This window comes from Elaeis guineensis, chromosome 1 (assembly GCF_000442705.2).
Source record: "Elaeis guineensis isolate ETL-2024a chromosome 1, EG11, whole genome shotgun sequence".
NCBI lineage: Eukaryota > Viridiplantae > Streptophyta > Magnoliopsida > Arecales > Arecaceae > Elaeis > Elaeis guineensis.
The window spans coordinates 28,116,031-28,188,119 of record NC_025993.2 but is presented as its reverse complement, the minus strand read 5'-3'; the positions used below and the strand labels follow the sequence as shown (position 1 = coordinate 28,188,119).

General features: G+C 36.2%; 1 protein-coding gene, 1 long non-coding RNA gene and 1 other non-coding gene across 4 annotated transcripts; 2 read left to right on the top strand and 1 right to left on the bottom strand.

Moving 5' to 3' along the window:
• Positions 1 to 33,121: 33,121 nt before the first annotated feature.
• LOC140854718 (uncharacterized) lies at positions 33,122 to 33,691 on the bottom strand. Its single transcript, XR_012137895.1, has 3 exons — positions 33,604 to 33,691; positions 33,342 to 33,443; positions 33,122 to 33,248 (listed from the first exon to the last, which is right to left on the bottom strand). It is a non-coding gene; the product is annotated as an uncharacterized lncRNA (long non-coding RNA).
• Positions 33,692 to 49,981: 16,290 nt separating this feature from the next.
• LOC105034781 (protein NUCLEAR FUSION DEFECTIVE 4) lies at positions 49,982 to 67,149 on the top strand. 2 transcript variants are annotated; one of them, XM_010910057.4, is made up of 3 exons: positions 49,982 to 50,452; positions 65,390 to 66,330; positions 66,462 to 67,149. In XM_010910057.4, exons 1-3 carry the CDS (start codon positions 50,126 to 50,128, stop codon positions 66,946 to 66,948), a joined length of 1,755 nt encoding a protein of 584 aa, XP_010908359.1. In that variant the 5' UTR covers positions 49,982 to 50,125; the 3' UTR covers positions 66,949 to 67,149. The 2 variants fall into 2 exon arrangements, with proteins under 2 accessions (XP_010908359.1, XP_010908361.1); XM_010910059.4 differs by having other exon boundaries at positions 49,986 to 50,452; positions 65,390 to 66,291.
• On the top strand, positions 59,553 to 59,658 carry LOC140855148 (small nucleolar RNA R71). Its single transcript, XR_012138179.1, has one exon. It is a non-coding gene; the product is annotated as a small nucleolar RNA R71 (small nucleolar RNA).
• Positions 67,150 to 72,089: the final 4,940 nt, after the last annotated feature.

Below are 72,089 nucleotides of genomic sequence, written 5' to 3'. Positions count from 1 at the left end.
TACAAATCATCTTGATGATCTCAAGTCAAAGAGACACTTATACTCATATCCTTCGTGAGCTACTCTTGATAGTAGAGTGCTTCATAGTTAGTCACATTCAGTGCAAATATACTTCTACATTTTATCTGTATGCCATATCAGTGTCTCTACACTTCTTAATTAAGAGGACAACTAATCCATATGGCACACAAAGACATATATTTGATATCATTATCGTCTTAGTAATTACGTATCATTTGGTTACGAATAAGTTTAAGGACTAAATCTTCTATTTAAATTAGTCCTAAAGATTTCATCATAACCCAGGAGTTCATATTAAAGATGTAAATATTTATAATAAAAATATCAAATAATTTTTATTATTGAAAAATTCATATACAAGTGAGCACAACCATCAACAGGCTGACGATTGACTTTGGAACATAATTTTCAACACTAGCTCTCTAACATAACAGGATCTTGTATCAAGCATCTGATCATAGAACTCATCATCTATGAGTGCGATCGAGTCCTCAGGGGTAGGTTAGGATCTAATCTCTATCATACGTCTTGAAAATTAAAGTTATAGCTATTCTAAGTTTGTACTGAAAATAAAAAAATTAATAAAAAAATAATTAAAAAAACTTATATAAAGATCCTGACTCTCCACCATCCACTCTCTTAACCATCGCTAGTGGGTTCGCTAGTAGATCTCGATCCTATCAGAAAGCTCGCCACTCTCTATATCTCTCTGTAATTTGAGAATAATTAATAAAAAAATTTTAAATAGTTAAAAAATTAAAATATATTAAATAAAAATTATTTATCATCTGCTCTATATGGCAATCGAACGATCTCAAACCCTCACAGTACGAGATGATCCGTCTTGTTCGATTTACGATATTTCGAACACATTAATCCTGTACAGTTAATAGTCAAATTAGTAAGTAACTAAATGAATTTAAGAATAAATAATTCAATTATTAAACTCTAAAAAAAAAATTGGATGCTTAACCTGATATGCTGGATTATCGTACCTACGGCATATGACAGCCTAGTCCTTGATACTAATACTGTCATATGGCTGCTGCCGCACTGCCTCCACCCTCTGATCCTGCACTATAGCGTATTAGTGATGATGAATGTAATACCAGTAATCCTTAAAATATGAGCATAGATGATCATCCACAGCTCATCGTATGTAATCATGCTCCAAATCAATAATATCAAATATACCCTGCCAATAACAAATATTATAAGAATACAATGCTAATAAAATTTTGGCAGTATTTCTCCTTAGTTCTCTCCATACGACTGAAGATGTGTAAGGAGAACTAAAGAAAAATACTGTCTAAAATTTTTTCTAAACCTTTAATATTTCGTTGGATTATTATAATTACCTATAGAATTAATTGTAATTTTCAAACTATCCAAACTGGACAATCAATTGATCAATGTATATAATTCTTTCATCTGTATAAAAATATATAAATGTATGGATGTCATAGAACATATACATTAATCAAAAAATAGATTTATAGTTCTATGCAATATAAATTTTGTAAAAATAAATATATAATTAAATTCATCAATAACAACTATCCATATGCATTAAAAATTCACTGGAGAAACTCAATATAAATCAGATGTTATTGATGATGTTATAAAATATAAATTCATCAATAACAACTGTTCACAATAAAATACAGAGACTAAACAACCAAAAGTATTAAATTATAATAAGCAAAAGCAATATGCATTAAATAATAGGGACTAAACAGTAACACAAAATTTTATACAATAAATTCCATAATAGGGACTAAAGTGTAAATAATTGAAGACTGAGATCAAATATTACAATCTACAAGATCTAACATGCAAAAGTATCACATAACCTAATAAAGCAAATCGACTTCAGATTTTGGGTTGCAACACAAAATTTGAAACCCGTTAAAGGGTCTCCATCCACCCCCCACGACGCCTATTTGGCCCTAAATTATCGCCAGATCCCATGGGCCAGCCCATTTAGCCCATGGATTGGGCCAGCCTAGCTTGTTCAACCCATGGGCTGACCCCTCCTGTCAGTGCCCCCCTCATATTTTTTAAAATTATTTTTTTAAAAATAACATTTATCATTATTTTAAAAATCTAATTATTTTTATTATAAAAATAATTTATTTTTAAATATTTTATTTTATTTTACTTATCATTATTATTTCTTAATATTTATTAATTTTTTTATTATTTTTATTAATAAATTATTAATTTTTAAAAATAATTTTTTATTTTTTCTCTTTTCTTCTCCTTCACCTTCGCGTGCCCTCAATCGTGTGCAACGCCCGTGCCCCCCCTCCTCCCTCCCCACCCCGACCACCCCCCTCCCTCGAGCTCAAATCATCCCACCCCCTTCCCTCCCTCTCCACCTCGGCCATGGCTCAAATCGCGCCCCCCAACCCCTCTCCCCTTCCTTCTGGTTGAAACCGCACCTCACCCCCACCTTCTCCCCGCCCTGGCACCCCCACCCTCCACACCCCTTCCTCTTTGGTTCAAAACCCCCCGCCCCCTCACCCCCTACCCTCTGGTTCAAACCCCCACCCCCCTCTCCCTCCTCCTTCTAGCCCAAATCGCCACCCACCCCACCCCACACACGAATTAACACCCCCCTCCCCCCACCCTTTCCCATGGAGCAAAAAAAAAAAGAGGTTTACCTTAAAAATTGGCGACGGCGGCGATGGCGACAATGAAGAGGAAGCCCAAGAGGGGGGTCTCACTTGCCAGTCGGTGGAAGCCCAAGAGAGGGTGGAGAGAGATGAAGAGGAAGGGGAGGGTGTTTCATTGGGGGGGGAGAAAGGTAAAGGGGAGGGGGTTTTGCGGGAATCAAGAGAGGCAGATGCGTGGAAATGACCAAAAAATCTTGATTTTTATTTAACTTTTAGCGACGCAAAATTTTTGTTGTTAAAAACATTATTAGCGATGGATATTTCATTTTCATTAATAATAATTTTTGCCAATTTTTTTTTCCACTAAAAATTTTTTCTCTAAAAAAATTTAATCAAAAATTCATAAAAAAATAATTTATAATGCAAAAAAAAATTTTATTGCTAATAAGTTAATTCATGATGCAATTTATATTTTTGTCGCAAATAATTCTTATCAAAAAAAAATTTTTTCTCTAAAAATTTTCTATCTAAACAAATTTAACCAAAAAAAATTCCATAAAAATTTTTTCCTCAAAAATTTTTCCCTCAAAAAAAATTTAACCAAAAAATTAGCTAAAGAAAATATTTTTACATTGCAAATACTTCTTGCAAAAAAAATTATCTAAAAATTATTTTTCTCTAATATAAATTTTATCCAAAAATAAATTTTTTATAGCAAATAAATTTTTGTTCGATGCACGAAGCATGTGCACGTCATTCGATGCACCGCATGCATGCGGACTCGTATAGCTTTGAGTGGAAGAAGAAGTTTGGATAGTTGCAAGTCCAAGCTTTGTGGCTGGTTGAAGAAAAATAGGTTGCAAGTCCAGACTTAATTAATTTATGGATCAAGTTCTAATTGATTTAAATTAGATTAAATTTTATTAGGCTTAACTTAATTTGAGGCTAATTAGGTTTTATAATCCAAGTAGGACTTGGATTCACTACAACAAAATAGAATATTAGTGATAAAAAAAATTCATCACTAATAACTAATTTTCATCATTAATAGTTATTAGCGATAAAATTTTTATCGCTAATATTTAGTCATAAATAATCACATTATTGATAATTTTTTATGATAAAAAAAATTATTGTAAATAATTAATATTATTGATAAAAAAATTTTATCATTAAAAAAAATATTTTTTCATAAAACTATTTATGATGAAAAATTTTAGTCATAAAAAAGATAATTTATGATGAAATTAATTATTTACGATGAATTTTATTCATCGCTATTAATTTAATTAAAAATTTTTATAAAAATCAAATTTAAAAAAGTATTAGCGATGTAAATTTTTTATTGCAAATATCATAATTTCTGACATAAATTTTTCACTAATAAATATTAAATTAATAGCAATAAAAATATTTTCATCACTATTAATTTAAATAAAAACTTTTATAAAAATCAAATTTAAAAAAATTTAATGACATAAATTTTTTCATCACAAATATGGTAATTTATGATGAAAAATTTTTAGCATTATTAATTTAATTATAATATTTTATAAAAATAAAATTTAAAAAAATATTAGTGACATAAATTTTTTATCACAAATATAATTATTTATAATAAAAATATTTTCATTTCTAATAATTTAATTAACAAATTTTATAAAAATTAAATTTAAAAAAATATTAGTGACGTAAATTTTATGTCAAAAATATTTCAATTTTTGATGTAAATTTTTATGGGTGATAAATTTTTACTTATTTGTGATGAAAATATTTTTATCATTATTAATTTAATATAAAATTTTAATATTTTTAAATTTATTAAAAAAAATTATTTACGACCAATTTTTCTTTGCTAATATTTTTTTGATAGCTAATGTTTCGTCAGGAATAATTCCATCACTAATAATTTATAGATATTTTTTAAAAATAATTTATGAATATATATATTTAATTTATATTTATAATATTTTTAATAAATTAAAAATATAAAATCAAAATAAGAAAATTACATAATAAATTTTATCATTTTATTATATTAAATTAAAATTATAAGAGGTCTAAAATAAAAATAAAAAACTACATAAATAGGCCGTCAAGTGTCGGCATCTGCAGAAGGAGAACGGGCTGGGGAAGGGAAGTGCTCGGATGAGCTCGGACCGACTTACTGCTGCCTCATCATCTGCTCCATCTGTGCTATCCACTCCATCATTTGGATCTGAAACTATTGGTACTCGTTGATGCGTGCAGTCAACTCATCAGTTCGCTGCTCAACCTGCCTCTGCACCTCTGTCAGTCGAGCATCGCAGGCAGTATGGATATTAGCCCTGGATGAGTGTGAGGATGAGGGAGCAGTGATCCCATGCTCCAGACCCCTAACATAATAGGGTCTCGTACCAAGCACCTAATCACAAATCTCATCGTCTGTGGGTGTGGTCGAGCCCTCAGAGGTAGGCTGGGATCTGATGTCTATCATACGGTCCTGAAAATTAAAGTTATAAATATTTTAATTTCGTACTGAAAATCGAACTGCGAATGAAAAAAATAATTAAAAAAACTTACTAAAATCTACTGGCTCCCCGTTGTCCACTCTCCTGACCATCGCTAGTGGGTCTACTGGTAGATATCGATCCTATCAGGAAGCTCGTCACTCTCAGGATCTCTCTATAATTTGAGAATAATTAATTAAAAAAATTTTAAATAGTTAAAAAATTATATATTAATTAAAAATTACTTACCATCTGCTCCATGTGACGAGCGAACGACCTCGAACCCCCATAATGCGGTACGGTCTGTCTTCCTAATTCATGACATTCTAAGCACATCTTCTCTGTACAGTTAGCAGTCAAATTAGTAAGTAACAAACTGAATTTAAGAATAAATAATTCAATCATTAAACTCTAGAAAAAAAGAAGTTTGGATGTGTAACCTGATATGCCAGATCCTAATAATGCCAGCATATCACAGTCCAATCATCTATAGTGATGTTGTCATAGGGCCGCTGCCGCGTTGCCTCCATCCAATGATCCTGCATCACATGGTACCAATGCTGATGGATGTGGTGGTGATATTTCTTGAAATGCAAAGATAAATGAGCATCCACAGCTCGCCGCACGCGATCCTCCTCAAAATCAATAATATCAAATACACTTTTTCAATAACAAATATTAAAAGATTATCGTGCTAATTAAATATTTACAGTATAATTTATTTTACTTATAATTAAATGTAGAAAATCTCTCTCTGAGTCGGTACAATGTGATGCCAATCAAAAAGCATCACGGGGGCATAGCTGCGGCATATGATGCCTAGCTCGGTCTGCCATGGCTCGCACCATCCCCTAATGGGCTTAGTGTAGCCAGGTGGTATCTCGATATGGAGACGCTGTCTCGGTGCTCACTTCTCCAACACTCTAGAGTAAGGTTCTTCGATGGACCTCGCCCTCACCTCACTACTGGTAGAGATTGATCTGAAACAATAATAAATAAATCATTAGTATGATAGCTATCCAAATAAAAAAATTTAAATTTTATTATATAAAAAGTATAAAAATACCACTCGGACCCACCTCACTAGGACCTGCTAGCGCAGGACCCTCTGACGATGGAGCTGGTGCGGCAGTAGAAATCAATAAAGGCGTCTCAACCTCCGGGGTAGACTGCGAACGCAAATGTTATCGTCTGTCTTCTGGTGCCATCCCTGCAATTCTTGACATATAAATGAATATAATATTGAACAATAATAACATCATCATCATTTTTCTCTAAACGAGCTCCAGACTCGACCTCCCACGACCTCCGCTCCCATGGTGCCGGCATCATCACACACCCCATGCCATCCGAACTCGACCCCTATGACTCCCGCTCTCATGGCGCCACCACGTCACCCACCCCTCGTGAGCCACCCCCTGTGGCGTCGCCACTCTCTCCAACCCTCCGTGACCCGGATCCCAACTCAGATCCTGATTAGATCCCGATTTGGATCCCAATCCAAATCAAGATCTCGACCTGGATCCCAACCTCGATCCAATTCAGATCGTGATCCAAATTTTATTTTTATTAATAAAATAATAAAATATTTGATTAATATTTTATTTTTTTTATTTTTTTATTTTTTTTACTTTTTTACTTTTTTTCTTTATTTTTCCCCCTCATTTCTCTCTTCCCTTCCTCCCTCCCCGTCGTCACCCACCCCTCCCCAACCGACCCCCTCCCCGCCGTCACCCACTCCTCCCCGACCGACCCCCTCCCCTCCCCAATGGACCCCCTCCCCGGCCAACCCACTCTGCGGCCCCGTGGTGCCGTCATGTCGCGGCCAACCCCCACCCTGCCCATTTTCGCCCCCGGTCGCCCCCCGACCCCATCTCCACTGACCGCCTATGGCCCCATCTCCACCCCCGTCTCGCCCTCAGCCGCCCCCCGACCCTATCCCCACCCCCCACCCCCGACCCCATCTCTGTCGGTCGACCCCCTCCTTGACCCCTTGGCGTTGCCGGCCGCCCACAGCCCCCTCTCTGCCCCCGTCTCATCTCCGACAGCCCCCCGAACCCATCCCCACCTTCGTTTCACCCCTGACTGCCCCCCAACTTTGTCTCCACCGGCCGAGCCCCTCCCCAGCCTTATGGCACCGCCGGCCGCCCACAACGCCCTCCCCACCCCCGTCTCACCCCCGACCGCCCCCTGAACCCATCCCCACCCCCATTTCACCCTCGACCGCCCCCCGACCCCGTCTCTGTCGGTCGACCCCCTCCCCGACCCCATGGCACTGCCGGTCGCCCATGCCCTCCCTCCCGGCAATCCCCTCCACCCCCCGGTGGCCCGATCAATACCAAAAAAAAGGGTTGGAATACCTTACCTCTGATGGACGGCAACGGCAATGGTGGCATGGCAACGGTGCAGACGGTGGTGGCGATGGTGGAGACGGGCTCACCGACGAGAAGAGAGGGGGGAGAGCATGGAAAGGGAGAGAGGAGAGGGAGAGGAGAGAGGGGAGAGCACAGAGAGAGGAGAGGGGAGAGGAAAAAAGGAGAAGAGAGTGGGAGAGAAGAGGACTTCACACGAAGGGACGTCTAGTTGACGTACATTAAATGCAGAACTATTAACGATAAAAATTTTCATTGCTAATACCATTATTAGCGATGAAAAATTATTTTCATGGCCAATAATTTTTGTTAAAAAAAATTCTCTCTAAAAAATTTTTTTTTCTAAAAAAATTCATCCAAAAAAAATTATTGATGATGAAAAAAAAAAATTCATCATTAATAAGCTTATTAGCAACGAAAATTTGATTTTCGTTGCCAATAATTTTAGTCAAAAAAAAATTTTCACTAAAAAATTTTTTCTTCTAAATAAATTTTGCTCGAAAAAAATTATTTACGATAAAAAAAATTTCATCGTTAATAAATTTATTAACAATAAAAATTTTATTTTTATCATAAATAATTCCCACCAAAAAAAATTCTCCACTAAAAAAATTTTTCCTTTAAAAAAATTTTGCAAAAAAAATTATTAACGATGAAAACAAAAAATTTTATTGTTAATAAATTTATTAGCAACATAAATTTAATTTTCATCATCAATAATTTTCACCAAAAAATAATTTTCCCACTAAAAAAATTTTTCTCTAAAAAATTTAAATACTATTTATGATAAAAATTTATTTTATGTTGCTAATAATTAAATATCTTTTCAATAATAATTTTATAAAAAATTAATTTTGGATTTTTCTCACCAAAAAAATTTTCGATCCAAAAAATTTAACAACAAAAAATGACATTAAAAAAATATTTGTGATGTAAAATAAAATTAATTTTCTTTAGTCTAAAAAATTTTTGATCTAAAAAAATTTTTCAAAATAATTTCATCAAAAAAATTAATTTTTTATTAATCAAAAAATTTTATATAAATAGTTAATTTATAATTTTTTCTCTAAAAAAATTATGTACATAAAAAATATAATTTCAATGAAAAAATTAATTTATGTCGCTAATAATTGTTATAAGAACAGTTCTTCGACTTTCGCAATAGAATGGGTACTATAGGAGATCGATAGCTTTGAGGTCTTCGATCTCTAAGGAGCTCGTCTTCTTCTTCGATTCCTCATTTCGAAAGTCAGAGTGTAAGAATATTGTAGAATTGTATGAGCATCAAAGATCTAACAATCAACTAAAATCAAAGCAGACTTGCGGATAGTGCAAGTTGTGTTATAAACCACAAGCTCATATTTTTGCTTTGCATTGCTAGAAAAATGTGTGCTCGTATTGTTTGTTTTCTCATGATTGAAACTCCTACAGAGATATATTTGAGCATCGATCGATGTAAAAAATAATCGTAGAGGCTCTTTTTATACAACTTAAGGCGACACTCCATCAGAAAGATTCATTGATATCACTAGTAACAGTGATAGCAATGAACAGATGAATTTTACGTTGCAAATAAATATAGAGCTCATTTCATTTCAAAAAATCTATTCATTCTAATTCACGAATATCACCTACTCTCATATGATTTTTCTATACAAAAAGTTCGATCTGGATCATAACTCACATTTATTTCTTTATCATGTAAAAGGACAAAAGATACATACAGCTGCTACAAGAAACATATGCAGTTGCCATATACAAAATCAAAAATTTAAATTTTATGATTTTTTAAAGTTTTGATTCTTTTACATATTGACGTAAAGTTTTGAAAATAAAATTTTCATCATAAAAAAAGTTATTCATGATGAAAAATTTCATCGCAAATAATAAGTTTTGATTTTTTTTAAAATACTAATTTTTTTAAGTATTTACGATGACAACAATTTCATCATGAATAATCCAGTATTTATGATGAAATATTTTTTTTATCATAAAAATATTTTATTTATGATAAAAATTTTTATCATAAATAATAACCTACTCTTGATTTTTTTATATTTTTAATTTTTTTTAATTATTAACGATGAAAATATTTTTATTATAAATAATTGAGTATTTATGATGAAAATAAAAATTTCATCATAAATAATTATTATTTATGATGAAAAATTTTTATCATAAGTAATAAGCAACTTTTGATTTTTTTTTTAAATTATTGATTTTTTTTAAAATATTAATGATGAAAATACTCAATTATTTTTAAATTTATGATGAAAATTATTTTTAATCATAAATACTCAATTATTTATGACATAATATTTTAGTTATAAATAATCTACAATTTTTAAATTTTTTATTTTTTTTTTAAATATTGGTGATGAAAATAGATTCACCATAAATAATTGAGTATTTACAATAAAAATTATTTTTGATCATAAATACTTAATTCATTACAATAAAATATTTTCATCATAAATAATCTATAATTTTTAAATTTTTAAATTTTTTTTAAATATTCATGATGAAAATATTTTCATCATAAATAATTGAGTATTTATGATGAAAATTATTTTTGACTATAAATACTCAATTATTTAAGATAAAATATTTCATCATAAATAATCTATAATTTTTAAATTTTTTTTAATTTCTTATTTTTTTTAAAATATTGATGATGAAAATAGTTTTATCATAAATAATCAAATATTTATGATAGAAATTATTTTTGGTTATAAATATTTAATTATTTATGATGGAATATTTTCATCATCAATAATTTATAATTTTTTAATTTATAATTTTTTAATTTTTTTCAAAATATTGGTGATGAAAATATTTTTGATATAAATAATCAAGTATTTATGATAGAAATTATTTTTGATCATAAATACTCAATTATTTATGATGGAATATTTTTATCACAAATAATCTATAATTTTTTAATTTTTTAATTTTTTTTAAAATATTGGTGATGAAAATACTTTCATCATAAATAATCAAATATTTATGATAAAAATTATTTTTGATCACAAATATTCAATTATTTATGATAAAATATTTTAATCATAAATAATTTATAATTTTTTAATTTTTTATTTTTTTAAAAAATATTGATGATGAAAATATTTTCATCATAAATAATCAAATATTTATGATGAAAATTATTTTTGATTACAAATACTTGATTATTTATGATGAAATATTTTTATTATAAATAATCTATAATTTTTAAATTTTATAATTTATTTCAAAATATTGACGATGAAAATATTTTCATCATAAATAATTGAATATTTATGATAAAAATTATTTTTGATCATAAATACTTGATTATTTATGATGAAATATTTTCATCAAAAATAATCTATAATTTTTAATTCTTTTATTTTTTATTTTTTTAAATATTGATGATGAAAATATTTTTATCATAAATAATCAAGTATTTATGATAAAAATCTATTTTTATCATAAATACTCTATTATTTATGATTCAAAATTTTTATCGCAAATAATTTATAGTTTTTGTAATTTTTATATATTTTTTTTCAAATATTAGTGATGAAATATTTTCAATGAGAATAAACTTGTTGTCGATGAAAAAATATTTTTCATCATAAATACTTAAAATTATTTATGATGAAAATATTTTTATCATAAATATTTAAAAATTTAAAATTAAAATAAATGATGTATTATTTATGTTGAAAATATTTATCATAAATAATTCATATTTATAACAATTTTTTTCCATCTTTGATAGGAAACTATTTACGATAAAAAATATTTTCATCATAAATATTTTATTATTTATGATGAATATAATTTTTTATCATAAATATTATTATTGGTAATATAAATAATTTATGTCATAAATAATTCTGTCATAAAAATATTCTTTTCTTGTAGTGATTCAAAATCTAATTGAATTAAATTTTATAAGTTTTTGAATTGAATTCGAATTAAATTATTGATCAAGTTCTGATTTATTTAAATTAGATTTAATTTAATTAGGGTTGACTTAATTTGAGGCTAATTGAATTTTATAATCTAAATATGAATTGAATTTAAAGTCTAATTGAATTAAGTTTGACAAAATTTTAAATTAGATTCGAATCAGATTCCAATTGGATTCGAATCAGATTCAAATTAGATTCGAATTGAATCATGGATCAAATCTTAATTGACATAAATTAGTTTAATTTAATTAAGCTTGACTTAATTTGAGGCCAATTAGATTTTATAATCCAAGTTGGACTTAGATTCAAAGCTTAATTGAATTAAGTTTGATAAGATTTCGAATTAGATTTGAATCGAATTCGAATTGAATTTAAATTGAATCATGGATCAAGCTTTAATTGACTTAAATCAAATTTAATTTAATTAGGTTTGACTTAATTTAGGGCTAATTGGGTTTTATAATCTAAGTATGATTTGGGTTCAAAGCTTAATTGAATTAAATTTGACAAGATTTTGAATTAGATTTGAATTGAATTATGGATTAAGTCCTAATTGACTAAAATCAGATTTAATTTAATTAGACTTAATTTAATTAGTGGCTAATTGGGTTTTATAATTCAAATAGGACTTGAATTCAAAATCTAATTGAATTAAGTTCGATAGGATTTCGAATTAAATTTGAATTGGATTCGAATTAATCAGTAATTTATTTTTTTAAAATTTTTAATTTTTTATCGATTATTTATGATGAAAAATTTATTTATATTACAAATATCATTATTTACGATGAAACATTTACATCACAAATAATCAGTCATTTATTTTTTAAAATTTTTTTGATTTTTTATCAATTATTTGTGATGAAAAATTTATTTTCATCATCAATACTATTATTTATGATAAAAACTTTTTATCATCAATAATTAGCCATTTATTTTTTTAAAATTTTTATTTTTTATTGAGTATTTATGATCATAATTTTATATCATAAATAATTTAATATTTATGATTAAAAATTTAGTATTTATGATAAAAAAAAATTATCATAAATAATCAACCATTTTCTTTAAAATTTTTAATTTTTGATCGATTATTTGCAATGAAAAATTAATTTACATCACCAATACTGTTATTTGCAATGAAAAATTTTTGTCATCAATAATCAGCCATTTATTTTTTTTTTAATTTTTAATTTTTCATCGATTATTTATGATGAAAATTTTATATCATAAATAATTTAATATTTATGATAGAAAATTTAGTATTTGTGATAAAAAAATTTCATCACAAATAATTAGCTATTTATTTTATTTTTTAAATTTTTAATTTTTCATCGATTATTTAAGATAAAAATTTTGCATCATAAATAATTTAATATTTGTGATGAAAAATTTTGATCACAAATAATCAGCCATTTATTTTTTTTATTTTTAATTTTTTATCATTTATTTATGATAGAAATTTTACGTTGCAAATAATCTCGTATTTGTGACATAAATAAATTTTTCATTGCAAATATTAATTCTTTATGACAAAAAAATTTAGTCACAAATAATCAACCATTTATTTTTTTAAATTTTTATTTTTTTGATTATTTGTGATGAAAATTTTATGTTTGAAATAATAAATATTTATGATAAAAAATTCATTTACGATGTAAATATAAGATTATTTGTGATTAAAATAGTTTTTACGTCACAAATAATGATTTATTTGTGATGAAAATTTTTTTCGTCATGAATATTGATATTTACGATGAAAATATTTTTATAGCAAATAATTCTATCGTAAAAATTCTATTTTCTTGTAGTGAGCTTCGACAGGAGGAGCGGGCCATAAAGGCAGGAGAATGATGGGAGTGCCACCGACGGGTTGATTTCAGACTCTAAGAGCAAGATTTCTAACTATGATGGAAAAGAGCCACCTAAGGCTTCAGCTCCATGTGCTGCTGCTTCATCACTTGTTGGAGCTACTGCACAACACTGATCGACGTCTAAATTGTTAGAACCATTGTACACCTGCATGAATCGGAGAAGAGTTGTGATGGAGTCCTCTGTAAGAGTCATGACGATTCAGACTCTCTAAGGATAGCAAATATCATGCCCTAGATTACTGTGCATCAAGAACCATGCAGCAGTGACCTAGTTTGTGTCTCTCCCACTTCTCAGGATCTAGGATGTACCTCCAGTTCTGATCTTTCACTCCCAAGACCCTTGGAACCAGGGCTAAGGATGTGAATCCTTGGGGCTAGAAGATCTGAATGAATCTGGATCAGATTCCTTAGATGAGGAGAGTCCCCATATGATAGGGACTCTATGGCAGAAATTTCAGCTTGCACGCTTCCAACTTGTGTGCTTTGTCTCCCACCTTCCTGATCTCTTTTAGATGATCTATCAAAATATTAAGGACATCTGATAATGCCCTCCTTACTATTTTAACCAGAGTATAAAACCCGATCCAGGTGGGAAGAAAATTTCTTGTCCAACAGGGATGACCAGCGCACATCCTAATAGTAACCTACGAGCCTTTGCCTATGCTTGTCACCTTGTGCACTTCCTTCCACATTCTTCTCTGATTCTTGATCAGATCAGATGGCTTCTTGGATATGGAGACTCCTTGAGCATGGAGTCTTAGGTGGCTATACGAGGGATGCCCACGTGATGGAGCGCCCACAAGATGGGGTGCCTCCCTCTTCCAAACCCTAGGGCGGCTAGAGCTTGAGGGAGACGCCCCCTTCTAGGGTTTCCTCTTACTGCCTAGGGTGGTGTGCAAACCAGAGAGAGGGAAAAGTTAAGAAGAAAAGCCGTATATTGATCATATAACAAACTGTTACTATATATGGGTTTATATACCTTAGGGTTTCCATATGAATCCTAATAAATCCTAGCTCAAAAACTTTCATGGCTAATCCACATGAGATTGCATTCAACCAAGCCCATGTACACGTATTACTTGATACAATCTCACCCTTGGACCCAAATCCAGCTCAAAACAAATTAGCCCCTTGAGGCCCAAAACTCTTGAACCTCAAGATCCTGAAGGCTGACAGCCTTTATCCTAGGATCCAAACCGGTCCTACAATGCTGGAACCAAGCCTATGGCTCCTCTAATGGCCACCTAAGGCTTGGGAGCACCACACATGTACCAACAATATCTACCTTGGTGTCCTCAAGCCTTGGCAAACCTCTGTACGATCCATTTACATGATTCTACTGTCGCTGTGCATCCTGTCAACTCCCTGTGCAAACCTCCATCTTCGATGCCAATCTTCTTCAGCTTTTGTGCATCCTTGGAGACCTTTAGGATAACCACCTCCACAGCTGAAGATCCTTGCTTATTCTTTGGTACCACTTTGAAATTTGTAGGCTCCCTTCTGCTTGGCAGCTGCATCACTCGCCTTGAACTTCCCTAGAGAAACCACAGTGTTCCTAAACCGACACTTGCTATTACTGAAATCCTCTCCACCTGTGAAGCCACCTCTACCCGATGCTCCACCTGAATTCAAAGTCCATCTGATGCCACAGAAGTCAATTTTGTACCCGAGTCATCCAAGACCAACCACCCAAGGCTGCCCTGCTAGATCTACCACTACACCTCAATCACCATCGCTGCCCCTTCGGACTCTACGCACTTCGTGAACCCCTCCGAAGTTGTCTCAGATACACCACATCCTGCAGGCACCTCCGAACCCAAAAGCTCATCCAACTCTTCAGACCCAGCAACTAAACCTAGAGAATTCCACCCGAGCACTTTATCCTCTTCTACCTCTGCACCACCGTCATTTCAGCATCACCTGAAGGAACTGCAGCTCAAATCTTGTCTAGGATCAGACCCACCTATCTTGCCCGAGGCTCACCTTAGCCTCCTCATAGGTATCCAGATCTTCTCTTGCTGCAAACAAACCTATCTGACATGGTCTTCCCATAGCCTCAATTCATGGTGTCTACAATCCTGCATAAATCCATGCAATGCATCACCGCTGCTGGTATTGGAATCAGACACCTATCTCTGCACCCCTTGGCTCTAAACATATGCCAAACCATTCTCCACATATGAAGGCACCTTTGACTAGTGCTCCACTTGAATTGCGACTCCTCCTGGTGTCCCTGTAGAAGATAAAACATGATCCAAGGTCAGCTGCGCAGCACTATCCTGCTTGACCTCTTGCTGAACCTCCACCATCACTGCTGCCATTTCGGACCTTCCGCACTTCACGGATACCTACGAAACCACTAGAAGATCTCTTCCTCCTCTGAACTAGTTGCAACATTATGTGGATTAGTCATCTCCATCATCCCAAGGCTCCGCAAATCTATTCTCTGATCGAATTGCTGAATGCACTCCGACTACTTTTCCACCTTCTTGCATTCGAAGGCTGTATAGTCACTTCTTTAGCTCCACCTCGACCATTATCCCTTAGGGAACCTCTCCTCCAGTATAGCAAACATGCCAAACACTCCTCATCCATCAAACAAGCCCCTGCTGCCCTTCTTCCCCAAAGAACCCTATCGTCTAACTGTCATACACTCCGATCTTTCCACCAAGATTGCCTCCAAACAATGTTGGACTAGCAATCATGCACCCAAACCTTCTAATCTGGAAACTTCCCTTCCCATCAATCCTCTCAGCCTCCACCTTCAACCCATTGCTCTCGGTTGGCCAAACTACAGCAATAACAAAGATAGATCTAAGACATACCGTAAAATAGGTGTGCAGATTTCAGCTTTCACTCTGTATGATTTCTCCTTTACTTCCATGCTCCATCAGGCTCTGATACTACTTATTAGGATCGTCGTGCACCTGCGTAGACTTGAGGAGACCTGTGATGGAGCCCTCTGCAAGAGTCCATGGTGATCTAGACTCTCTAAAGGCAGTAAACACCGTATCTTAGATCGCTACGCATCAAGAACCCTATAGCAGCGACCGAGTTCGCATCTCCCCCGCTTTCCGAGACCTGGGATGCATCTCCAGATCTGATATTCCACTCCCAAGACTCTTGAAACTAGGGCTAGAGACCTGAATCCTTGGGGCTAGCAGATCTAGACAAATCTAGATCAGATTCCTTAGATGAGGAGAGTCTCTGTATGACAGGGACTCCATGGTAGAAATTTCAGCCTGCACACTTTCAATTTGTATATCTCATCTCCCATCTTCTTGATCTCTTTTGGATAATCTATCAAGACATTAAGGATATCAGTTAGAGCCCTCCTTACTATTTTAACTAGAGCATAAAATCCGATCCAGGTGGGGAGAAAATCTCTTATCCAATAAGGACTACCAATGCACACCCTGACAGCAACCTATACGGCCTTTGCCCATGCTCGTCACCTCGTGCACTTCCTCCACTTATGCCCACCTCTAAAGCCTCCTTCCACATCCTCCTCTGATCCTTGATCATATCAGATGGCTTTTTGGGTGTAGAGACTCCTTGGGTATGGAGTTTTAGGCGGCCACACAAGAAGGGACGCCCACATGATGGGGCACCTCCCTCTTATAAACCCTAGGGCGGCTAGGGCTTAAGGGAGGCACCCCCTTCTAAGGTTTCCTCTTGCTGCCTAGGGTGGCATGCAAACGAGAGAGAGAGGGAGAAGTTAAGGAGAAAAGCCGTATTTTGATCGTATAACAAACTATTACAATATATGGGTTTATATACCCAAGGTTTCCATATGAACTCTAATAAATCCTAGCTCAAAAACTTTCATTGCTAACTCACATGAGATTGCGCTCATCCAAGCCCATGTACACCCATGACTTAACCCAATTTCACCCTTGGACCCAAGCCTGGCCCAAAATAAGTTAGCCTTTTGAGGTCCAAAACTTCTGAACCTCAAGACCTTGAAGGCTGACAGCCTTCACCCTAGGACCCAAATCGGTCCTAGAATTTTGGAACCAAGCCCATGGCTCCTCTCATGGCCTCTCAAGGCTTGGGAGCACCACACATGCGTCAACATAAATTTGGTAGGCCAAGGCGTCGAGTAGCGGTGGGTCTATTGTGGCCGGTGGTTGTACTGCAACAGATCCGCGGGCAGCACTACTCTGGTTGTGATGGATAAATTGTTGGGGGAGGCGATGTAGTTCTGCACTCTCATCCTCATCATACTCTCTTTTCTCTCAAATCGACTTGGTCCTTCCTCTAATACCAATCTATTGCGGTAAGACTCCAGAAGGATGCTGATATGGTTGGAGCTGGACGCCGTTCGGAATCTGGGGTATCGAAGAAACCTATAAGAAAAGTCCACATTCACCAGGGATGTTCCGACGGGGGATCTTCTGATGCTTAAGCTAGTCGGAGCTTGAAAATAGTAGAGAAAAAAGAGAGTGTGTGAGTTGAGCTTGCTTATCTGAAGGTCTCTTTCGTATCTTTTTTTATTTGAAGATTTAGTCATAGATTATTAGTCGGAATCTATAAATTTATTAGATTCAATTTTTTTTGACCATTATATTATATTTTAATTATTAATTAGAAAAAAAAATTCACTCATTATTTTTGGACCAAAGTTGCTGGTCGTAGTTGTCCGTCGTGGGGTTAAGGTTCCAGGTCTGCATCCATTACCACTTTGCCAAGCCGCCGTGGATGCACCTCAGGAAAAAGTGTCGATCCGATCGATGAGTCACATCCATAGTAGGTCGAAAGCTCTCCGTCCCTTTTCTCTTGGAGGACTTGAGTGCAAGTTTTGTCTAGATGCGCAGTTTCGCGAGCTTTCGTGCGTTCTCATCTTTAAGTGGCCCGGCGGCTAGAGTTCCCAACGGTCAGAAATGACCACGACACGTAGCTTCAACCATTTCTCCAACTAATTTTTTATTAATTTTCAGCATGAGGAAAAACTAAATTTTAACTTGGAAGCTAATCTTAAGTAGTGCAAGAGGGTGGAATCAAAAAAAGCCTTTTTTTTTTGGTTTGATTACGAGTATGAACTTGTGGTCTCAATATGTCGCCTTTCACACGAATTGTATGCTTGCATAATTGTTTGAAGAAAGGTGGTCAGACCACTTTAGGAATATGGGATAGCAACCAGTCTAGCTGCCTTGTCCATATGACAAGGGAAGTGGGAAAAATATGCACGCAATCTTCCTCCATGAAACACTGGAGCCTTATAACCGCAAGACCTTTGTTTAATATTTCGTGTGAAGGAATGATTCACCTTTTCTTGCTATATCAACAGTTGGATCGTGCAATCATCATTTCAAGATTTATACAAATAGGTAAAAGAAAGAGATTGGATTGCTTTGAGATCTGTGCAACATAATGATGTAAAGGTTAATGTTGCGATAAGATGACCTATTATCCTTTTGCATGAAAGGTACAGCCCGACTGCTTTGTGGGTTTGGTAGACAATAATCTCAAATAATGAGATGCCATACCCTTAGCCCAACCATGTTTTGTTCTTGCAGCTCAATTTGTGTTGTCTTAGCACAATGCCCTTGGTCATATATAATTCTATTTTTGCTTCTCTCTTGAAGATAGAGAATCAAATCATGTAAAATGTGTTTTCCGGAGGAAGTATCTTCATAATTAGACTTGGAAATGTTTTAAGAACACATGATGGAGGCTCAAAGACCTTTTGCATCCTTGTTGACTTCAGGAGGAAGTATCTTCATAATTAGACTTGGAAATGTTTTAAGAACGCATGATGGAGGCTCAAAGACCTTTTGCACCCTTACAGTAGAACTATGATGTTGACTTGCGAGATTCATGCATACAGCCACTAAAACACCTTTGCTCCAAGCAACGCTAGAAACTTACTGCTCTAAATCAAACACTAAAAACCGGCCTTGAACGTCACCTCATCACAAGCCAACCCATTTCATCACCTGAATCATAATTGCTCGGCTTAATTTCTGTTGGGACAATTCAACTCCGAATCGGCCTCATGGATACAAAATCCCGACTAACAATCAGTTAGCCGACCTACAGTCGGCTATCTTCAGCCATCGACCGACTTAGCCACGATAACTTAGCTAATCTTAGACCAATGATCATTGACATATCAGAGTTACAGACCGATGTTCATTCGGATCTTCACGACTACTACCGACATACGATCATTATTACCGATATACAGTCGACTTATCTGAAACTGCCAGCATAAGAAGTGCGTAATGGCCAGAACATGATCAGTGGCGGATATAACTATCCACCCCACGATCACATGATGTCGGAATGTGTAGGACCCACGTATCTAACCGTTACAGACGGTTACCAACTACTCATCTATAAAAAGAAATAAATAAATAGTATTTGATAAGGCACTTCTGGGCTCTCTGCCATTTTTAAAATTTTATCTGCTGTTCATCACTCTTCACTGACTTAAGCATCGGAGGATCCCTACTGGACACAACTCCGATCAGTGCGGACTTCTTTTGTAGGTACAATTCTCCGACGACAGATGCAATAGGAGATTGGCCGCAACAGATTGGCGCACCAGGTAGAGGGAAGATACGAGTAACTATGGCTAAGACCAGAGCTCAACATTCAACAGAATCTGCGAGGTAATCTTCTTGCCGGGAAGATATTCCTCCTCCTCTCCCATTGATAGAGCCCAGCTCTTTGTGTCCTGTAGTCACTACGAACGCACAAATTGCTGCCTTAATGCAACAAATGAAGATTTTAACGGAGGCAGTTCACAACCTCTAACAGCAACAAACACAATACCAGCAGCAACTGTCGGTGGCTCATTCAGTGCCATCTAGGCACAGCCACCGTCCTCCATGACGTTCACCCTCCTCATCTCCAGAGCGGCGACCGTCTCGACACTCTCATCAAGATGGGCAACTGCATTCTCGGCACTCCTATTGTGCCGCCCATCCTTCACGGCATTCTCCCTCTCCTTCCCATGTACATAGTATCAAGAAGGAGAAAAGGCCGCATACACCTTTTGCTTCTCCATCCTTAAATTCTTCGGGGGACTCTACCCTTGGATTATCTCAATAGCGGCGGCTCGATGACTACGAGCGCAAGTTCAGGGAGATCGACTGCCAACTTGCCTGACTGTAGGTGAAAGGTCAGAAATCTTCCAGTGACTACGACTTCCACACTGCCCAATCTCTCTCTCAGCGTATCTTGGATGAGTCTATTCCATCTCGGTTCAAGATGCCGCAAATGAAGCCATATGATGGCTCAACCGATCCAATTGATCGTCTGGAGAGCTATAAGACTCTCATGATGATCCAGAGGGCAACCGATGCCCTCCTATATATCGGCTTCTCAATGAATATTCGGAAGGCTGCTCAAGCTTGGTATTCTGGACTTCATGTGAGGAGCATAAACTCCTTCGAGCAGCCTGAGCATTCTTTCATGGTCCATTTCAGTACTTGCTGAAAAGTGCTATGAACATCAGACAATCTCTTCTCCATTAAGTAAGGCAAGACAGAGACGTTAAGAGATTTTATGGCTCGCTTTAATGCAACCACACTTGAGGTCAGGGACCTCAATGAAGATATGGCCATATCGGTCATGAAGAGGAGTCTGAGAAGATCTAGATTTACCTATTCTCTGGATAAGACTCTTCCTTGGACCTATGCTAAACTTTTAGAGCACACGTATAAATATATTCGTATGGACGAAGGTGCTTATGATCGGTGCCAGATAGAAGAAAAATATTAAAAAAAAAAGTAGAAAAAAAATGAAACTCTGATCGAATCAAGTCAGTCGATCACCTATAAGCGAGCTTCACCTCGACGACGAAGTCCAAAGCCAAATAGCTATGGCAGGTATGACTCCTATACTCCTCTTTCTGCTCCTTACATAGATTTTGATAGAGATCGAAAGAGAGAAATATCTTCGATACCTTCTGCCAATGAAAGCACCATCGAGGAGCCATGATAGGAAGAAGTACTATCGATTTCATCATGATAATGGATATGATACCGAACAGTGCATCCAGCTCAGGGATAAAATAGAAGCCCTGATTCGACAAGGCTACCTCAAAAAATTTTGATGAGATCGCCCGACTCAACCTCCCACTGACCAATAGCCTCAGTCATAAGCTGAGAAAATGATCAACAATCGACCAACGATGAGAGTAATCAATATGATCTCTGGGCGACAAAAAGACTAGGGGGCAACTTTCGAAGAAGAGTCGGTGAAGAAATGATAACTTGATAATGTAATTTCTTTTTTGAAAGATGATGTCTGGAGAATACAAATTTTTCATGATGATGTTGTCATTGTCTCGACAATGATAGCAAATTATGATGTAAAAAAAAAATTAATTGATAATGGAAGCTCAACTAATGTTCTGTTTTACTCGACTTTCTTCTGAATGCAACTACTGACTGACCGACTCAGAAAAATCTCGACACCATTAGTCGGTTTCACTGGAGATGCAGTTATCGTAGAAAAAAAAATTATTCTCCCACTAACCACAGAAATAGATCCATAATAAAGTACTGTTCTCCTAATACTTACAGTCGTCCGAGTTCCATCAGCTTACAATGCTACACTTGGACGACCTGAACTTAATACCCTGAGAGCAGTAGTTTCAACATACTATTTACTAGTCCAATTTTTAATAAAAAATAGAGTCAGAGAAATATGTGGAGATCAACAACTTGCTCAACGTTGCTTCCTAATCTCCATAAAGAATAATCAATATGAAGACTCTTTGTCCGTTGATAAATTAGACCAAAGCAAGAATGAAGAAAGGATGAACCAGCCAAACAACTGATTTCCATCTGAAAGAAGAAAATCCTGAGAAGATGGTCCAAATTGGATCGCAGTTGTCTAATCCAGAACAGCAACGATTGGTGAATCTACTAAGAGCAAATATCGATATTTTTGCTTGATCGGCAACAGATATGTCAGGAATTCTTTTGGAAGTAATAACCCACCGATTGAATATTGATGCTAAAGTTAGCCGGCAAGACAAAAGAAAAGATCTTTTGCTCTTGAAAGGTAGAAGATGATCGATGAAGAAGTTGACAAGCTCTTCGCGGTTGGATTCATCAGAGAGGCTAATTATCCCGATTGACTTGCCAATATAGTGATGGTGAGAAAAGCCAATGAGAAATAGAGAATCTGCATCGACTATACAAATCTAAATAAAGCTTGTCCGAAGGACTGTTTTTCTTTATCAAAGATCGACCAACTAGTTGATGCAACTTTGAGATACTGACTCTTAAGCTTCATGGATGCCTTTGCAAGCTACAATCAGATTTTGATGGTACTCGAAGATAAGGAGTACACAATCTTTATAACTGACAAAGACATCTACTGTTACAAAATAATACCATTCGGTTTAAAAAATATCGGAGCTACTTATCAACGGCTAGTCAATAAAATATTCAAAGCATAAATTAGACAAAATATGAAAATTTATGTTGATGATATACTGATGAAAAGCCTCCAAACTTTTGATCATGTTCGGGATCTGGAAGAAGCTTTCAGCACACTGCGACGACATCAGATGAAATTGAATCCGACTAAATATACATTTGGAGTAATTTTTAAAAACTTTCTTAGATTTCTTATATCGCAATGAGAAATTAAAGTCAATCCTGAGAAAAATAAAAGACTATCATCAATATAAAGTATCCAAGCTCTAAGAAAGAGATACAACAACTTAATGGAAGGATCACCGCACTCAGCTGATTCATCTCAAGGTCGGCAGAAAGATGTTTGTCCTTCTTCAAGATCTTGAGACAAGCAAAAGACTTCTTATGGTTAGACGAGTGCCAATAGTCCTTTGAAGATCTAAAAAAATATATGACATCTCCACTATTGCTTATAAAATCAAAGGTCAGAGAAACTCTGTATCTCTATTTGATGACTTCGACAGAAATAGTTAGTTTGGTACTCATCCAAGATGATGAAAACCGAATTCAACGACCTATCTACTGCACCGCAAGGTGCTTCAAAATGTTGAAATAAGATATACAAGAGTAGAAAAGATGATCTATGCCCTAATCATATCATCATAGCGACTTCATCTATACTTCCAAGCATATCCCATTGTTGTCTTGACAGAACAGCTATTGAAGGTGATTTTATACCGACCTGATACTTCAGGATGAATGTCAAAGTAGACAATAAAACTTAGTGAGTTTGATATTCAATATCATCCACATCCATTAATGAAAGTACAAGTTTTGGCTGATTTCATCATCGAATATACCATATCTGATAATAATCCTGAGAATGAATCCAACAATAAAATAAAGCAAGTTGAAACTCTCGAGCCCGACTTAACATCGATGTGGGTGCTACATATTGATGGAGCATCCAACGTATAAGATAGTGGAGCTGGTCTTATCCTCACCAATTTTGAAGAGATTGTAATCGAATATGTCCTTCGATTTAATTTCAAAGCTTCAAATAATCAAGCCGAGTATGAAGCTCTCCTAACCGGCTTGAAGATTGTCAAAAAATTTGACATTTAAAATCTAAAGGTCTTCACCGACTCACAGTTGATTACCGGATAAGTTAAGGACGAGTTTGAAGTCCGAGACCCCATTACATTTCAAGAATAGAAAATACTCAAGCCAATATACTTTCTCAACTTGCAATAATTTCATTCAATTCGCTGGGTCAGCCATTCATCGAATGCCTTGAACAGCTGAGTATTGACAAAGTCAAAGAAGTGCTACAAGTCAATGACGACCCAAGCTGGATGGATCTGATCATCCAGTACCTGATTGATGAAACTCTAACTGCAGATCCTTATAAAGCCAAATGACTAAGATGGATGGCCTCATAATACATCTTGATGAATAGGCAACTCTATAAAAGGTCATTCTCTCTTTTCTTACTGAAGTGTTTGAGACCAACGGATGCCGACTATGCACTCCGAGAAGTTCAAGAAGAGATTTGTGAAAATCACTTGAGGGATAAATTTTTAGCTTATAAAGTTTTAGGACAAGGATATTATTGGCCCATCATGAAAAAAGATACAGTTGAACTTATCTAAAGATGTGAACCATGCTAGAAGTATGCAAATATACAACATCAACCAGTCAGTCAGCTGACATTAATTATTGCACCATGGTCCTTTGCATAATGAAGAATTGACATACTTGGTCCTTTCCCTCTGGCATAAGGTCAAAAAAAATTTATTATAGTTACTATCGATTACTTCACCAAATGGGTAGAAGCTGAACCTTTGGCATAAATCACTGAATGTAAGATGGAAGATTTCATTCAGAAGTTAATCATATATAGATTCAGTCTACCACATACCATCATTGCTAATAATGATCGGCAATTCGACAATCAAAATTTCAAAGAGTTCTGTGTAAAATTTCATATTACGCACAAACTTATATCAGTCGGCCATCTATAATCCAACGGTGAGGTGGAGGTAACCAACTGAATAATCCTACATGATCTCAAGATCAGACTGAATAAAGCTAAAGGTCTCTGGGTGAAAGAACTGTATCCGATCTTATGGACATATCGGACAACTCCTCACATACCGACGGGAGAATCATCATTCAACCTGGCTTACGAAATAGAGGTGATGATTCTGCTTGAGATCGGATTACCATTGGCAAGAGTGGAGTGGTATAATGAGCCAAACAATTTGGAATATCGGAGAGTCGATTTAGACTTACTTCTAAAAGTCCAACAGTAAGCTCAAGTTCGGATGGCAGCATATCGATAAAGAGTAACCAGGTATTATAATTCTAAAGTTAAGCTAAAGGTCTTCCATCCAAGAGACCTGGTCCTAAGAAAGGCAGAAGTTTCAAAGTCTCTAGACCAGAAGAAGTTATCTCCAAATTGGGAAGGATCCTCCAGAGTGATCGAGATATTTCGATTGGATGCATATCGGCTAGAAACTCTTGATTGAATAATTATTCTTTGAACTTGAAATACCGATAATTTGAAGATATATTATCAATAAAGTTGTTCACATATATAATATTCAAAATAAAATATTGGAATTCAGAATCGTGAAAGCTTCAATCAACTACATCTACAGAATGACATTAGGTCGATAAATAATCGAACAATTTTATCAACTGTATCTTGATTTTTCACTGTAAAAATTGACATACTGATTATATCTCAATTTTTCACTGTAAAAACTAACTCTAGTCGAATAACTACTTATGCCAATTTAGTTTTGACTAAGCAAAATATTATGCCAATTCAGTTTTGACTAAGCAAATTATTATGCCAATTCGACCCCGATCGAATCACAAATATCTAAACATACCGACTTGACTACAGTCAGTCAAAGGATAATTGGCTTATCACCATCTATCTAAATGCCTAAAAGGCATATAAGGTATGTCAACTGACACCCGACTAATGGACAAATTCTACTACAGTTATTACTAAACATCCAATTTATCGATGGATAATCGGTTGTCCGACTGTGATTCTATGATTTTGAAAATATAAATATAAAAAGAGAGTCTGTACTTAGAAAAAAAAATTTATTCATTGAAGAGAAGGTTACAAAATTGGACCCAAAGTTCGATTACAAAATTTGTCTGATTACAAAAAAGAAAGAAAATATTACACTGATCACCAATCGATTTCTTCATCATCTTGCTCCGATACAGCCTCGATAGTTGGAGCAGGTCCTGGTGTAGTCAGTGCATCTTCTTCAGTTGGTGTGGTACCCTCTTCAGCAGCCTCTTCTCCCGAACTAGGAGGAATGATACTGCTCAAGTTTAAGTTCGGATTTAATTTTTCGACCGCATCTCGACCGTCCTCGTATCTGACACAATAGAAGGTGAATCTACCCTCAAGAATCTCCTCCTTAAATTATTCTGAATCCTTGAAGTTCTCGATAGCCAGACTCAAGATGCCTCTTGCCGACTCTGCTTCAGCCTTTGTGGAGGCCAACTCAACATCGGCCAGTGCCAGCCTCTCTAGGGTGACCTGATGCCTTCCACGCTCTACTTCTAGCTCTTTAATGCAGCCATCTCTCTCTCTCCAGAGCTGACTGATGGAGTATTTCTTGCTCTTGATTCGAAACTCAAGAGACGTGATATTTTGATGAGCCGACTCAAGCTCGGCTCTGGAGGACTGAAGGTCAGCCGTCATATGGGAGACTTCTTCCTAAAGCTTCTTCTTCCGTTCAGTTGTCGCCTGCAGTTGTTCGATCGCAGTAGTCTTTTCGGTGTTGGCGGCCGTCACCTTATCCATTCACGATCGATGAAAATCAATAATTTTTTGATATCCGCTCTCTAAAGCATGCGTACCGTGTGCCCACTGAAAAAGAAAAACAAGCCAGATCAAAAAAAAAAGAGAAGAAGGAATGTCAAAAAATTACCCCAAGTATCATCGGGTAAAAGGAAGAAAATATCTCAGACCGTTCGATTCTTCCTATTCTCCCTATCAGTCGGGAGAATACAGCTTCGATGAGTCATCTAGCTCATACTGAATTGGTCAGAGCCGACTCACCAGTGGAGATTCAGATGTCGAAGAAGATGGGAAGGCCCGCGGACAACCCATCATCGACAGAGATTGCCGGCACCTTCCCCCGATCACCAATCGATGGTCGCATGCTTGAGACTGCCGCGAAGTCATTACTTGACTGCACCCAAGACTGCTCCACTAGAGGAACAGCTGGTATAGCAGCAGATTGTTCGGGTTTGATCGTGACTGCTGATTTGGCTCGAACCCCCACTGATGGAGCCACTGATGGTTTTGCCGCAGCTCCTTCATCTCTCACCATCCCGACTCCAACGGACGATGCATCAGTTGGAGGAAGTGTTGTCAGGGCCGACAATGCTAGGACCGGCTTGGGAGCTATCTTTGACAGAACGTCGAGTTTCCTTACTGGCACCGACGGAGTATCAACCTGACTCTTTCTCGACGGTCAGAAAGATCCAGCATCGGTCGCTACCCTCTTCTTGGTAGTATGTGAGTGGATGTTAGCAGCTAAAACTCGTGCCCTCGTCCGCATAGCTGCGATAAAAAAAATAAAAGATTAGTATAAAGTTTGGAAACAAACAAAAGAAAAAATGAAGTGATCGATTATGTTATACCTAAAAAAATTATTGAACTAAGTCTGGCATCATAGAGAGCTTGTTCGATCATCAGCTCTCGCTGTGATGAAACTTCCATATCTTTTAATCAGAGAAAATCTTTTCGATCGACAGAATCCACCTGACTATTCTCGTTGGGGCTAGTTCTTGAATCACCCCAACATGAAGGAAAGCCCCAAAGAGTTAAGAAGAAGCAAAGAAAAATTGATTCTTCCATCCGTAAATGGATGATGGAAGACCGAAGATAAAAGAAAAATCCTTCCTCGGGTTGAAAAACCACCAATCCTTGGCCTTAGGGTGAGGACGGAGAACAAAGAAAGTCTGAAATACAGAAGGATGAGGATTAGTCAGAATAAGCCAATATCACAAAGCAAAATTAATAATCAGTCGGATGGAGTTCGAAGCTAGCTGATCAGGATAGAAACCGTAATAGTCAAGAAGATTCCAGATGAACTTCAAAATCAAAAATCGAAGACCGGCTCGAAGATTCTCGACATAGAACGCAACATGGTCCGGAGGAGGAGAATTCACTCGACCATCCGAACCAGGAGTGGAAAGCTGATATTGCTTTGAGATATAGTATTGTTCCCAGAGCCGTTCAACATTAGGCTCAAATAAGGAAGAGACTTCCGTCTCCGGACCCGAAGGAGAATCATCGATCGGATTCTTCGACCGACTATCTCAAGAAGATGAAGCCTTCTTACTTATCATTAAAAATAAAAACCAAAAGAAAAATAAAACCCTAAAAGAAGGAAAGAGGAACTCGACCTGGAGCCAAAGATGATGTAAGGAACAGAACTCGAAAAGCTCCTAACACTGGGGCAAAACCTTCTGATAGAACCTTCTGGTGCAGAGGAAAGCGATAAATGCAAAAGTTCAAATAAAAGCGACTTTATATATATAGAACCCCTCAACGGTCCAGATGAAGTCGTTCAAATCAGGAGCTCCTCAGATGTCGATACGTGGCTACATCGAGATCGATCATTGATCGGACGGTTCGATGCATCCACTCCCAGATCATGCCACCTCACTATTATCCATGTGAAAGGTATAGAGCCAATAACATCTAGACATATGGCCAAGATCTACTAGTCAGAATTAAATCATCCGAATTTTTTGGGTGTCGAATTATCTTTCTGAAATGACAGCCCAATAATGATCTCACAGTTATTGAAAGAACAAAATAGTTGGAGACCCTTCATATTTCAAAAAGGTCATTAACGCCAGCAATCAAATCAGAGCTCAAAACAGCACGTCACAACTTTCTTCGTCCAACATAATAGACCATGTGATAACATGCATATCAGACTATCTTGAACTTGAGAGTGGGAGACAACTGTTGGGATAATTCAACCGACCCCCGATTCTGACTCTGAATCGACCTCATGGACACAAAATATCGACTAACAATTAGTTAGCCGACCTACAATCAGCTATCTTCAGCTATCGACCAATTTAGCCATGACAACTCAGTTAATCTTAGACCAATAATCATCAGCATATCAGAGTTATCGATCGATATTCATTCAGATCTCTACGACTACTACCGATATACGATCATTATTACCGACATACAGTCGGCTTACCTGAAACTGCTAGTGCAATAAGCATGTAATGGTCAGAACATGATCAGTGGTGGGTATAACCACTCACCTCATGATCACATAATGCCAGAACGTGCGGGACCCATGTGTCTAACTATTATAGACGATTACCAACTACTCATCTATAAAAAGAGATAAATGAACAGCATTTAGTAAGGCACTTCTTGGCTAAGATCGTCATTTTCAAAATTCTATCTGCTGTTCACCACTCCCTACTGACTTAAACATCGGAGGGTCCCTGTCGGATACAACTTCGATCAGTGTGAATTTTTTTTGTAGGTGCAATTCTCCGATGATGGGTGAAACAGGAGATTGACCACGATAATTTGCATCCTTGCTGCCTCCATACAAGCTCATGCTTGTACTCCATGCTTAACGTGCCACTGCCAAAAAAAGGTAATTATCAAAAAATTTTTCTATTTTTACATCTTTTTCAATTTTAATATGTCATTCAATTTTTTAGATTGAATATATATATTTTATAAAGTATTGTAATATTAGTTTGTAGCCAACTATCATCCAATTTTGTATTAAAATGCCCTTGTAAGAATGACGTAGAAATTTCAAAATAACATAAAAGATAACAACAATGAAATGAAAATGATATGGAATAAATCAAATTAGATGGATGCTAAAAAGCTTTTTTCACCATCTTTCTCTCACCTAAATTTCTTTCCTCCTTTCCATCTCTTTTTCATCTCTCCACTTCTAACTCCATCCACTCCTCTACCTCTCCCCTTCCTTTAAATCCCATTTAATTGACAAGAGATGGTTAGCACACTGCGAAGAATCATTCCAAGTGGAAAGGATAAAGACATGTCTACTATTCTTGGTAAAGCCATTGGCTTTCTCATGTCCCTCACCCTGAAAGCCAGGGCTCTAGGTGCTACCCTACCATAGAAACAGCATCAGTAGCAGCACCTCCATAACTAGTAGCACTATATACATATATTACTGTTAATTTGTGATGGTAATTAGTAGCTGTAGTAGCCGTAGGAACCCTTTTCTTTGTCTTTTTTTTTTTTTTACCCGCTTAACGAGGGAGAGAGCATGAGGAGGATGGGAGGATAAGATTGGGTTTATGGGGGTCCGAGAAAAAGAGAGAGGAACCAATGGGCTCTCTCCACATGGCTCCAATGATCAAAGGTTCGAATCAGCACTCTAGTTCATTCCGTTAGTGGGGTGTCAGGCTTCTATCTCATCCTCTCTCTCTCCTTGGTCTCTTGATTGTGGGGATGAAGGGAGAATGATGTTCCAAGAGGTTTGGACAGTCAAAGAAGCCGCTCCACCCCAAAGGATCGTCCTTTCATCGAGTGATCTTAGGGTTCATATGCTACGATCATGACTTCACCACAGGCAATGGGACCGATGGGAAGTCCATCTACTGGGATAGGCTTGTGAATAAGAACTTCATCAAGAAGTACGTGTGCCCAGAGTAGTGCTGATGGCCAACACGGGCCCAACACCAACAGCTCCCAGTCCTCCATTTGCACCGTCCTTTTCAGAAATCAAGTTGCATTGAAAATTATAAATAAAAAAAATTATTATTAATTATAATTAATTAATTAATAATTTTTATTATTTTGAATAAAAAATTATTAATTAAAATCATTCAACTACATGTACCTTACCTCATCTGATAAAAAGCTATCACATCGTTCAAGAAAGTGAATTTTTTAAATCCAACGCAGCAAAAGTTGTCCACCAACCAATTATAATTAATAGAAATTTTTTTTCATTCAAAATTTTCAATCAAGATTGGATAACAATGCAGTTTTTTCCAATAGTAGATGATGTGATGGCTTTTTATTGGATGGTGCAAGATACATATAGTAGAATGGTTCAAACCAATAATTTTTCATTTTAAATGGAAAAAAGTTAACTTTCTTGGATGGCATGCTAGCTTGTTATTAGATAGTCAAACGTATATATGATAGAAATATTCTGACCAATTATTTCTCCTTGCTCGAAGGTGAGCACATCAACTTTAGCCACATCATCGAGGAGATGGATGTTATCAGAGCCATCAAGGAGGTGTGCTCTCGAGGGGGGCAGGACCTCCATGATCATCACCATAATTGACTGTAGCCAACTTGTTTAGGCCAAACACCTATTGGTTGGTGGTGCCTTTAACTCTCTTCTTCAATTCCATATCAAATAATTGATTGGTGTGTCTAAATCCTCATGTATTGTGAATACTTCTTTCCTAACATTTGGAAGCCTTTACCCCTCAATACTTTCCCATTTGTTGTATCTCAAAGCAGCTTTAATATCAATTAAATGGGATTTAGAGAAAGGGAAGAGGTAGAGGTGAAGGGAGTTGCAAGGGGAGAGGTGGAGGGATGGAAAGGGAGGGGGTTTGGGTCGGAGAAAGATTGTGAGAAAAATTTTTAATATCCATTTAACTTGATTTAGTCCACATCAGTTCCATTCATTGTTATTATTTTTTATGTCATTTACAAAATTTTCACACCAGTTCCACAAAGTACTTTAATGGCAAAATTGGATACTAATCGATGGTAGACCAACATTGCAATATTTTATAAAATATGCATACTCGACTAAAAAAATTGAATGATATGCTAAAATTGAAAAGTGCGCAAAATAAAAGTATCAGATATAGGTAATTAAGCCCTGCTGAAATGATATTTCTAATAACTATTTAAGTATTTGTTATTCATTAAATATTTACCACTAGAATTCTAATGTGGTGCAGTGTATGCATATTATAGGTTGCACTATTGACCAAATAATCATAAATTTGTTATGTATATAGAATATACTAGATACTTATTAACTTTATATTAGCAGTACATATTTTTCTCAATATAGTTTATTCTAGATATTATTTGCTAATCTTAGATCCTGCAAATATTACTAAAGTAAAAATATTTCATCACAAACAAAATATGATGAGAAACCATTGAGTCTAACTCAAACCTAGCTTAGTAAAAATCAATAAATTTTTTAGCATGTCATAATTCTAACCTATCTTGAGCTATTTTTTATGGGACACCATTTGATTATCCAAAGCTCACTACAGTGAAAATGGTCATTAACGACGCTATTAAGGTTATTTTATGACGCTAATAAGCATCGCCATTAAGCTTTACGATGCTTCAAAAAGCATCGCCAAAGCGTCGCCTATGTAAGAGTGGAGATGAAAAGCACCGACGCTTTTTAAAAGCGTCGTTATTTTTAAAGCATCGTAAAATTAAATTATAACGGCACTTATAAGCGTCGTTAAACATATTTCTAACAACGCTTTAAAGCGTCGCAAAATTTAATTTTAACGGCACTTTTTAGCATCGTTAATGACTCCGCGTCCTCCACTCTACCAAGATGCTTTTCGAAGCGTCAGCTTTTTTGTCTTTAACGACGCTTATAAGCGTCGTTAAAATTATTTTAACGACGCTTATAAGCATCGTTAAAGGTTTTAAGAGAAAAAAATACAAGTTTTATATACAAAAAAAAAAGAATACATACATTTCTGTACAAAATTATATCAATTATTCTAACATAAACTTGTACAATCACCACCATTCACACCTGTACAATCACCACCATTCACACCAAAAGCAAACTTAAATAGCAAATTTAACCAAACCAAAAGATATTATTTTATATAAATAAAAATAAAGTACTAATCGTCCATTACAATCAAGAGTAATATAAATAAATATAAGAATACAATAAAAATAAAATAATATCAATCCGCAGGCGGATGGTCGTCGTTGTCTCCACGTGACGTGCCGCTGTCTCGACGGGTGCCTGATGTGCCAGGAGCCTACAAGAAACATATCAAAAGCATGATTTGCATATCTATAAATAAAAATATATAAATCATTAAATTAATATAAAAATATATATTTAATAATATATGTTTACCTGAGATGGACCATACATCTCTAATAAAGATGTAAGGCGATCAATCTGTCCCCTCATGGCCTGCATCTCGGCACGGCTCTGTCGCATCTCCTCCATCTCAGTGGCACGACTCTGTCTAATCTCCTGTATCTCTGCCTCGAGTCTGCAAATGCATGAATCCTGAGCATCTGCTGCAGCATGCTGCGTATATCTACTAACCTCAAATAACTGAGTGGAGGTGACTCCTACTCCATAACCCCTCACTCGACCGTAGCGCTCTGGTCCCATCAACTCTGTGAACACCTCGGCCTTGATACGGCTCTGCTGCGTAGATGCTGCAGACTCGTCGTCACGCTCCGCAATGAGAGATGTAGCCCTTTCCTGTATTTTTTTTGAAAACAAGAGTTATACATTAATAGCTAACAAAATTAAATTTAAATCATTACAAAAAATAGAATATTAATAATACCGTACATATAAATCTCTCGACTCATCTCGAACAAAAGTACCATCCTGATGAGTATGAGTCATCCGGTAAAACTCCACTTGTCCGGGTTCCCTCCCATGCTCATCCACCTACAAAAATAATTTTAATTTTAAGCAAACAGTTATAATAATTTAAAAAAATATATGAGTATCATGATACAGACATGGTCCACGATACATAATGATATTAGTTATATAAATATTTCAACATAAAAATTAAAAGTTAATTATGAAAGTTTAAGGAACATACAAACTCCTGTCGGAGTCGTGCATAACTCTTCGACCCCGATGTATGAGGAACAGACTGAGCTGCTCGTGCAGCTCTACCAATAGCAGAACAAGTCTGTAAAATAAAGTAAAGAACTTGTTATATATATAATATATAATAAAAATCAATATTTTTATAAAATATTTAGAAAAAAAAGATAATAAGCAGATAATATACTTGTGCCCTCTCGGAGAACCAATAATGAACCAACTCCATCCACTGATGAGGGGGTACATCAGGAGGACAATTCCTAGCAACCTCCTCCTCTGTCATATCCTGTCTCATATAGTCCTTCTTCAATTGTGCTCTATATTCTTTTCATTTACGGTTGAGAGACTTCATTACAAAATCATGAGTGGATGGAGGGAGAACAAACTTGCTCTATAAAAAAAAAAAGTTAAATGAAATAAATTATATAAATGATTAACAATTAATATACAGTATGAACATCAATTCATTACCTCTATAACTCGGAAGAGCTCAACTTTGTACGTTGGAAGCATGTCATTCCATTTTGCATAGCCCAATGGACATAGCTGAGGCCTCCGAGCAACAATCCCCAAAAATGAAGTCAATAAGCAGGCAGCTTTCTTAATTGGCTGACCTAGCTGATTGCACTCCACAACAATCTTCTCGCCCTCACGCATCTGCCACACATCTCGTACTACTGTGGGTCCACGTCTGGGGCATACTCTCCCAGATCCGTCTGCAAAAAATACATAAAAGTAACTATATCATAAATATACATAAAATGAAATAAAAATAAAATTACATGAAAGACAATATATACCCTGCACGTGTATCTCATCATCTGGCTGATGAAGAGGAGGATCGTGCTGTGCTGATGATGAAGGACAGGGCTCAGAATGCTGTGCAGCTGAACTGGCCTCAGGCTGCTGTGCTGAAGAAGACGTACCAGTCTCTGTCTGTGAAAACTGGAACTACACACCAGCATATCATCCCTTGCGATGCATGATGTCACCTAGCATTTATATAAATAAAAGGTAGAATCAGTTAATATATGGAGTAAAATAACACAATAATTAATGCAAAATATATACATCATAAATAATTATTACCAGTAACAATCAAGCAGTAGTGTTTCCTTCAAATTCTGTTCTAACCAACGTCGTCGTAGCATTTAAATCATCAGCTGGTACAAAATTATAAGGCATACATTGTGTATAAGTGTCATCGTCATCATCCTCCGCTTGGTTTCCCATATCATATAAGTCTCTAGATTTTGTTTTGATGACAGTAAACCAATCTTTATCTTTTGCGTCTTGTACATAAAATACTTGACGAGCTTGAGATGAAAAAATGAATGGGTCATCCTTCAATAACACACCAGTGTGTATCAACCTTGAAAAATTTACAAGTGTAAATCCATTTGCATCTTGTTTCAAACCCCTTGGTGAGTTTATGTCTATCCAATCACATCTAAACAGTACTACTTTAAATTTTTCATAATAATCCAACTCATAGATATCTTTAAGTGCACCATAATAAGATTTTCCATCCGCTTCCACCATAACACCGCTATTCTGTATTTTTCTAAATTTCTTCCGTTCTCTAGTATGAAATTTAAAGTCATTAATTATGAAACCGTTATATCTATTCACAATCTTGTTAGGTCCTCGAGCAAGAGCTATTAGTTCATCTGAATTATTTGTCTCCATCATCTTTGATACCTAAAAAAAAATGATATGACGAAGTGCTGTTGAGTTATCTGATATTAAATATGTATCAAAAATTAATATATCCCATAATTAAATATAAATCACACCTGATTCGAAAGCCACATAGGGAATAACTCGACCAACCATCGCTGTTCAATCCTTGCATTAGGACGAATGTTATGATTAGCTCGTCTCTGATAAATTAAAAATTTACTGCATAAAATATAAATATATCATTTAGAACATTATATCTAATATAAAATTTAAATTTTGATGTCATTCCTTAAATATACTAACCTGCGATGGTCAGATATTATGTCACTATGAAGTAACACATAACGATGTGCTTGTGCTAAGGATTTTTGATCAAGTATAATACTTTCAGCTCTTCCCAAAAATTTTTCAGCAGTTAAGAATTTATACAGTTCTGCATTCTCCACAAAGTCATTATGCCGTTGAGGTCGACTAAAAATAGTCTCTACACCTTGAAGATATCTTGAATAAAATATCAAACATTCATCCGCAATATATGCTTCAGCAATCGAGCCTTCGGGATAGGCTCTATTTCGCACATAATCTTTAAGACGCACAAGATACCTTCAAGAATTAAATATTTATTAAAATATCAGTATGCTGTTGTTTCTAATAAAATTATCAAAAGATTTAAGGTTTGCAATAATACCTCTCAATAGGATACATCCATCTATAATGTACCGGTCCACCAACTTTAACTTCTGAAGCTAGGTGAATGAGCAGATGTACTATAATAGTGAAAAATCTAGGAGGAAAAATCTTTTCCATCTGGCAAAGTGTAATTGCAATATCGGATTCTAACTGATCAAGTTTTCGAGGATCAATAACTTTGGAACATAATGCCTTAAAGAATGACGATAATCGAAGTACAATTGTAACAACTTGTTTCGACAATGACGATCTTAAAGCTATTGGAAAAATATCTTGCATCAATATGTGACCATCATGACTTTTAAGATTTGAAAGTTTTCGATCCTTTAGATGCACACATCGTGAAATATTTGATGCATATCCATCGGGTACCTTGATACTTTTCAAAACTCCCAAAAAATTATCCTTTTCTCGAGCAGACATTGTATAACATGCAGGAGGTACATAAATTCTATCATTAACAAGCATTTTAGGATGAAGTTCCTATCGGATACCCATTTCTTTTAAATCAAGACGTGCCTTCATGTTATCTTTGCTCTTTCCATCAAGATTTAAAAATGTTCCAATTAAATTATCGCAAACATTCTTTTCTATATGCATGACATCAAGATTGTGCCGAATAAGATTATGTTTCCAATAAGGTAAGTCAAAAAAGATACTTCATTTTTTCCATAAATGTTTACTTGGCTGTTGTGTAGATGCTATCTGTGTGTCTTCCTCATTTTCATCCTCAAAATAATTGTCTGGATCTTGAAACACCTCTGCATCTATAGTACTGATACTGACTTCCTCTGGTAACCCTTCGTGCACTGAGCTTTCAACATCATCCCTTCCTCTTTTTTTAGAGGACTTTGAGTACTTACCATAGCTGTAATTGATGCCATCCATTTGTCTATGAACATCAGTTTCAGAAGGTGGAATAGGGGCACATCCCAATTCTATAGTACCATCAAACAAATCTTTCTGAAATCGAAATGGATGATTTGCTTCCAACCATCGACGATGTCCCATGTAACAAAATTTACCTTCATGTTTTAATCAAATTGAATGTGTTGAATCTCCACAATAAGGACATGCGACCCGTCCCTTTGTACTCCAGCCAGATAAATTGGCATATGCTGAAAAATCATTAATAGTCCATAACAAAGCTGCCCGTAGTTTAAATGTTTGGCCGTTGGAAGCATCAAATGCATCAACACCCTCCCACAACTGTTTCAATTCCTCTATTAAAGGCTGTAGAAAAATATCAATAGAATATGGATACAATAAATATGTACATTAATCAAAAGACGGGTCTATGTTTCTATGCAATGCAATTTTTTTTAAAATTAATTCATAATTAACTTGATTTAATACCTGATATTAACTTGGGGAGTAGTGGACAAAGAAACTTGGCCCAGCTTAATCCAGATGCTTAGTCTTCATCAGTCACGAAGATAAGGATAACGTAGGCCACACGATATCAGGGTCCAGCCACATAACGAACGCCACATGTCAGATAAGCAATCAATCAGGTTTCATGAAACTATGAAATTATCCATTCATCAACCATGTATCACAACCTTAATTAATTGTACTATATATTTTTGGATGAACCTCATAGAGAGATACTAAGAGGGTGTGGTTGTAAATTGATCTAGCTCTATATCATTTATTTTATGCTATACATGTTTACCATATTTGATAATTTAGGAGAGGTGTGGATGAAGATGATCATGACTTATACGTTCGCTCCATAAGTACATATGAACCAACCATTATTCGATATTAGATTTTTTATTTGTTTGTCATTATCTTTAAAAAATCTCAATATTATTCTGGTTATGTGCTATCATGTGCTGGTTTTCTGTTCTTTTTCACCCCTCTTTTTAGATCATGAAAAACTTATTACACCAACCAGATAGTGACCTACTCAGTGTTTTATGTAGTTAAGCCAATTTTTATAATTAATTTTTCAAATTATGTCATTTTATCCTCTATCTAGGCCAAATAAAATCGAAATCTAATTAGCATATATTTAATTGGTGCTAGTTTTCTATATGTATATGATTAATTCTATCATCAAGAGCTATAATATATTAGCTTTGCTGGTTGGCACCACTCCTGTGTATAATATTTTTTTTATTTTTATATTTTTGGTAAGAGCTAGGTTGAAGTTCAAGTCCTGATGGTGGTGGCATATCTTCAAAAACTGATTCCTCCTTTGAACAATCTACTATTTTCACTAAATTATAAATATTTTATCGCTGTACAAAAATGATCATTACCACCGTCAACATGATCAGAAATAACAAATAATGGCGACATCATATACAGCTAATTTATCAAAAACAAAATACAGTTAATTACATATAACACTATTTCTAAAAGTCAGAATAATAACTCAAAATAATATTGAATTTGATAGAGAATGATGATGTATCTAGAATTCCAATCAAACATATGAAACCGAATATTTTATACCGTCAACATACAGGAGACACCATAAAGCATGAAGAAAGTTGTTTTCTTTTTGCCCAAAAAGAAGGCCTTTCTACTTGAGGTTAAAGGCCTTGGGGAAAGACTTTGGGAAAACCATTTGAGATTAAATCTAAGCTGGAAATCATTTCATATGGACAACACCTAGTCAGCTGCAACAAAGTCCACGTTGGGAACTTTTAAAACCCACAAGAAAAGATGGAAAACTGACACCCCAAAAAATAAAAAAATAATTCATAACACGTAGAAATTATTAGATGGATATCCCCAGTGGACCGATTCAAAGCCTGGGGCAAATGTATGGTGAATAACAGGATGAATTGTCATCCTTGTTTTAATCTTAAAGAGTATACACACAAGAAGTAATATTATGGTGAGTGACAATTAGATTGGTCCACCGGACCTGATCATTCTAATAATTCCTTCAAATACGTATAATATCGAAATCAAAATCAGCCATTTACATTTCCAAACCTAGGAAGTTCATGTTCCAAACCCTCTACACCAGCTGATCTCCAGCAAGTATATAATAACCCAAGAATCGAGAATATGGAAAGATCAGAAGCATTCCATGAATTCAACCCAAATCATCAGTCCAATAGGGGCAGTTGAAGTAAGCAAGCTCATGCGCATACAAGTCGACGATAACATTAGGTCTCTATCCCTGTAGCTTACAGGCTCCAGGGTGATCCATGCTAAATCTACCGGCTCTACGACAATCAAAGCTGCTAACAATTTCAAGCTTGCATCCCAAAAATCCAACAAAAACCCGCTATTATATAATTAAGCTATTGTGCTGAGCTACTCACACAGAATGCATCAATTGCTCGTCCATTCTCTCTTGCATGGCCTAGTGCACATATGCAGAGGAAAGAAAGTGTGCAAGCAAATTTAATATGAAGATGGCCTGTGTGAGCAACAGAGGTTCCTTGGGTGATGGATGGATTCGAGAGAGATAAAAATTTGTTAAGATTAGAATTCTCTTTTCCTTTCGAGTGAAATATCAAGCACTCATGAAAAGAAGAAGGAACCAAATATATTCGAGAAGCCTCGAAAAAAATATTGAAAATATTTTTGTCAAGTATGAATTATCGTTACTCAAAAACTTTACAAATATCAATCCTCCAGAGTATTTATTTTATATTCTCCCTTCGAAAAATAAATATGAGACTCATTAATTTTTTTACCACCTCTTTTTTATTTTTTATATTAAATATAATATTTTGATATAAAATTTATTTTTTTATACTAGATTAATTCCAACCAAACGGATCCTAAAGTTGCCATGGCGGCGGCAAGGTTGGACAAAGCTTATTTATTTTGCCATCCTAACTTCTGTTGGCCATAGAAGATGGCACCAATCTGCTAAAACTAAGATGGCACCAATCTGCTAAAACTGTCGACCATTATGCATCCTGGAACCTGAGATGTTACTTTTCTCCCATCCATCAAGAGCAACATTGAACAAGTAAAAAATATGCATCAAATTATAATTAAGATTGCATCCAAAAACAGATCCTGATGCTTATTTTTTTTCCAACAGATGCTAACTATTTGACGGTTTACGTTTATCTGTCTTCTTCCTTCTTCAAATTCGGAAGACCTGAAGACTTGATCCAAAATCCAACCAAAATCCAAAATCCAACCAAAATAACCCTCGGAGAGGGGGGAAACATGAGAGAAAAGATAAAAAGTGAGGGAAGGAGGGAGGGAGAGAGAGAGAGAGATCGAACCTTTGGGCCGAAATTTAATCGGTGGAACACGAATCAGTCCGTGCCAAACAAAATCCAAGAAAAAGTGCACGGCAATCGAAGGGAATCGTGATGGGAAGATGGCCGTCGGGAGGGGGGAGGGGAGGAGGGCCGGTCGGGTGGCTGCTTCCAGGAGGGCGGACGGCGTATGGCTTGGATCGCGCGGGCGCGGCGTCGACAGACGCGGCAGCAGAGGGGAGTGGCAGACGGAGGTGAGGCGTGGACGGCGGGTGCGCGTGGATGGCGGGTGCGGTGCCGGCGGTGGAGATGGGTCGGGGTCGGCGGAGGAATGGGTGGAAATTAAAGGGGCGGCGGTAGATAGATTAGGGCACGGGAGGAGGGGGGTATTAAACGAACCTACCGACACTTTTTAACGTCGTTAAAAATCATCGATATTTTCTTTATTTAACGATGCTTTTGCTAAAAGCGTCGGCGTTGACAGTGCTCAAATGTTACGACACTTTTAAGCGTCGTTAACAAACGACGTTTTTTAAAAGCGTTGGCAGGTCAGCGCAACCTGCCGACGCTTTCCAAAAGCGTCTGCAAAAAAAAGTCGGTAATTTAGTATTTTCTTGTAGTGGCTCTACCAACAATGAACTATCTCTATTAAATTGGCTTGGACTATATCTTCTTTGCTAATCTTGCACCACCACTTGGCTAAGCATCAGTCAACTTGAGATCAAAGAGAGGAAACAAAAAAAGCATAGAATGAGTGAGGGCATTGGGAATCCTTCATCTCAGAACCATCCCAAGGGATAGAAGCTTTGGAGAATAGCAAAGAGGTGAAGGAGAACCCATTGTTAAGAGAGGAAGGAGATAGTGGCTTTGGCGAAGTGGGTGAGAAACTAACTAGGTCTTGGATCAGGTCTTATAGCTCAAATGCGACACGAGTAAGAATCACAAAAGGAATTGGAGGAGGAGATAATAAGGCTTCAAGAAAGATTTGACAAGATGATTGTTTTCACAAATAAGGAGTATGATTTTGCATGCGAACGGTTGTCTATTTTATTAATTGATGAATTTTGGGGAGCTTTTTCTTTGAAATTCATTTTCAGAGAGCTTAAAATATGTTGGAAGATAGTTAATGAATTCAAAATTAGCCCATTATGAGGAGGTAATTTTCTCTTCCAGTTCTACTCAATGGAAGAATTGGATTAGGTTCTTTTTAATGGATCACGGGTGATAATGGGTCAAGTTCTCATTGTTGAGAAGTGGTGGCTAAATTTCTAGCCAGGTATTGATTCCATTATCAACATTGTCTTGTGGATGTGATTACTGGACCTTCCCATTGAGCAATGGAACCATTGGATGCTTTTACGAATAGCGGAGACAATTGGAACTCCTCTGTTCATTGATAATTGGACAGCTGAGGTAATCTATGGTAGCAATTTGTTGAAGCCTTTGAAGTTGGGAGTTGATATTAACTACTATTAAGGTAAGCACTCTTGATAATATTTTGAGTATGAAATCCTACCTATTTTTTATTTTCTATATAGGCAGATTGGTTATCTTGAAGACTATTATCGTCACATCATTGTGAGGAAGCTACAGCCATATACAAGGAAGGCAAGCACCTTTATGGGCCTTGGATAGTCATCTCAAGGATTTCTATGGAGGATGGAGGAAGGAAGAAGGAGATAGATTTTTAGGATGAAGCTTCTTCTTAGTTTCAAAAAATTGGTAATGGTGGTCTAATAAGTGCTGGGTTCGAAAGAATGTGATTGGCATTTGGTTACAGGGAGAATGACTTATAAGGTGACACCTCTTCCCCAATCCATTAATGATGCAGGTGGTTCGAGTAGTGGCGGATCTTACTATGCTCCACTACTTGAGGAGACTTTGGAGGTTGATATGGAGGGGCAAGTGATGAAGGTTATTGATGCTCAATATGTTGAGACATATGTAGGTGGATATGATAGCAAAAAAGATAAGCAAAAGAGGTCTCCATATTGTATTACTTCCGAGGATAGACATCCATCCCTTACATAGCTTGAATCCAAGGTTTTAATCATTGAGGATGAGTCCAAGCCAGGTAATTATGAGCAAGTTAAGGTTAATTGAGTTAGATACTCTGATCTTGGTGAGCTAGGATTTAAGAGCCATAATTTTGTTAAAGTTGGTGGGGTTGAATCTGGTTTCTACGATCTTATTTTCTCAAACCATCAGGTGAAAGCTGCTCAGTAATTTTCAAATGAAATCATATTGGAATCAATTCTAGAGCCATCATCCTTTGGATGGTGACCATGGAGATTGAACATCATAAAAACTTCGGTACTTTGATGGAGGTTCTCATAAAGGCTGGTGTAGCTCCATATAAGGGGGTAGGAAGCCGGGGGCGACGCCACCGGAGGAGGCAAAAAAAAGATAGCGATCAGCAGTCTAGGGATGGCTAATTTGTTCTATCAGTAGAACTAGCAATGTTTATTGAGATAATTCCTAATTCTTCAATGCCTCCTCTTACCTCATGATTATTATGGTTTGGAACCATGGAGGGGCTTGTAAGCCTACTTTCTTCAACAACTTCAAGAGGATTGTAAGGTCTCATGGGCTAGATATTTATTCTGTTGGAAACTTACTTAGCTGATGACTCTATAGTAAAAGCTTAGAGGACTATCGAGCAAGAGTGGAACTTATTTGAAATTCTAGCAAAGAAGATCCCTAGAGGATGATAGTCATTTGGAAGAAGTATCTAAATTGCATTGATTCAATAGACAAGCAAGATGCACTTGGCATTATCACTGTTCTAGGTAATCTACCATGAGTAATGGGTGTTATGCTAATATGAATGATTCAGTGCAATAAAAATGTTTCAGAGGTGGCTTCTCATATTTTCTTTATGTAGATTCTTTCTCTTCATGAAGGTAATTTTAACATGATCTTGGACTTGATAGAAAAGAAAGGTGATAAAAAAATTCAAGTAACTAGAGATATCCATGAATTCTAGGAATTTGTAAATAGTAATAGACTTTGATTTGGGATTCAATGGTTCCTCATCTACCTTGTGTAATAATAGATAGGGGATATCGATGATATGCGAAAGATTAGACAAGACTCTTGCCCCATCTTGTTGGATTAATAAATTTTTGAATGCCAAATAGCTCATGTGCCACACATAGGTTCTGATAATTATCCGTTGTTTATTCATGTTTTAGGGGTTGAAAAAAAATTGAAGCCTTTTCATTTTGAAAAATTTTGGGTAAGTTACAAAAGAGTTGCTAATGTTATTCAAAGTGTATAGCATAGTCATCATGGTCGTCCACTAGCTAAGAGTCTCTAAGCTTCTTCGGTCAACAAAAGAGCCCTTTTAAGTTGGAATAAGGATGCCATGGGAAACTTATTTGATAAACTTGATAAGTTAGGGAAGGAAATTGAAGCACTTCAATAAAAGGATGTTGCTACTAGCTCTCTCATTCAAACAAGATATATATGCCTTGCTTATAAAACATATTAAAGTATATAACATGATTTTGCGGCAGCAAGAAATTCTTTAGGCACAAAAATCCTGAATATCATGGCAGCAAGGTGATTTAAATACCACCTTCTTCCACACATCAACAATCTTACGAAAGAGGAGAAATAAAATTCATAGCAATTTCAAGGAATAATGGAATAGAGTTCACCTTTGAAGAGGAGATATCTAACTCTCTTCTTCACTATTTCAAGACTAAATGATGCTTGCAGCTCCTTGAGGTTCCTTTCAATCTTCCTTCAGTCATGAATGGAGGCATCCATGATGATAATAAGGAAATTGTTGCTTAAGTAATAGATGATGAGATTAGTAAGACAATTGCTACTTTTACTTCTGAGAAATTTCTAAGCTCTGATGATTTCGCACCTCTGTTCTTTAAAGTCTTCTAGGCGATCATCAAATCGAAGGTTGTTGATGCTGTCAAGGAGATTTTTCAAAATAATTAATATGCCAAATGAATAGAAGAAAATATTCATAGCCCTAGTATCTAAGAAGCCAAATACTCAAAATTAATAAAAGAATTCAAGCCGATCAAGCTCTATAATGTGCTATATGAAGTAGTTGCAAAAATTATGGTGATAGAGATGAATGAAGGGGTTATTGCTTACCTTGATCTCAAAAGAGTAGAGAGCCTTTATAGAAAGGTGGAATATCCACTATAAGAAAATTAATTTCTAGTAGCGACCGAAGCTACCACTAAAAGTTTCAAAAGCCATCACTAAATCTATTTAGTGGTGGTCAATAATGGTCGCATCATTGAAACAATTAGTGATCCAAAATATGGCTACCACTAGAAGAGCTTTTTAGTGGTGGCCAAATCTTATTTACTAAATGATCAAAGTTTAGTAGCAACTTGAAATGGCAGCGACAAAAGAACTTTGTAATACTAGCTATGATGTGCTTATAAAAGGATGCTTGTTATGGTTTCTGCAAGTAACCACCACTAAAAGTTGTATTTTTAATAGCGACTAAATAATGGCCACTAAAAAGTAATGTACTAATAGTGACCATATATCAATCACTAAAAGATTATATCTTTTTGCAATGGTCATTAGTAGCTGCCACTAAAGAAACCTTTAGCCTTCTGTTGTCATTAAAAGAGTTACATATTATAACAATCAATAATAGCCATCACTAATGTATCTTTATTGGCAGTCAAATATGGTCACCAAAAGTCATATATTCTATGATAAAGTGGTCACCACTTTATTCTTAATTGATAGGAGCTACATAATTATATAATAATACATCTAAAATAATAATAATTTACTTCTATATTGAAAGCCTTCAAATTTACCTCAAGCAAAGATAATAAAGTTTTCATTCTCACTCCAACAATATTTCAATATCACAAAAATAAATAATTCAAAAAATTTCATAAAATAACTATAGAAAATTATCTACACATCTTACCATGATTGTTAAAACTAATATAATACTTGTTAAAATTTCAAGTTTAAAACAACTCATACAGCTCATCATATTTAAATATACTTGTTAAAACCTTGTGACTTTCATCTTGCAAATCCATAGCACTCAATGATCTTGTCCTTCATCTAAATATTTTTTGATTTTAAAAAATAAATTAGATAACAAAATTAATGACATATAACTAAAAATAAAGGCTAATATACATGACACACTCCATAAAAAAGATTAGAAAAAACTAAAATATATTTTTTATAATCTTTTAATGATATAACCAATACTTTGTAGCTTATTGCTTTATATATATACACACACGCAGCAGTTCAATTAACTATGTATAAAAAAATATTCAAAAAGATAGAACTTATCATATTAGAAGTCCCATGTGATATCCTATTACTCTTCTCCTCCATAAAAGTGGTGAACTTAAACCTATCCTCTTTACTTTTCTACCTTTCCTCTTTAATCATCTTCTTCAACTGTCCCATTTCATCTTTCATTTTCTCATTATGCTTATTTGATTCTTTTAATTCATTAATGAGCTTTACATGAGTTGAAGCTTTTCTAAATATAGAAATAGATGATGGACTTGATTCATATCTATGAATACATCCGTACCTCTTAGGTCTCATAACTTAGGAAAAAATCTCATCTTCTACCATTGAGCTAGAAGATTATTTTCGAATTTGATTTGGCAAATTCTCAAAATACTTGTAAAAATAAACAATAATTACATAATTGTATCTAAAATTTGGCATGCTACATATAAAATTTGATATGAATATAATTAAACATAAAAAATTGATTATTTACTATTATATCTTATGATGCTGTATTGACCATATATAGTTCCATACTTTCACTTATATATCAAGCAAAACATCTCTTATTGAATAGACTCGCACCTCTTCTTTGCAATCTAATGCATGATCAATAATTTATTAGTATTTATTAAATATATAAAATAATTTTATATATGCCAACAAGGAAGGAAAAGAGAAAGAGACAGAAAAAAAGTAGAATAAAATTAAACATATTCACTAATATTATTATAAATTTATACTTCCTTGGTTCTACATGACTATAATTTTTTATATCTATAGTATGATCCAAATTTTGTATCGATTGGACTTACTTTGATCACATTTCATTTATATAAGAAACCAAGTAATCTTGCACCATTATTAATATAAATATTATTCTTCTAAAAAAGATATTAATTTATTTGAAATTCTAGTGTCCCCTTCTAACGAACAAATTCTATCCATTGATCTTATAATATATCCGACGAACAATATTCAATCCTTATGTCATTAGTAGTATATTTGTTACAATAGTTTATCTTTAACTTATAGTTCAAAAATTTTCTTGTAATTTTCTGCATAATTCAATGTTTCATATGTTGAATTTCCACAAACTTAAATTTATCCTGCACAATTTAAATAAAAAATAAAAACATAAATCATGATAATCCATCAAAAAATATAAATGATATTGGAGTATTAAGATTATGTAATATTTATTCATATTATTGATGCATGTTTATATATCTTTTTTTTTTTCTCGTGGAATTCCTCCCACTATTTATAGATGATTAATGCATCTTCATAATTTTTAACATTTTTTCTAAGATGATTGATGAAAGTATTTACATTTATACCTATTACCTGCCAAAATCATCAAATTTCAAAGGCAAGTTTTTACCAAATCTTAATGGTATTAACTTGAGATTTTATGTCTTTTCTCGAGTTCTTTTTTTCATTAGATGGATCTATTAAAAATCAAAGCTAATTATATAAAATATATAATTAATTCTCATGAAGGAAGAATTCTCATGACTAGCTAGATGGTTCGTCGCTCAATTAATTCTACTCTCCGAACTTAGGGGCGCTTGGGAGGGAATCACCGGAGCTGCTTCAATTCTCAAGAGGCCGGGGGTTATTATAGAGGGTGACTCAAACAATTATCTCTTGGATCAATAAGCAAAAAAGGCATAGGATTGTGAATTCATTGTTAAGAGATACATTCAGAATTTGTTCTTTTCTTGATTGTTTTGAAGCGAAGCATGTTTCGAACTTGGATTTTAATTCAGCAACCACCCTTCCACCAAATTTACTCCATATTCTGCAAATGGATGATGCTATGGCCATCCCTATCTCAGGGATCGCCACCTAAGACAACTATTGCCTTCATTTTTTTTTTCCCACCTTTTCTAAAGGTGCTTTTGCTTCCACTGGCTACAGCCCTCCCCCACCAACCCAAAAAAAAAAAAACAAAAAAAAGCCGCACTCATTTGGGTTAGAATCATTGCAAAGTGACTACTTGTCTGCCCCTCCCCAGACCCATTTGAAGCCAGGGTGACACACTCATTAATGCAGCACTCTCTGTGTTTTACCAAAAGAAGAAAAAAAAAAAAGCACTTTCTGCGACCCTTTTAAAAGCCCACCTAAAACTTTACGGTGCATGCCAACGCGTAACCTTTTTTTTGCAGAGTCAGGGGACCCACACTCTTGTACCGTACAAGGAATCGGATCACCGTCAGATGCTATGATCTCATGGCTCAAATTTCTCGCCAGAAACCATCGACCTTGAAAGCTACCGCTTCCACCACCCAGAATTGGAACGCCACGATATCCTCCAGTGACGTATGGCATCAAAAATAACATTTTGGGTAATTCGTGGTATATTCCAATTGGCTTGTAGCCCAATCATGGCATCCTCATTTTTCTGGATTTCTTGTAGGATATTTGAGCTAGGTTGGATTCGCTCTTTTAGGTAATTTGATTTGCTGCGAGTCCCAATTGTTAGCATCGTTTCATGAGAAATGAGAGCTTGCTCTTGAAGAAAGTTCAGATTATAAATCTTAATGGTGACACATTGTCGCTAAGAATTTAGTAAATCTGATCTATATCCAACATGCTTAAAACTCAAACAAAAGAAAGAGGCTTGTCCCATATTAGATGCCAATTGAACAACTTTAATTCAAACTTGACCAAAACAGGATTAGATCAAGATGGGTCAGGTTCTTGGATCAATCAAAATTTGCCACTATTTTCAGTGGCCCGTAATGTTTTTGTAGGGGGTTCATCTTTTCTCTAGAAGGCCTCATAGCATACTCTACATCATTAATCTATTTCCTCTAAACCATCAATTGGGATTATAGATATAAAACTGTGAAGTTATGTGCCTTTAGGACTATTCATATTCTAACGAGCTGCTAATGCTATATGTATTGTGCGGCTGTACCATATTAGCCCTTGTCCTCGCGACTCATCTGCAGAAAGTCTAAAGATAAAAACACCGATGACGAACATAATCAAACCCATCGTGGAGAGCTAGAGTGAAGCAACCCCCGGGTCAGCGCTCCATCGACCTCCGAATCGGTGCTTCACCGACCTTCAGGTCATCCAGCCGATTTTCAGATCCGGATTCTATCGATCCCCGAATCAACATCTCCTTATCAGGAGGGATGAAGCCCACAATCAATACCAGCCTCTAGGACGAAAACTCGCCAATCTCCAAATCAAGGGCTCGTCGACCACTGACGATGACTTCTCACCCTCAAGCGACGCTCCCCACAAATCGAGGTGATAGGGATGCCTCCTTGGCTACAAGCCGATCTCGATCTATTGACTTATCGGTCTACGTTAGTGGTCAATTAAAATCTCCTAACAAACTCTCAAAATATGGCCATATAGATATAATAAACATCCATGATTAACAACCTATAGATTCAGACTTAACGACCTATGAATCTAGGCCTAATAAACTCTAGCACCTTTATATATAAAAGCAATTAGGAAATACTTAAAGTAAGCTTGGAAAAGTGAATTCAAATTACTATCAGCTCCTAGATTTTTTTTAACTATGCTCAAGTTTCAATTGACTTAAGTATTGAAAGATCCCCTATCGGAAGCCCTCTAATCTCCGATACGAGTGGACTTTCTTTTACAGGTTCATTTTGATATCCCGATGTTCGGATCTCCTTTCTCCCTCAGCGACATCAACATCTCCGAAACTTTGATGCAACAATATGCTTTTTTTTTTTTTTTTTTTTTTTTGGATAAAAGCAACAATATGCTTTTATAAGAACATCTTTGACTATCATTTAATCTTACTTAAAATTTAACAATAAAAACTAATCGGTACTGATCTCTAGTCATTTTCTTTTATTCTTTTGGGTAAAATATATCAACATCTTTTAATATCAAAATCCTCATAAGGCGATACTACGTTGGTTCGCTCACTTTTTTTCCCAAACACATACATATGTGCATACGTCAAACACAATGGTGACTAAGGATAGAAGTGGAAGAAGGTTGTCTTGTCAATCTTTATCAAAAAAATTTCAAACTCAATCATTCATTTAATGAAAGAGGAGAATCTCTTTCTACCAAAAAAAAAAAAAAAAAGGAGAATCTCTCCACGAGGTTAATCTAGAGAGATCCAGTCTCAAAATTACAGTAATCCATGTGCTGCATAATAATAGCCGATCGCAAGATTATCATAAACTACAAAAACAAATGCTCTTTTGAGGGAGAAATTATTGATTGTATCAGTCCAACCACAAAGCAATGCATATAAAGATAAATAAGAAGGAAATGAGCACAATACAAGCGTGTTTGCACATGTCGCTTCATTATTGGACCGATTTACCAACACAGCGGAAAAAAAAAAGAAAAAAAAAGAAAATCTCTGCCGTGGCCATCTTGGATTCTCTGTACAGAAATTAAAAATTAACGCTAAACAAATCAGGACACGTACCTACCAAGACAAAACAAACCAGGACACGTGGTAACCGGTCCAAACTCAAGCCCGTCACATGATTTTAGCGAGAGAATCTCAATAATCTTTCGGGCCGGACATAACCGGGAAGCGATGCCCGCTAGAGCTGTCCGGTTCAGTCCCTTTTCGCCACTCGTGGAAGGCACCCACGCGAGCATTACTACATAAGAAGGGCGGAGGGTTTAAGAGGAGGTCGGAAGGGGAAGGTGGTTAGTAAAAGGGAAGTAGAGATGCCACCGGCTGTGAAGGCCGGAAGCCGGCCGCCATGGGTGGGGCTCGCGGCGGCGGTGTGGGTGCAGGTGGCGGCGGGCAGCGCCTACAACTTTCCCTTGTACTCCCACTCGCTGAAGTCGGTGCTGGGCTACAACCAGCAGCAGCTCACCATGCTCGGCGTCGCCAACGACGTCGGCGAGAACTTCGGCATGATACCCGGCGTCGTCTGCAACCGCTTTCCGCCCTGGCTCGTCCTCCTCATCGGCGGCGCTTGTTCTTTCCTCGGCTTCGGCGTCCTCTGGCTCGCCGTCAGCCAGACCGTCTCCGGCCTGCCCTATTGGGTGGTGAGTGAGCTCTCTTGTATACTTGCTTGCTCTTGGGTTCTTGATATTTGATTGTATTATTGGATCTATGTTTTTCTGATGAACTATCGTTTAAAGCTTTGTTTTTTAGGGGTAATTGTTATTGACTCCTATCTGTTTTTTGATATGCTTATTGATTCAATTTTACTTTAAAAAATCATGATTCTACGTATGTGGAGAAAGATATGAATGATATCGGAATCTAATTGATGCTTGGAGATGGAGTGTCATTTTGATTCAGTTGGAATTGGCAGTTGGTAGGAAGAGAAGTGTATCTTAATTATGTGCTTGCATCTTTGGTTGAGAGTTATTATAATAAATTCATGCTTATGTGCTATGCTTTGTGTTGTCATTGTACAAAAGAGAGATAGTTATTGGTTTCTGATTTGGAGGGTTTAAGTGGCCCGTACATTTATGACATGCCAGAGATGCATGAGGTTAAGGCTGATTTGTATAGGGGCAGTTAATTGTATAAAAGTGTTTGTGAAAAAGCAGTGAAGTTCTTCAATTTTTGGCAGGCAATCATTTGGGTCAAGATATATTTTGGAATCCTTGGGATCATGTCAAGTTTGTTTTAAGTTTATAAGTCTATGTGCTGAGGTGTTATATCAAAAAAGAATTTATGGCAAATGTCTGTCTAATCTCAAGTGTGCTCTATTCTGCTTGTAGTCTCCTCTTTTTTAATTAATCTTCTCCTCGTTTGATCTTTCTCCATTGAAGACAGGCCAAACATCTTACGGAACCTTTTGCAAGAATATCGTTTCCATCAATTTGTGTGGAAGAAAGGAACCATAGTTAGATCTCTCTAATTGGTCATGAAGAAGAGTCACAAACAACATATGGTAGATGCTGAAGTTGGCAAACTAGTTGTTGTCATTGATGCTTGGATAGTTTACCCTCAGACGCTTCCAAGACATCAGATGATTAACTTCAATTAGTGAAGGTCTAAGAGTTTCAGGCAATGATGGTATCATAACACAAAAGCAAGAAGCAAACATGACTTTGCAAAGTTTATGACATATGAAGAATGCATCCAAGAAATGTAGTGCTGGATTTCTATTCATAAACTTAAAACTACTAGGATAAGCTGCATAGATGTGAAATCAAATGGCATAATCCTTCATTACATGTTTAAGAACTCTTAAGTGTTTGTAGTTTTTGTTGCTTTGATGCCCACTATGACGTTCATAAGAGAAGGGAGACTAATCAGCATGCAATGTTAGCCTTTAAGGCTAGGTGGGTATGTCAAACCTAGATATGTGGTTAGTGGTTGGAAAATGATGAAAGGACAGCAGCTTGCTTCATGTCTTCAACTCCTTCGAAGCAATGGAAACATGTTAGACTGGAAGCATAGATCATTGGTATGTTAATTATAAAATCTCTGATTATCTAATTCATATGTCAGATACTAACCTGCTTCCATTAATGTGCTTGCTTTGTGAGCTTGTTCTGGGATTTGAGAGAAAATCTAAGTACCTTGGATCATTTCACTGCCTGTTAAATCAAAAGAAGTATCCTGACATCCTTTTCGATAGCTCTTTAAAGTAACTTTTCGATCTCTGGAATCGGACTTTATATTCAGCAGGATGGCTGTTGTAACTAAGTTTATCGATATGACATGATTTACAATTGAGAGGATTTAGTTGGTCAAATGTTTAGTCTTTGTTTAACTTCTTTCTTATAACAAATTTTCCGTACCACACTTAGAGCCCTATACTTAAGACGGAAACAGATAGGTAGCACATTGCGCACACCCATCCAGACTTGATCATGTTCCAGCTACATCCAGACTTCAAGAGATGAGGCAGGTAAATGTATCAGTGTTCATTCAGAAATTGGAAGACGACATTTCAATAAAATGCATTCAAATTAAGTTCCTCCAGAAGAAAACATTGATCTTTTATCTTAGACACTCTCAGATCTATTGGTCTGGGGGGGAACCTGTCATGGATACAAAATTCAGAAGGGAGCTGGGAAGTGACCTTCTCCTGGAATCATCTAATCTCTTATCTTCTTCACCACTCTGCAGTCCTTTCCTTAATCCAGATAGAGTAATTTGGAGATGGAACTCTAATGGTGCATTCTCTGCCAAATCTTATTATTATTTCTTAAATTTGGATTGAATTATCTGAAAGAATTCACTCCAGTATATAATTCTGTAGCTCCTTGAAAACAAAGAAATTTTATTGGTGGTCCATCCACAGGCTTTTGACATCAGAGAATCTTTAAAAAAAGGAACCTGCCTTCTTCTCCTTCCTATGTCCTTTGTGGCTCAGATGTTGAGAACAACCTAAATCACTATGCATATGATTGTTTTGCAAATTGGTACATTTCAAACATATTTGCAGCATGACTCAATATCATATGGTAGATGGGAAGACACAGAAATCTTTCTTCCAATAGATAAAGCTTGCGGTCTATCTTTGTGGTATGGGATTTTGGTGATGCTTGCTTATATAAAACTCTTAATAAAACAGTAATTAGATCATGAGTAGGCTTTTGAGATTGGGACTTTAATCTAGAATGACTAAGAAACATGGAAAAGTAAATACAATCTTTCCTAGTATTTGTGAAATAAACATTTATCTTAATGTTGGAAAGAGGAAGTTATTTAAAAAAAAAAAAAAAATGACATGGGGAAGATGGAGATAATTTTTCCTAATATTTCTCAAAAAAAAATATTTTAAACATAAAACATGTAGTCTTATAAGAACTAATGAAGAGCTTTAGTTTTTCTCAAATTTTAAACTAATATAGTATTTCAAAAATCAATTTTTTAATTAAAGCTAAAAATATTTTTATTATAAAAAAATACTTTCTAATCCTAGTCCTATCATATTTGATTCATCGATTGGCTATGTATTTTGAATTATGAACTTGAAACCGTACGCTAATGAATTATGTAACATAGATTGAGTATGGGTTTCATTTCTGCCAATATCATTTCACAGGAGGATCTTGAAACTAGGGCTGAGCAAATAACAAAAATCCGAAGTAACCCATCCAATCCGACCCAATAAACATCAGTTTCGATCGATTGAAAGACATAAATTGGATTGAATCGGGTTGAGATTTGTAAAAAATCAGTTATTTACGGTTGGGTTTGGTTCCTACACTTTTAACCTGTATAAAATCGAATCTAAGCGATGTAGTATTTCATAAACTCATTTTCATTTTTGGGACGACGTCGTTTAGACTTTAATACTTCATTCTAAAAAACATCCCATCATCTATTTAGATTTATGGGAATATTATGTTAAATTATTGATGGAAGCACATTAATTTGAGACAATTTTAAAGTGAAAATTTTCAGATGTAGTTGCTTTCAGATGAGTAAATCTTTTCTGTTTCTGTTTTATTTTGTATAGGTTCAAAAATAAGCCCAAAATTTATAACTTATAAAGTTTAGGCCTTTTTGTTCTCTCTCAAAAAAAAAGATTTAAGTCTTTTTTACATTAAATTGATAAAAAAAAAAAGTTTAAGTGGGCCAACATTGGACTTAGAATTAATATTGGATCAACATTGAAGTCCTAACCGACACAACCCATCTGAACTTGCTACAAACCATTCACTTCGGTTTCAAACAGTTGAGACATGATAAACAGTCAACAGTGGATTGATTTTTTTTCAATCCGATTGGGTTCGGTTGGATGAAATTTTTTTCTCAACCCGACCAAACTCGATCCGTGCTCAGCCCTACTTGAAACATGAAAAGTTAAATTGGGTATCAAAGGTTGGCCTGGTTCTTTCATCCAACTAGACTTTCTGGAGGCTTAGGAGAGTTAAGAAGTTTTTAAGGATTGGGTGGGATCTCATCATTATGGTGCCTTAATGGCTTATGTGGAGGCAATGTAATAGAAGAATCTTTCAACATGAGGTTTCATTTGCTGATGAACTTGATACTGGCTATAATGGTATTAGGATTCTCCTGGTAAGCTCCAAATTGCTTTGTATCCTGTGAAAACGCTTTATGTTTCTCTTAACTTGGTTCTCATAACTCTCCTAAAATGAATTGATTGGTACCCACCCCCTTTTTCTCTCAAAGAATGATCTATGTCTTCTCTTATAGGATAGTTGCCACCAATTACTTCACGATTTTATGATCTTCAGCTTGGTACATAGCTATCAAAGTTATGAAACATACATAGCTATCAAAGTCATGATACGTTTTTGTTGTGAAACCCAAAAAAGCTAATGAAACAAAATTTAGTCTGAATAATGTTTTTTTTTTTTTAAATTCTCAGCATTTTGAATTACTATTTTTTCAATATTGGTTTTCTTGCTCTAGGCACACCCCAAACCCTGGCCTCTATCTTTTTGTCTTTTGTTGAAGCAAGTAGGCTTGTTCCACGATTACACATTCTGAATCAGTTAGTTTAATAGATTTACTGACAGTTTTTTTGGTCTCCTCTTAAGCACTGTGCTTCAGTAGATCTAGAGAATACTCAGGAAGAAGAAACTTCATTGTGTGCCATTTGCATCCGCATCTTTTTTCGTTATTCCTCATCATTGTAGACCCATCAAATGTCATGTCAACAAGAATAACATGCAATCCTGTACTCCTTCACTCTGTCTATATATTCTGAAGAGGTGCAATTATATGCTTTAGGCGACAGGTTATTAGATTTAACATGAACATGAGTAAGCCAACCCAAGTTTTTAGGCTATTACTAATCAAGAGGTGGACTGGAAAATACCTCTTAAAGAGTGCACTCTGATGTTATGGAGGGCAATCTGCTTACTGTGAAAGCTGAGGTGTTGAGAAATTTTGTGAAAATCCTTGGAAGATGATGCGTAGTCGTTGATAGCACAAAAAATAACTCTACTCACTACGTAGGTAGGATGAGTCGAGATCGTATCCTCAGGGACCTTGGGCTAAGTTGAGATTGCAAGATAAAAGAAAGAAACGTTGTTTTTGATTTAGAAAATAAATTATCGTAAAATTGAGGTAATTAAAAAATAAAAAGAGCTCGGGAGTTTTGAATTAATTTGCACTAGCAGAGTTGTATCTCTTTTTTAACTAAATAGATGTGATTAATCTTAGGAAAAATACCTGTCTTTCCTCGGCACGCTCCGTACCCGTAGATCACGGCGCGTCTCCGGAAAGTACTAGGTAACCAACTCTTCTTTCCTCGGCACGCCCCGTATCCGTAGATCACGACGCGTCTCCGGAAAGTAAAAGTTGTTCCTAATATTAATCTAACAAGAAAGCATAAATAAAAGCATATGATAGGGAGCAAATAAAGAACTCATGACAATTTAAATAAAAAGCATAATCTTTATTGCATATAAAGAAATACAGAAAAGTTTAGAACAATAAACCATCTCTGTGTCGTTACAAAATTTTTTCTCCACTCCCGAGACTGCTAGCCTAGCTGCTCATGAAGTAGTCCCTTTCTATTCCTCTATGCAAGGCTCTAGAAGAATTTCTGGGCTCCCCCTCCAATGAGAGTACAAAAGTCTTTTTATAGGTGTTAGGAGGGAGGAGTTTTACATGATTTTCCGATGTGGGACTAAAAAAAATACAAATCTTTCAAAATATTTCTAAATATTATTTTTTTCCTTATTTTGAACTTGTCTGCAGTGCGCCCACACCCGCGTCAGCGCTCGTCCCACGTCCACGCCGCGTCCTGCGTCCGCACCCCGCATCCAAACCGCGTCCCGCGTCCACGCCCACGCGCCAGCTTCCCGCGTGTTCACGCGCCAAAGGATTCACGCACGCCCAGGAGCCAAAAAAATTCACGCGCGCCCAGGAGCCAAAGAATTCAAACGTGATACCCTTTTCTTTTTTTTCTTTTTTATATTCCAAAAAGAAACAAAAGTTCCTTCATAATGACATCTATATCCTTTTTGGATTCCTTGCATAGTATCTTCATTTTCTATAATACCGGATGCGTCTTTCTTTTATTTTAATTTTATTTTAAGTCCAATTTTCTTCAAACTTGAGTCTTTTTGATCTATGAATCGGACTCTTTGTATCGGCGATCACCTTTCCTGTAAAACATAGAAAGAAACATCAAATTCTTAATAAATAAGATAAATTAAATATAATTTTTTAATTTAAAAATACTTAAATTAAGTATTTATCACACCCCCCAACTTGAATTTTGCTCGTCCTCGAGTAAAATAGATATATCAGCATTGTGTACCGATTCGGTTTTGAATCAAAAATTAGTTTAGGCATCCCAAAAGGTAGATGATACTTGGTCAGACCATTAAAGAGATATTTCATTGGATTATCAATTTGACCCAATTAGTGGCTGAGTATTAACTAAAGAAATTTCAGAGCTTTTCTTTCACCAACTCTCCACTTTACTCTTTAAATTCTCTAACTTAATGGGGAAAGAGTTTTTTTTTATCTTCTTGCAATTTAGTCCCCTTTTTTATATATATATATATATATATATAACATTGCCTACCTTTTTACGCGAACCACAACGCTTACTTAGGCGAAAGGACCCGGTTACTCAGTAGGAGACCAATGTTGTTTTTCTTCTTTTTTTTTTTTTTTTTTTTTTTTTTTTTTGCATACCTCGATCTTTACCCAATTTCTCATGAAGCAGATTCTTTATTGAGATCAGTAAGAAGAGGGTTGTAGAATCACTCCTAAAATTTGGTCTAGTTTAAACCCTACCATTCATTGGGTTTTCTTAATAATTTATTCCTTAATATCTCTAAAATTATCTTGACCGTTAATCATTCATTTATTAGGATGCCTAATTGACTCTTAATCAAAATAAAATTTGAATACACAAAACTAATTATTTCTGACCATACTCGAGGATTTGATTAATTTCCTTTCCCCCCCAACTTAATCTACATTGTCCTCAATGGAGTAGGAAAGCAAAGAAATAAAAAGAGAGAGTGCACCTGGGATAATTTTGCTTCGGAAGTTGAAGATAGCTTCATTGATTAATAGGTTCTTGTTCTAAATTCCTGCAGCTGCGATAAAGTAAAAAAAATATGAAATCGTTGGGTTGCCTCCCCACAAGCGCTAAGTTTTACGTCTTCAGCCAGACGTCAAGTTTATTAACAGACTCTTCCATACAGAGTGGTCCTTTATTCTTTAAAAAAATGATGATCAGTTAAAACAAAATAGACGAAATTTGGGTTGCCTCCCAAAAAGCGCTAAGTTTTACGTCTTCAGCCAGATGTCATATGCGATAAAACCAACAAAAGATGGGTAATGGCTCATACTTGATTGTCCATGGCGGAGTGGTTTTATCATGTGGTGTATCCAACAATATGTTAACTTCTTTCATATATCCCTTAAAGTCATACACTCCAAAGTGAGCCAAGCAAGTATCTAAGGGTTCAGGTGCTAGAATTGTGGGTGTTGCATCTTCTATAATATCTTCTAGTGTATCTACTTTGAAGCAACTATCCATTGATGGTCCTTGGGAAGCACCAAACACATTCAGTCTCAGTTTCTTATTCCCAAACGATACGTCCATGACTCCTGTCCTACAATTGATGCATGCATTCGCCGTAGCTAGGAAAGGTCGTCCTAAGATAATGGGAATTTGTCTGGGGTTGCCACTTAATTCCATATCGAGAACCAGAAAATCAACTGGAAAGTAAAACTCATCTACCTTGACCAAGACATCCTCAAGCATTCCACGTGGTTCTTTAATTGATCTGTCGGCTAACTGTAATGTGACTGATGTGGGTTTCAGTTCTCCGAATCCAAAAAGTTCACACACCGAACTAGGTAAAAGATTCACACTTGCCCCTAAATCTAGAAGAGCTTTTTCAATGTGATAATCTCCTATAACACAGGAAATGATGGGGGCTCCTGGGTCTTTAAGCTTTGGAGGAGTGGCATGCTGGACGACAGAACTAGCCTGTTCAGTGAGACGTACTTTCTTTGGGATTTGTGATCTAGATTTACGTTTTTGGGTGCACAAATCCTTCAAAAATTTGGCATAAGCAGGGACCTGTTTGATTGCGTCTAGAAGGGGAAGATTAATTTGGACTTGCTTAAACAATTCCAACATCTCATCGAGTTTTCCTCCCTTCTTATCTGCAGGAATAGGGGCTTTCAGGGCATCCGGAAATGGGGCTTTAGGCAAGTAAGATGATTCCGGTGCAGTTGGTTCCTTCTCTATTTTCAGGTCTTCCTTATTCTTGGGTGATTTGGATTCGGTTAGAGGTTTAGGGTCAGTCTCATTGGTTTTACTAGTGTGTTCAATGACCTTCCCACTTCTCAGAGTCATGATTGATTTGGCATGTTCAGAAAAAGCTTATGGGGTATTATAACTCTCAATCACAAATTGCCCTCTTGGGTTGCTCTCGGGTTGGCTAGGTAATTTTTCTTCTTCCCTCCTACTGAATGCAGTCGCTAGTTGACCTATTTGGTTCTCTAGCTTAGCAATGGATTGTGTGTGGGAGTTAAGGATCTGAGTGTTGACTTCTAATCTTTCTAGTGCTTTCAGGACTTTTTCCTCAAAAGCTGAGCTGTGACCAGTAGTAGACGGTTGAGGAACATTTTGGAATTGATGGTATGGTCCATGCCTATATGTTGGGTCTTGATATTGAGGTCGAGGTGTGGCAGGACCAACCACTGGTTGTGGTCTCCAGGAAAAATTTGGATGGTTTCTCCAGCCGGGGTTATAAGTGTTCGAATATGGATCGTTTCCTGGTCTGCGAGCTTGTTGGACTTGAGCTTGCTGAACCTGCTCATGCACAAACTCAGGAAATTGAGGTGCGGCTGGGCATTCACTAACAAAATGGTTTGGACTTGCACACAATGCACAAACTTCTTGGATTGGATTAGGTGGAATCGGGGATTGTCCAGTGTTTAGAAGACGATCTAATTTTTGGGACAGTTCATCTACCTTTTGATGGATATCTATGGCATTTCCTACTTCATATATTCCACCTCTTTTTGGGTTTAACATGGGTTTATCTCTAATAGAGGCAGACATATGATGTAATGAATTTTCACTTAGAATTTCAAACAGTTGCCATGCCTCATCCTCACTTTTCAGCATGAATGTCCCACCGCATGATGCATCGACCATTTGTCGATGTCTTTCAAAGAGCCCATCATAAAAACATTGGATTAACTGCCACTTGGGTACAGCATGGTGGGGGCATTTTCTAATAAGGTCTTTTAATCTCTCCCATATTTCATGAAACATTTCTCCATCTAATTGGGAAAAACTAGTTATGGCTTTCCTTATTTGATTAGTTTTTCCTATGGGAAAATATTTCTTGAGAAACTCTCCTTGCAGCTGGTCCCAGGTTGATATAGTCATGGAATCCAAAGTATGTAGCCAGTATTTGGCTTTGTCCTTAAGTGAAAAAGGGAATAATTTCAACCTAAGAGCATCATCGGAGAAGTTGTGAATTTTGACAGTTGAGCATATCTCAAGAAATTCTTCAAGATGTTTATAAGGGTCTTCATTACTAAGTCCATAAAATGAAGGTAACATTTGGATTATACTGGACTTAATTTCATATTGAGTGGCCTCCACTGGGGGGACTTGAATACAAGGAGAGTAGGTATATGTGGAAGGAGTAAAGTACTCCTTCAATTGCTTGGGTGGATCATTCTCCTGATTTCGGTCCATCTTTTTATGTCTGTAGGCTCTAAAGGTTCTTTCTATTTCTGGATCAAAAGGTTGGATTTCTGGTCGTAACGATCTACGGCCAAGCATACACCTTACAATTATACTGTAGAGCACACACAAATTTTTTTTTTTTTTTTTTTAATATATATTTTTATAATAAAGTGAGAAAAGAATGAAGAAAATCTAAAGAGAAGAACCTAAGAACCTTAAATCTATGAAAAAAGAGAAATTAATTGATGTTTAGATGTTAATTGCAATCAACTTAAACAATCATAGACTCTCTATCCTAAGGTTAACTTAGATCTAGACAGCTCCTAACTTTCAAGATTGCTTTTGAGCACTCCAAGCTCAAGACTGACTAACTGACTCGGCCAGGTAAGCGTAAGATGTGGGAGGTTCCCTGCTCGTTGCTTTCCTTAGACACCAACTAAGTTGGCCAGGTCAGTCAACGGAACCAATTGAAAACCACTTTCTTTAACCACTTGCCTTAGACATCGAGCAATTAACCAATCCGCACTCGGTTCAACTCTAGAGCTTTCTTATCCTATTGAGCTCGAAATTCCTAGGGCTGACGTCTAGTTGATTTTAAATTAAGGTCTAGGTTATGCAAATGCAAGGGAGTGATTTGTGGGCCAAGGAAGGGTGATCAAATCTCCACCTTATCTGGTTAATGGGTTATTGCCCTTAAGATCAATTATGGAGATGCAATGCAAAGAAATAAGGTGTCCAATCAGGTTAGAAATTTTTATATTTGAGGTTACGCTATTTTAGTTAAGTGTTATGAAATGTCAGTGGTTTTTTTTTTTTTTTATATAATTTTATCTTTTTATATATTTTTTTTTATTTTTTTTTAGTTTTGCAAGAAAATAAATTTAAGTGATTAAGTCTAAAAAGCAATAAATTACTGGGCTATGAAAAGTAGCAAATTATTCTAAGCAGCAAAATTCTAAATAGTAAATTAGTTATGCAAGGTAATTCTGTAATTATGCAAATAAGATTATTTAGCTAGAAAGCACTGAAAAAAAAAAATTTAAAATGAGAAATAAAAACTGAAAAGTATTTTTTTTTTTTTTTTTAAAAAAAATTTAAGAAAAAAATTTTTTTTTTCAATTTTTTTTTTTAAAATTTTTTTTTTTTAAATTTTTTAATTTAACCGTGTCAAGATCCCCGGCAACGGTGCCAAAATTTGATGCGTAGTCGTTGATAGAACCAAAAATAACTCTACTCACTACGTAGGTAGGATGAGTCGAGATCGTATCCTCAGGGACCTTGGGCTAAGTTGAGATTGCAAGATAAAAGAAAGAAGCGTTGTTTTTGATTTAGAAAATAAATTATCGTAAAATTGAGGTAATTAAAAAATAAAAAGAGCTCGGGAGTTTTGAATTAATTTGCACTAGCAGAGTTGTATCTCTTTTTTAACTAAATAGATGTGATTAATCTTAGGAAAAATACCTGTCTTTCCTCGGCACGCTCCGTACCCGTAGATCACGGCGCGTCTCCGGAAAGTACTAGGTAACCAACTCTTCTTTCCTCGGCACGCCCCGTATCCGTAGATCACGACGCGTCTCCGGAAAGTAAAAGTTGTTCCTAATATTAATCTAACAAGAAAGCATAAATAAAAGCATATGATAGGGAGCAAATAAAGAACTCATGACAATTTAAATAAAAAGCATAATCTTTATTGCATATAAAGAAATACAGAAAAGTTTAGAACAATAAACCATCTCTGTGTCGTTACAAAATTTCTTCTCCACTCCCGAGACTGCTAGCCTAGCTGCTCATGAAGTAGTCCCTTTCTATTCCTCTATGCAAGGCTCTAGAAGAATTTCTGGGCTCCCCCTCCAATGAGAGTACAAAAGTCTTTTTATAGGTGTTAGGAGGGAGGAGTTTTACATGATTTTCCGATGTGGGACTAAAAAAAATACAAATCTTTCAAAATATTTCTAAATATTATTTTTTTCCTTATTTTGAACTTGTCTGCAGTGCGCCCACACCCGCGTCAGCGCTCGTCCCACGTCCACGCCGCGTCCTGCGTCCGCACCCCGCATCCAAACCGCGTCCCGCGTCCACGCCCACGCGCCAGCTTCCCGCGTGTTCACGCGCCAAAGGATTCACGCACGCCCAGGAGCCAAAAAAATTCACGCGCGCCCAGGAGCCAAAGAATTCAAACGTGATACCCTTTTCTTTTTTTTTCTTTTTTATATTTCAAAAAGAAACAAAAGTTCCTTCATAATGACATCTATATCCTTTTTGGATTCCTTGCATAGTATCTTCATTTTCTATAATACCGGATGCGTCTTTCTTTTATTTTAATTTTATTTTAAGTCCAATTTTCTTCAAACTTGAGTCTTTTTGATCTATGAATCGGACTCTTTGTATCGGCGATCACCTTTCCTGTAAAACATAGAAAGAAACATCAAATTCTTAATAAATAAGATAAATTAAATATAATTTTTTAATTTAAAAATACTTAAATTAAGTATTTATCAGAAGACCAGCAGAAGTCCTCTGCCATGTGCTTCTTCCATTAGGGTCTGATTTACATAAATATAATTTGAGCATCCCTTTGGTGTGTTGTAGTGCCAGATGATGTCTTCATCTCTACAAACTGCTTAAACACATCTGAAAACCATTCCACCAGTAACTGCTTTAGCTTCTTGATTTTTTTTATCCCATCTAGTTTGATCATATCATTCCACTACATTAGAAGAGGGGAAATGTGATGCTTGTATATGTGAAGTGTAAACCAAAAATTTTCTCTGAAAATCATATGTGGAAGTAACTAAATTCATACTACTTCCACTCATTGAGCCATTTGCTACAGGGAACCCACCATTTGAATGGATGTAATGCTGTGCATGTTTGATAAGATAAATTTCACAGGAAATCGTAAAAAATTTTGCTTTCCATAACCAATGATTTCAACAGAACCTAACTTGTAATTTTATTATTCTTGTTAAAAAGAATCTCTCTTAGCAGAAGGTTGCTCTTTTAAAGTGGCTCAGGAACAAGTATTATAGTCTTGTGAAATCTACATGACTGATTTGGTGCTGTGTATAATGATCAATATCAACATAAAAGCCCTTGTTTTCAGGAAATGGTCAAATATCTCACTATGACTCATAAATTTCTTGGAAAATCTATACTTATTGATTATATGGTTCAAGGAATTTCGTACCGGCTCGAACTGGTCCGTATATCTCGTATCGAGTGGAAAATCGAGATGGTTCGGTCGGGGAAAGCGTATACCAGAGGAGGGAGAGCGAAAGAGAGAAAGAGAGAGAGGAGAAGAAGAGAGAGCAGATGTCGTTGGAGGCCGACGGTGGTCCGCTGCAGCTGTCGGAAGGTCACGGAAGCCTCCGCGGCTCGATTGTCGCCCAATAGGGCTTTTAAACAAGAGAGAAAGAAAAAGAGGGGGAGTGACTACTGGAGGGAGGTGCAGCCGGCGGAGGGGCTGCCGGAGTTTGTCGGATGGTCGCTGTGGCCACCAGGCGGTGGAAACCGTGCTGATGGAGCTACGTCTGTGGAATAGGGGCGACAACCCCTGTTCCTTCATCACTTTTTTTTTAAAAACAGCGATGAATAGTGAAGCCAGCAATCATTTTGCTGGCTTCACTTAAATGAAGCCGGCAAATCCATTGTTGGCTTCATTTTTTAATTTTAAAAAGTCAAAAACAGTGAAGCCGGCAATGGATTTGCCAGTTTCACTTTATGCCTCTGTTTCACATCCGTAGCGTAGCATGCGTGGAGTATGCCGTCCAACGGCCACGGCGGTCAGCCGGAGGCTGTCCGACGGCCTCTCCGACGGCTTTTCCTCCCTTCTTTTCTTTCTTCCCCCTTTTTCTATTTCTCTCTTTTTTCCTCCTCCCGGTTCGCTTCTTTTGCCTATGTCGGTTCGTGTCGGTTCGATCCGATACGGATTCATACCGCCGGCTGGCCGGTACGGGTTCCGATATCGAATCCGCAAACCTTGATGTGATTAATTTGTGGGCTATGCATCAACCTTAATTCTGGATCTCTTTCAACAGAACAATTTTATATTGAAAAAGCTCCTTATTGAAGCCACAATGTTTTTAATGATGAGATTGCCATTCCAAAGAGTGCTATAATCTTATCTTTGATAGCCTTTTGACGCTATGTGGTTCTTTCATGGACATTGTTGAGTGCTGTGATCTTTTCTTGATAGTCCTTCCACTGCAATTTTTTTAACAAGCAATGAAGATGACTTCCGGTATGGTACAATGAAAATAGTGTTCCTAGAGACATAGAAACACTTCTCCAAATCTTCCTGATAATAAGTTAAAACTGATGCAAAAGCAAGAATTATCCCGATTAAAAAGGTCTACGTCCCTTGGTTCTCTTTTCCCAACTAAGTGCATAAACCTTGTGGTCTGTAACTGAAATAAGACATTTGTAAGAAATAGGAGAAGCTATACTTGGTGATCAAAGAAGCAAGATAATAGAAAAATATAGCAAGGGAGGGCAATTACTGTAGAGCAAGCAACTAGAAGGTTTGGCTAGGACATGGAGTGTTTTTATTTTATATTTTTGTTTGTGTGTTGGGTGGGGGGGGGGTTGACAGGTTGGATGCATTTCTTATGAGGGGAGATTTGTTATCTGATAGCAACTAAGAATTATCTCCTGTTCGACTAAGATGACATGAAAGAGCAGAGAAATTAAGAGGAAGAATACAGGAGATACGTGGAGAAATTAGGTGAGAGAAACCTGTGAAAGTAAATACTAAATAGAAACTAGCATAGGTTATGCAAGATACTGTTTTAAAGTTTTGTGAAATTTATCTATAGTTGGGTGGCACGATATTCTGGGGTGTTTAAAGAGGGCATGATGTTCAGGAATTACATTGACATTTCACTATTAAATGCTTTCTTTTACTAAAGTCTTTACAAGGTAGTCATTGGTAATATAGTAAAAATAGCAAACATGCTCTAAATTTCCAAACAGTAAATTTTAAGGAAAATATATATTTCAAAATTGAATTGTGAAATATCAAACTTGAAGATTATTTACTTTGACACTAGATGAATTTGTGTCAGCACATCTTACATAATGCAAGCATCTTACAATGCTTATTTAGTCATTACTTTATGATTCTTAAATAATTTATCACAACTCTTCTGAGTTTGATTCTCCTTCAAGATTAGTAAATAAACTTGTAATTTCTCGCAATAAATTTAGCTAGATGACTTTGTGACAGATGCTGATCTACTGTTTGTGACATTATTCAGAAGCATGCCTCATATCTTAGACCTTGGTTTATTGGGTTTTAAACTTCTATGACCACTTGTATGTGTAATAAGTATTACTGTTTCTGATGTTATGGCAGTTATGGATTGCATTATCTATTGCTACAAATAGCAGTGCATGGTTGGGCACAGGTGTTCTTGTTACCAACATGAGGAACTTCCCTCTTAGCAGGGGCACTGTGGCTGGCATTCTCAAGGGTTATGTTGGGCTTAGTGCTGCAGTGTACACTGAAATATATATTGGAGTGCTCCGTGATTCATCTACAAAACTGTTGCTATTTCTTACACTAGGGATTCCTGGTATATGCCTTGCAATGATGTATTTTGTCAGGCCTTGTACACCATCTTTAGAGGACGACTCATCAGAACATGGTCATTTTTCGTTTATCCAACTTTCAAGCATATTGCTAGGTCTCTACATTTGTGCTAGTACGGTCTTGGATGATGTTGCCTCACCAAGTGATGCTGTAACCTATAGTTTGTTTGCTGTAATGGTTCTCTTACTCCTGGCTCCACTTGCAATCCCGCTGAAGATGACACTTTATCCAAATAAAAGGAAAAAAATTGGTCCTATTGGCCCATCTGGTTCATCAGACCGTCTAAATGAAGAAAATTTAGATCAATCAGAACCATTGCTGGCTAAGTCTTCATCAACAACGAATGCTGTGAGCATTCAGGAGGCTGATGATGTTTCTGATGTAGATATGCTTTTAGCGGAGGGAGAGGGAGCTGTGAAAAAGAAGAGAAGACCTAAGAGGGGAGAGGATTTTGAGTTCCGTGAAGCTGTAATTAAGGCTGACTTTTGGCTTCTATTTTTGGTATACTTTCTTGGGGTTGGATCAGGTGTCACTGTGCTCAATAATCTAGCACAAATTGGGATTGCAGCGGGTGTTGACGATACAACTATCTTGTTGTGTCTTTTCAGCTTTTGCAATTTTGTTGGCCGTCTTGCGGGGGGTGCTGTTTCTGAGTACTTTGTCAGGTGGAACCATTTTCCTTTTCATTTTATGGCCCATTTAAGGTATTTTTGCAGCCAAATAAGATCAATCATCAAACATGGCCAAAGTATTGAGTAGTTTCAAGGTTTTATTGAAAGGTTTTCCATCCCTTGCTCTAAGAGAAAAGATTTATATGAGATTTTATCTTTTGCAGGTCAAAGATGTTTCCTCGGTCCATTTGGATGACATGCACTCAAGTTATCATGATCATAACGTACCTTCTCTTTGCTTCTGGCTTAAATGGCACCCTTTATGCTTCAACCGCTTTACTTGGTTTCTGCTATGGGGTCCAATTCTCTGTCATGGTGCCAACTGCATCTGAGCTCTTCGGGTTGAAGCACTTTGGATTGGTATATAATTTCATGTTGTTAGGAAATCCGCTTGGGGCTCTCCTATTCTCAGCTGGTCTTGCAGGGTATTTGTATGATGTTGAAGCAGCAAAGCAGAACCGAGGTTTTCATGATGCTTTGACCAATTCTTGCTTGGGGCCTAATTGCTTTAGGATCACATTTCTGGTTCTAGCTGGTGTCTGTAGCTTGGGCACTCTGTTGAGCATAATTTTGACCGTGAGAATTAAGCCAGTATACCAAATGCTTTATGCTGGTGGGTCGTTCAGGCAGCCTCGGAGCTCGAATCATTAACAGCAGTGATCTGAATGAACATCGCCTTCGGCCTTTTCTTTGTTTCCCGTTCTTGTGTTGTAATGAGTTTGTGTACTTAAATATCATGCGGTTATCAGGAGCCTTCTCTGCCCCAAGGATGATTTGGTTGATCTTGGGAAAGAAGCTTCTTATAGACTGAAGTATTTTGCCTACCTAATTGTGAGTTGTTTTTGCACATGACATGATGACTCATTGATCCAATACTAAAAAAGTTACAATTAAAATTAAAACCCTAATTAAATGTTTTAGGAATTAATTTTTCTGGGTGCATATTTGTGTTTAATCATAACAGGCTAATGCAACTTGTCTATTTTCCTTACCTGTGTCGTTTTCATTCTTAAGCTTTCAATAATTCATTCTTACCTGTATTTGATAATTTTTAAATGAGGTATTCTAGTATACATATAACTTTCAATAAAATGTATCGGTGGTGCAGCAATCCTTTAAGTTGTTGATCTATCGGTCCTATCTCTATAAATTGATGATTTGTATTCTGGTTCTTTCCTGGCTTAAGATGCAAGCTCAATTGATGATTAGTTATGAGACAACAGAAACAAATTTGTGATTCATGATCTGTCAGTTTACCTCATCGATTATGTATGCTGGTTCTTATTAGTTATACTCTTTATGAGTTGATACATACTTGGGACTTTATGAACTGCATTTTGTCTTCTCATCATACTTGGATGAAGGATACTCTTTATGAGTTGATTCATACTTGGGACTTTATGAACTGCATTTTGTCTTCTCATCATACTTGGATGAAGGATGGTCTTTTTTTAAGGGAAGGATAAAGTATTTTTGTTCTCTGCATTAATTTCTGAAGCCGTACATTTTCTCCATGCATGTGTCATCACCTAGAAATTATTGACATGAAAATGAACCATCCTTCTTGCCATACCTAGCATGTTTCATGGATTGTCTCCCATCATCTTTGTCTGTTGTTCCTATATTTTTGTTGCAGCTGCTTTGTAACTCAGTGCTAAACTATCTTCTTGGACTGTTGTACCTTTGCATTGCTGCTGCTGCTCGATAACTCACTTCTATACTATCTTTTACCCTATGTTTCAGCCTCATCAGGTTGTTGTTCTATGTCATGCCTTTATTTAGTTTCCAGTCATGTTTTCATAAGTGTTGTTTCTGCAAATCCATGCAAATGACCAGACACTTAGGTGCTATATATGTCAGTACACTTCTCTTGAATTATGGGCTATAGACACCTCAGAATTATTCATACCTTTCTTATAATAGGCCTTTATCACCATTCTCACCAAATTCTCTCATTGGATGGCAGGTTATGGCCCAGACAGAATGAAAACAGAAACCTGGTTGGCCCTTATCCTATGATGATAAATGCATGCCTTCTCACCGTCACATGTACTCATTCGTTGAATGACCTTGTGACATATTTAATATTATATGTAGTCCCAATGCATGAGCCTACCCTGTAATGTGGTGCCATATTTTTAGGAGGGCTAATCCCTGGTAATCACATCCATATATTCGGCTCAATGGCATTCTTAAAATTCCAGAAGGATTATCAGTAGAAAATCCTATCATTTTGAAGTTTCCTGATTTGAGCTAATGGTCTGAAAAACCAACAGTGGTTGTTAAAGGCTTGAATCCCAAAGTCGAATGACCTACAGCCTATTCATATGAGTTTGTATAGAGGTTGACAGTATATAAACTTTAACAACAAATCCATCTCAGAAGTATCTGAATTCTTGATCTTGGTAGTCTCCATTTTCTGAAATTAGTTTGCTAAATGATCGATGGTCGAATCCTTAGTCTCTTTTATCAATTCATTGGCGTGACTGGTTAATTTCAGTGATGAACTGGTCTGCTTTTGAATGCTTTCTAAAATAATGTTTTTAAGGTACAGATAGAGACCCTTCTGGCATGAACTGTGATGGTCTGGGCCCAATTCACTTGACCGGCCCAAGCCTTGCCCAACGGGCTGGCCATGTATGATTTGCATGTGACCAGCTGCAGCAGACTCCATCTAGGAGTCTTCCTGATCTCTGATTAGTTTGGGAAGAATTGGAGTTCTAGGATGGTCAGAACTGTAGGCTCCTTTGTAAATCTGCCTCCCCCTCCCTCCAAGGCATTCCACCACCAATGCCACTCCTCTCTTCTTTCTCCCTCTTTCTTCTTGCTTTCGTCAGATTTTCTTTCATTGTGGTCATCGGAAATGAAGGCTAGAGACACCGTCAGAGCCCAAAGTGAGTCTTGATTCCTCGTCTTCTTCCCTTTTATTAGTGATAGGAACCCTTGTCAATCGAATACTATGGACAAATTGGCTAAAAATCAACTAGGAATGTCATCTATTCAGTTCCTCTATTTTTCTGACTCTTCTCTTTCTTTTCTCTGTCATCGGCATTACCACCTCTTGATGCTAGGCGCTTAGTCAAGTACCTTAGCCTCCCAACAACTCTTCCCGACAAAACCATAACCACCAATGAGAAGCCAATAGTCAAAAAGAAGAAAAGGCCCAGATCTTCTACTTTCTTGAGCATTTCTCCCAGATTTTTCATCGGTCAGTCATAACCATTGACTATTCACCATTGTTGGTTCCTGGCCATGCCCTCTAGCATGATTCCCGACAATCCTGACCTCCCTTTTCTCTTCTAAGAGATAAAGACTCTATCTCTTCTTCTCTTCCTTGTCTTTTTCTCACTTTTTTCTCTCTCTTATTTCTCTCCTTTCTCCCTTTTTCACTTTTTAAGAGGATCACTAAACCTAATTCAAAGTCCTGTCTCCCTTTGCCATTGATCTTTGTTGACCTTAGCAAAAAGGCCCTAAATTACCCTGGTGTCCGAGTAATTTATTGAACCGATCATCTCAACTCTGTTGAGTATCTTTGAAATCTACTATAGATGAACCATGTCGATCAATCTTGGCCTTGATTGAGTCCATGCTTCATAAGTCATTAATTAAGTCGCTTAGACCTGGCCCACTTGGAGCCACTAAATATCATCATCCGACTAACCATCTCCTTTTCTTATTATATTATTCTATTGAAATCATCGAAAAAAAATTAATTATTCTTTTAATATTTTAAATAGATTTAGTAGATTTGTCTAGTAAAGTTTGAAGGTTCCAAAGTGAAAAAAAGTAGATAATTTGTGGAAAAAGGTCTTATTGAGAAGAAAAAAATGAAGAAAATAATTTCAATTACAGAAGTTGTTGTTCTTCCTATGGTTCAAAATTTAAATACAACAAACCACAAAAAAAAGATAAATATGGCTATACAAAAATAGTAAATAACTATACAATAAAAAGTGAGCAATCATAGAAAAAATATTCAAAGATAGTACTACTAGTTGTGACAAATTTTCTTGATAGATTTTCTTATTTAGATTTTCTTATTTACTGGTATCATAGTTGATCTTTGATTGTCGAGATCTTGATTTAATTCTATCCTTCTTTGGCTTGATTCTATGATATCATTATGATTTTTATCTTATTCTGTCAGATTTACTTGAGATTCATGGCATTCTAAGAATCTTCTAATACTCCTCAAGTTGGCGTGTAGATGTCAAGTAAGTCCAACTTGTTAATGAGAAAATTGAAAAAAATGAGAGGATAGTCCTTTGGTAAGTTAGTCGGTCGTTTGTTGCAAGATGGTAACAAACGATATGCAAATAACTCTAGCTTCAAGCTTCTCCTTGGTAAAGTGTCGGTCAACCTTCACATGTTTGGTGCAATCATACTGAACTGGATTATGGACAATACTAATTGTAGACTTATTATCACAGTACAACTTCATAAGTAAATTTACGAGATGTAATTCATCTAGAATTCACTGTAGCCAAAGTAACTCACAAACATCATTTGCTATGACTTTATATTCGGCTTCAGCACTGCTCTTAGATATAACATTCTGCTTCTTGCTCCTCCAAATAATCAGATTCCCCCAAACATAAGTACAATAACTAGTGGTGGATTTTTGATCGGTGGAAGAACCTGCTCAATCAACATCCATAAAAGTCTCTATATTCCTTTGAGAATGTTTCTGAAAAAACAACCTTCCCAGAGAAACTCTTCAAGTACCGCAAGATCCTATAAACATCATCAAGATGTACTTTCCAAGGAGAATGCATAAACTGACTTACTCTACTCATAGCAAATGCAATATCAAGTCTTGTGTGAGATAAGTAAATCAGCTTCTCCACTAATATCTGATATCTGGAAGTCTCAATCGCCTCATCTTTTTCATTGTCTCCCAATTTGACATTAGAGTCAATGGGAGTATCTGAAGGTCTACGTCCACTCATTTCAGTTTCTTTAAAAAAATTAAGAATGTACTTTCTCTAATTCACAACTAACCACTTCTGAGAGTGAGCAATTTTTATTCCAAGAAAATATTTGACCGGCCCCAAGTCTTTGATTTCAAACTCCTTAGTCAAGCTACTCTTCAATCATTCTATCTCAGCAATATTATCACCGATTAGGATGATATCATCCACATACACAATGAAAACAGTAATCTTCTTGCTCTCTCCATGCTTATAGAATATAGTATGGCCTGATTGTACTTGGCAATATCCCTGATTCTTCACTGATCTAGTAAATTTGTTAAACTAGGCCTTTGGAGATTATTTAAGGCCATATAAAGACTTCTTGAGTCTACAAACTTGAGACCCAAACTCAGTAGCAAAGTTAGGAGGTGCAGCCATATAAACTTCCTCTTCCAAATTCTCATTCAAGAATGTATTTTTAATGTGCAGCTACTGTAATGGCCAATCAAGGTTAATGGCTAATAAGAACAACACTCTAACGGTGTTTAGTGTGGCCACAGGTGCAAAGGTCTCCATGTAGTCAATACCATAGATTTGTGTAAACCCCTTTGCCACTAATCCATCTTGTATATTTCAAGAGAGCTATCAGATTTGTATTTAACAGTGAACACTCACTTACAACCCATTGTCTTCTTCTCTCTAGGAAGATCCACTACTTTCCAAGTCCTGTTCTTCTCAAGTGCTTGTATCTCTTTGAACATGACTTTCCTCCACTCTGAAACTCGTAGAGCATCCTGCACAGTTGTCGGAATCTCCACAAGAGAAAGATAAGAGGAAAAGCTGAAAAAGATGGTGATAGATTAGTATAGGACACATATT

Bases quoted from the DNA above. Each gene is read 5' to 3' on its own strand.
- LOC105034781 (XM_010910057.4), top strand. From the start codon at position 50,126: ATGCCACCGGCTGTGAAGGCCGGAAGCCGGCCGCCATGGGTGGGGCTC. The intron at 50,453-65,389 runs GTGAGTGAGCTC...ATGTTATGGCAG, and splicing joins CCGGCCTGCCCTATTGGGTG to TTATGGATTGCATTATCTAT. The intron at 66,331-66,461 runs GTATTTTTGCAG...TATCTTTTGCAG, and splicing joins CATTTTATGGCCCATTTAAG to GTCAAAGATGTTTCCTCGGT.